The sequence below is a fragment of the Idiotropiscis lumnitzeri genome, chromosome 2, assembly GCF_059441095.1.
Source record: "Idiotropiscis lumnitzeri isolate Australia: NSW breed Sydney's pygmy pipehorse chromosome 2, RoL_Ilum_1.0, whole genome shotgun sequence".
NCBI lineage: Eukaryota > Metazoa > Chordata > Actinopteri > Syngnathiformes > Syngnathidae > Idiotropiscis > Idiotropiscis lumnitzeri.
The window spans coordinates 1,196,363-1,265,777 of NC_142392.1; the positions used below are offsets into that span (position 1 = coordinate 1,196,363).

At 46.7% G+C, this 69,415-nt stretch overlaps 1 protein-coding gene and 1 long non-coding RNA gene across 2 annotated transcripts in view; both read left to right on the forward strand.

Moving 5' to 3' along the window:
• The window catches only part of lrrn3b (leucine rich repeat neuronal 3b), an 11,427-nt gene extending 9,467 nt beyond the window's left edge, over positions 1 to 1,960 (forward strand). The window contains exon 2 of the mRNA XM_088288658.1: positions 1 to 1,960. This exon is cut by the window's left edge and continues 1,727 nt beyond it. Coding sequence (XP_088144784.1) covers positions 1 to 793 — 793 coding nt within the window. The 3' untranslated portion in view covers positions 794 to 1,960.
• A 31,402-nt stretch (positions 1,961 to 33,362) lies between these two features.
• LOC148341116 (uncharacterized) lies at positions 33,363 to 53,939 on the forward strand. The gene is made up of 3 exons (XR_015842089.1): positions 33,363 to 33,544; positions 34,468 to 34,669; positions 53,854 to 53,939. It is a non-coding gene; the product is annotated as an uncharacterized LOC148341116 (long non-coding RNA).
• Positions 53,940 to 69,415: the final 15,476 nt, after the last annotated feature.

The window sequence follows — 69,415 nt, forward strand, 5'->3', positions numbered from 1 at the left end:
CTTTGCCGAACCCGAACCGGAAATCTACTGGATCACTCCATCTGGGAATAAAGTGATGCCCAACACCGTGTCCGATAAGTTCTACATGCACCCGGAGGGAACCTTTGACATCTACGACATCACTGAAAAAGAAGCCGGTCCTTACACTTGCGTCGCCCACAACCTCGTCGGAGCCGATCTCAAATCCGTTTCGGTCGAGGTGAACGGATATTTCCCCCGAGATGCAACCGGTTCTCTCGATGTCAAGGTCAAGGCGGTGGAGACAAACGCCGTCCTGCTTTGGTGGAAGGCGAGCCCGGGCACGCTGGCCCCCGGCATCAAGTGGTACAGCCTGTCCAACGCTCACCATCCCGCCGCTTCGTTTTCCACCCGGGTGCCCTCTGACGTCCAAATCTACAACATTACCCATCTCAGCCCTGCCACTCACTATGTCGTCTGCGTGGACGTCCGCAGCATCCACTACAAGCATGACACCAAATGTGTCAATGTCACCACCAAGGGATTAGCGCCGGCGGCCAAGGACACGGAAAAATGGGACACGGCGCTAATCACATCCTTTGGTGTGCTCCTGGCGGGGATTTCAGTGGGCTGTCTGCTTATTTATGCGTCTCTGAGGATCCACCAACTTAACGGGGATGTACGGAAACGCCACTCCAAAGCTTTGCTGTTACCCGTGGAGGCCGCCGACGGGCGCCCCGCTTTCTTGAGCAGGCTGTGGTTTTTGGGTAGGGCGCCGCCCGGTGGCGTGGAAGTGAAAGCCACGGTCATAAACGTGTGTGACAACGCCTTTTAAGGAGTGACGCCAAATTGGACTCGACAGGCACGGGTGGACAACTATGTCATATTGTTTCAAAGGCAAACCCATTGCTGAGCCACCGGACGGATACTCTGGCAAGACTTGTATCGGACTGGGATGGAACAGCGTCAACTCCAAATAGCTGCTCTCCCAGTTTCAACCTCAGCTGATGGGGCGGCTTTGGAACTGCGACATCAAGCAAAGCGCTCATTGGACGTCGAGCGGGCGAGGGGGGGTGGGGGGTGGGGGGGTGCATCTACTGCTAGAAGACGTACGGTTGGTGCCGAAACGCCGGAAGTGGAGAGGAGGAGGGGTCAGCTCACTTGTAACTGACTGTTCAATTTGTCCCGAGTTGTGGAAATGTCTGTGTGGTCCCAAGCAATACCGTCTGTGCTTTGTCCGACATCCATAGACGAGTTAGCGATCCAGTAATAACAACCTGTCTATACCGGGGATGGAGATTTAGTAGACTAGACAAATAACAGTGAACTATGGTGTAAAGCCTTTTGATGAAACATGCCCCTCCCCTCTTTTCTATTTAAAATGAATTCTTGATTTTTCATGGAGATATTGTTCTATATTCGATTATGTTAACGTCACCACCAATCCTCTGTATCGCAGCAGTTTAAATAATTGGCTTTAAATGAAGGCAGGCGGCTGACTATGTTTGATTACAATGTCACATTAAGCTCAATGGAATTCTGCTACAAAATGAGAAGAAAAGCCGTGTCGTTCTCTTTTCAACTATGACTGGGGCAAAAGACGTTGGACGAACAACAAGTACAAAAGCGGACGTGGCCACTGAGCTATGGCCACAAAAAGTTGTTTGGTGTACCCTGGTAAGTGCCTAAAAAAGAACAAGATGCGGTGGGAAGAAGAAGAAAAATCGAAAGAAATGTGACAGTAGCAGAAAAAAAAAAAGAAACATGACTATGTACTCATTGCAGAATCGCAAGCTATTCTCCAGTATGACGTGAAGAATACCCTGTCCGTATTTTTAGCAAACATATTTTAAAAAAAATATTTCGTTGTTGCTTTGGGTGTAAAGTTAAAAGCCATTTTTATATTCTAACTGTTCTATATGTGATCGACGGGCACAACAGACTTATTACGCAAAGTGCTAAGAAAAATAAAATAAATGTCATTGTTTCTTTTACAAAAAACTGTCAATGTTTGCTCTTCATTTTTGAAATTTGCTGCCAAGAATCGTTTCCTGCTCCAAAACATGACAAAGAGCCCAGTTGTTCACGTCCACGATGCACGGCGCTATCGCTCGCAAATAAATGTCACGGTAGCCACTGAAGGGAAGGTAAACGCACCACATCGCTTTCAAAGACTTGTCACATATCGCATATCGGAATAAGTTTGCTTCCCGTTGCGCTGAGTTGGATCCACCCCCTTTTATATATTTTTTTCATAAAAATGCTGTCAGGCCTTCACGGCCGTATACAACTTTAAGCCGTAGCATTTCCATCCAGGTTCCTTTCGGTTGCGCGCCACCTAATGAAGTGTTCTGCCAATGTCTACATTTTGCCGTGCCAAAGTCAGACAAGTCGAATGGAGTGAGAGAATAGACGAAAGCGGCGTGCTTAGTCATGGACAAAATGTCCCCGAAGTCTGAAAAGCGCAGCAGACGGGAGTTGCGCGGGGGGGGCGACGGGGGCCCTTCAAAAGCTCCAAGACGGGCATTTTATTGGGCCCACTGAATTATCCGGCACGCAGAACATTTGCTACCTGAAAGTCAAGCATGATGAATGGCTGTCAGGCGCCGAGTGACATGGCGGATTTATCAAACGGCGCCCGGTGCTCGTGCGTCAGGCCCCGCCTTCAGCGCCGTGGACGGACGTCGCCTTTTAGAGGCGAGCCATCCGTCAAAGACAAAAGCGAGTTCAAAATGTGACACGGCCCCCTCCGCAGGTAACGGCGGGTCAGGTGCGCTTGCTCTCGCTGCAAATATGGAGTCGGGACGAACAAAGTCAGCGTGCGGTGCGGTGCAACAAAACAACCCACCAAAGACCTTGAATGATCTCGTCTGCTTTTACGTGAGCCAATCTCGTTTCTCCTCCTGTCGCTCGCCATCTCGCAAACATCCTCTCACTCGGGCATTCCTCGACGCTCACATTGGCAGCCCAGCACTCGTGGCGGTTGCTTTCGTCTTTCCCTTTTTACAGTCAGAGCAGCCTATATTTGGGATTTTTTTTTGGAAACTCTCTGGATTTAATTTAAATCCAACATGAAAAGAACCAGAGCGCAGTCAACATTTAATCTGCTGCCAGGATGGGAAAATGCTGCTTCCCGCTGCATTTTCAGTTCTTTGAAACACCCAAATCACTTTGTTCTTTTAAAAGACAAATCTGCACCGAGGCTAATATTAAAGTGAGAGGTGAGGGATGCGCCGGAGCCGATTCGTTTGAAATTTGTTGCCATCATGACATGAAATTATTCATTCATATAATTCAGTTTGGGGTGTTTTCTGAAATATTTCAAAGTGTTCTCGTAATCGTGTCTATCGCCACATCAAATAAGCGACGCAGTACTCCAAATAGCTTGTCTATGAAATTGTTTTATTCAAATGGCCCAATTTCTAAGATAAATCTCTTTTCAGGCGCCGCTAACTTGAAATCCGCTCGCACGGCGAGAGCTGCAAAAACGCAAACAGCGCTGCGGGCCCTTTTATCCGTTTGAATTATGCGCTTATTAAAGTTACAAACTTCCTCGTAGGTCAGCTGGTGTAGCTACAGGCGCCCGCGTTCAAATGTCAACATGCATTTACAGTCCTGCTGCTCACACCGTGGCCGCCTTGTAAGAGTCCTTTATGGGCGCAGGAACAAGCGGATGACCTATGAATGGCAACAACAAAGCCACGATTGCTTTTAATGGCACGGTAAAAATGGATTGGCCTCACCGACACGTCCACTTTTAAACGTCGACAAAAACACAATCTGATATTGATTGAAGGAAGCAAACAAACGCCTGATAAACTAAGTCTGGATTTTGGCCTGTTTTAATGCCGCTTCTCCTCCATTTTTGTCTGCATGTGACTACTGAGCGGCGTCTCTGTTCGCCAGCTCCTCATAAGTGGCTACCTTTGCAGAAATATGACTCGCAAAATGGTGGTAGGTGGGGGGTGGGGGGGGGTGGTTGAAATCAACAAGATTGAATGTGGCAATAATATTACTCCACGGAGGGTTTTTCCCCTAATTGGAAGCGCCGTTCTCAAACGCGCAATGGCTGTTCCCGGCTGCCTTTGTTTCACGTCTTCCTCCGTAACGTGGGCGCGGCGTGCCCGACTTTGGGTCAGATCAATGCGGCGACTAATGAGCGGTGCACATGCGTGTGCTCAAATCATGATTAATGAGGATCAGGACGAGAGATGAGGAGCGGAGGAAATTGTTGCTCCTAACTTGCCGTCAAATATATGGGATGCGCTCCTCGCTGTGGGTTGCACCGGAGCGCTCCCCATCAGGCTCATTAGTGCTGCGGAGGCTGATATTCATCATCAGTGCACATTAAAGTCTTGTTGTGAATCAGCGGTGGAGTCGGTGACAGCGACTCCCTCTCACTACTTTCTGAAAATGGATTCAGATGCATAAGCAGATTTGAGGCCTAGATTATATTTAGACTATATAAAAACAACAATTAATGGGGAAAAATGATGTCATTTAAAGTAACCATATATGGTTTGATGAATCGTATCGGGCTATGAAAAGAAAAATCGATACAAATCGAATCCATTTTTTTTAAACCCACACGATATAAAAACTAACACTAAAACTAATTAAATCAAGACCAAAATGAAGCATTTAAGCACAAAAGTAACAAACGCACTCTGAAAAATAAGTTAAACTGGCCAACTAGTAAAAAAACAAAAGACAGAAATCAGCCTCATGAAAATATCCAAAACGAAAGAAATGCAAAGGCTACTGCAGCTCATTTGCAGTCATTCAGCAACTCTCTAATAGGATGCTCACACAGGCAGCAAGCAAACATAAAAAAAGTCATTATCAAGCGCCTGAATATGTGATAACGTTTTCATTTGGAAACCTCATTGATTTTTGGAAGCAGCAGATCAGAAAGTCCACGTTGCATTTTAGCACGCCGCTAATCAACGGGGAAAGCGGCGCCCGAACAGTTGCTTCAAGTTTTTTTTTTTATTCCCTTGTACGCAATCAAGGCGGCTTTGCCTTGTTGAAGTTGGAACGCATGAAATTTGAGGAGGACGTTCAGACTCGCAGCACAGCAGCCAGTCCAAATTGTACGTCCCGATGCATGATAAGCGTGACAATGGTCGCTCGGTCTCAGCGCCGTAAGCCATTTTGTGACATTCACAGTCATCATCTTTGTCTCCTCCGGGGAACAAAGATTCCAGTTTCGGCAACAACGGAACACATCGATCACCAAAAGTGTCGCTAAAGCAACGGACACGTTGCGAGAGAAACAAATCTTTTTTGATGTTTCGTACAAAGAAACGATGAAGCGATTGATTTCAAGAAAGCGGCGAGGACGAGGCTGTACAAAGCGAGCGGCTGTTTGCTGTCGACTCGCCACGCGGCAATCAGGAAGAAACATAAACGCACGCTTTGTGTCACCATTGTTTACCGCCATATTTTAAACTTAGCGGAACACCGCAAATGAACACAAATGGCGGTGCGGCGCCATCCATCATCCTGCCGGCCCACCGGTGGCTTTGAAAGGTAAAGCGCGTGAGTTTGCAGCGTGCGCGGCTGGCGGGAGGCAGTGACTAAACAAGCCTTCACTTCATTACACGCTTCCCTGCAAACTCCAAGCCGCGCCCTGCCTTTGATCTTCATTAGACTTTGGAGACATTCCTTCTGTTTGCTTGCCTTTCTCTCCACGGCCGATGCGTTTCCCCGCCCCCAAGCCCGTCCTCGGGTGTTTCTTCTCATGTGGCGAAACGGGATGGCCATTCGTGAGTGATGAGAATTCAATTGAGCATAAATCATGACGCGAGCGCGTTTGTCGGGCAAAGGAAGGCGGCAGGCGGCGATTCTCCCGAACGGGAGCATCCGCGATGATGTTTCTGGATTACGACTGCTCAAGCGAACAAAACGAAATAAATTGCAATCGCTTGAATACCGCCGTATTCGTGACTGTCCTGGGAACAAACGATTCCCTCGTGTATGACCATGCCAAGATGAGAGAGACAAAGATGTGTACGGGGGGGGGGGGGATGGCTGAAAATAACTTACAAGCTGTTCATCGTTACGACCACAAGCCTTTTATTTATGTATTCTATCTGTGAGTCGCACCAAATGAGACATCCGTTGGGAAGAAATGTTTTCCATGTCAAGGACTGCGGGTCATTCGGGGAACTTGATTGTAGGGGGAAAAAATAAAATAAAAATTTCTGTCGATGGGCATTTGCATCAGATGCGTGAAACGCAGAGATGGCTCGGCCGCCTTCAAAGATGGAGAAAGAGCCACATGGTGGGTTTAACAAGGCGAGGCGACGGGAGATGTTTGGTATCAAAGGGTCTCCGAGGTGATGAGGGGGGGGGGTCAACGGAAGAAACGGGCCGCCCGAGTCAAGAGTGAACGTCTCAACTCAACTTTGTTCGCGTCACATTCCGGTAACATCTTTCGGAAACTTTTTTTTTTTTCCCATCCCGTCTGTCAACGCCATCACCCGGCTCAATTGTTGTGTTTTTCCTCATCACTACAACAGCTTTTATTTATTTATTTTTTTATTTTGTGGCTGATGTTCACGCCGCGTGATATTGAAGGCGCACAGACTCCGGCGGGACCTGCGACGGATTCCGTGAGTGACTGAACAAGCGAAGGGATGCGAGTGATTTTTTTTTTTTTTTGCTGATCTGCGATACGTTGCTCCCCAAGCACAACAAAAGCGACATGCGTTCTAAATTTACGCTGCCCCGGAAGTGTCCGAAATATTGATCACGAGTGGAACGGTTCCTTCGACATGGAAAAGTGTCAGCATCCGCGTGATGGTAATTGCTCTAAATTTAAATTTAACTCCCTAAAAATGCTTCAAGGTTGTGGAAGTTACTTTACTAAATTGAGGTGCAACAGCTTTTTTGGGCCATTAGGGAATTGGAGCATCAAGCGTCAGTGCGCGTCCGATGCTAAATGGAAAAGTGGAAACAAGCCAGACTTTTCCGTGGGAATGGCAGCCAAAAGGAAACGATTGAAATGTGCCCCCCCCCACCCCCCTCCATTTTGTTTTGATTTACCGCCCTAACCGAGCCTAATTTGAAAATCGCTCTTTTGGGCCAAAGCGTATAAGGAAAGGATGAAAATCATCGATTGCTGTTGTCAATCGATTCCGTTCGGACGTGATTCAAAGTTCCGGCGGCAAACTCGCAAAGAGCCGCGGCGGCGGAGGAGAAAACAATCGGAAAAATAACAAGAAAGCAGCGGCGGGAGAAGACAATGGCAATTGATCAGGCATTGGACGAGAGAGGTGGCATCGCTGCGATCGCATTCATTAGTTTTGCAGCCACTCTGACATTTCCATTTGCAACACTTCAATTGGCAAAATAAAATAGCCGCTTGGCTCTCATCCCTCAGCGCCGTGCGGTGTAATCACTTCTACGCGGCGTCATATATTCTCCGCCTCGCTTGCGCCGTCAGCTTCACGACGCATGCAATGTTTACGCCACCGTCGCTACCATTTAAGTCTTCAATTTTTGAACGTCAAGTGCACCAAAATTAACCAAACCGAACCACTTTTTGCCATCCGGATCGCGCTTTACGAACCACAGTGGTAGAAAACCCAAGAAGCGGAAGTTCAGGTTGAAGGCTGCTTTCTCCACATGGCATATTTCAGCTGCGGCCGCAGATAATCAAGAAGAAGCCTCAAAGAATCCACTTCACAATTGTCCTTTGTTCTCTCGAAAATACTGGGATCGATTTTATTGAATGCTGCAAATGTGAGATGTCGCAAAACAGAGCATCCTCCGTGTTGCAAACGAGTGTTCTTTCTTTTGCATTTGACAACATGTAGCTGAGGTGCCCTCTCAATTTTGTCTCACGTGTCAACAGGACATTCCGACAGAAGCTTCGGAAAACGTGTTCATGTTTTCTTCCCTTTGGTCCAATCTTTTCTCATTTAGTCCAGGTCAGTTTGATGAGCTTATCCAAAGTGATTCCGGAGATTTTAGTGGGTTCATTTTCATTATTACGACTATTTTGCTTTCCTGCCAACGATCGCGCAGACGTGTGTCGCTATTCCCCTCATCCCGCCTACGCCGCCCGCCTCGGAAACGGAAACAAGTAAAACGTGCGCCACGCCGCATCCCTCCCTTCAGGCTGCGGTCACTCATTGACGTCCCCCGAGGGAGGGGCTCCTTTTTCAATTTTTCATTTCCTTGCCGCCACATCCTCTCTCCTCTCTCGCAGTCTTGCTCTGCCCGCATACCTAAACGTGCTTTCAAGTGGCGGCCATCTCTCAGCATCATCATCAGCGCCGCCTCACCGGCCTATCGACTGGCCACGCGTTTGCCAGCCGTCTCTCAGCCGTCCGTTCCATTTAGACGGAACTTTTTGACTCCTCCGCGTCGCGGGGGTCAAGCGAACAGCCCCCCCCCTCCCGCAAATGGAGTAAATTAAACAAATTGAGTGGCAGGAGGGATGGGATGCGAGCGGAACCGAGCCTGCGTGGCTCTGTGAACCCAGAAGACCTCGGGCCTCCTTAATGATGTCTTTGCCGAGGCCGACAGAGACGCATTGGCTGATTATGCGGCAGTCCTGAGCAGATCTCTCTCGCTTTTTCCTTCCTCTACCCGCCATCGCCCCCACAGTCCTTCCCACTATCTATCACCCAGCTTCCCTTCAGTTCCCCTCCAGTTCCGCTCTCTCTCCATCTCGCTACACATTAATACACCTTCAGCCCCCCCCCTCCACCGTCTCCATGCATCTGTCTAGCGTCTCGCAGACTTAGGACTCCACCCATCCATAGGAGGCAACACGTGGGTCAAACTCGATGATGTTCCCTTGCAACTGTGCCATTTAATCAATCCAAATCTTATTTCCAGGAAGAGCGGAAGCAAAGTCGTTTTTTTTTTTGTTTCATGAGCTTCGCCGTAATGGAATAAAAGAGCCAGAAGGCCAAATCGCTCATCATCGGAGACACGATAGATTGAGGTGATGGAGTTGTTGCCGCATCGCTTTTGAATGTTGCTGACCTTGCTTCCCTCTTGATAACCGCAATAGATTTTTAAATAAAGACCCAATTAAAAATCTGGCTTACTCAAATCGTCAATCATTAAAAGTTCCACATTGCTTTTCATTTCAGGTTGGTTAGAAGCCAATAAGGACACGAATTTCAAGTCCATGCGACGCTTCTTACAATTCCACTTTTGACCAATGCTCTTCTGGTCATCCTGGAAGCCAAAACGGAACCAACAGGTGATGCCATTAGAAATTCCGTCCCTTACCTTTGTATTTAATAGCACGTCTGATATTTGAAGGGGCCTCAACTTGAGCTTAGATAAGAGAAAATTCTGGAGCCGAATGCGAGCGCATCAGATGCGTCAGATCTGCCATCTGACGGAGGATGCAGCCAGAGCCTGTCGGAGCCTCCGCAGCAGATGGACGTGCTTCATCGGACGCAGACGCACCGCCAGGCGAAAAAAGCTACTCACAGACGCTCTCAAGAAAGGAATGCACAGATTTGTGCATGATTGCGTCATTACCAAAGAATGAAAGATGACAGAAATGAAAGGACTCAAGGGGCATAAAATCTGGTTGTTGTTCCCAAGCACAGACGGATGGAGACGGATGCGGATGATGATGATGATGATGACGGCGAAGCATTTGGCCGGGTCACGCACACAGATGGCGGACACCTAGCGAGTTCATTGGTGTGATGCGGCGTGTCAGATTTGCAGTATTCTTGCTGCGCCCTCACAAAATAAATAAATAAATTAAAAATGGCAAGTTCAGTGGGGGGAGGCGGTTGGATCTGGCAACTCGGATTAACAGAGCAGATGTCGAGCAAAAATATGTTTTAAGTTGACCTTGGAGAGTGCTAGAACTTTGGAAATTAGCAGACGGATTAGGAGGCGCAATCTCAACAAACGGGTCTATTTTAAGCACCAAACTATTGCACCGCGTTTACATTCCATCCATCCTAAATAAGACGCAGCTTGGTAAAACATCTGTCCGAAAAGAGCCGTGGCCTGGATTTATTGACGTAACACAACCGAGGGACGCGTTTCTCACCTTGTTCTCCCCCGACACGGCGCATACGGCGAAGAGAGAATTTGGCCGCGCTCCGTTCACAGTAGCGATGACCTTTGTTGTATCGATTCTGGCTGGGCTTGCACGCGCACATGCTTGCTGAGGTACCGGCCCATTGTGCGCCTCGCGAGCCCCGTGTGCAGCCGGCACAGAGATGCAGCTTGGCCTTTTCGACAACATTTCAACAGGGAGAAAAAAAGAAAAAAAAAAAAGGCCATAATGTCCAAATTAGGCAGATAATAATAGACGAATGTCACATAAGCGCTCCCCAGAAGGCTTTTTGTTATTTGAATCTCCATCCATCTTAAAGACGGTGACAATCGAGCGCGAGGTGTAATGACAATTAAGGTAAAATAGGCCAAAGAGCCCGAAGGGACGACTCGGAAAGATTCCAGCGGAAATGAAGAGTCAATAAAGGCCATTACAAAGACGATGCTCTGTGCTGTGATTATGTCGCTGCTTAACACCGCAACCGATGGCGCTCAACAAGACGTGATGTATTTCCTGCATGATTCAAAGATAGAGGAGGCATTTTGGAAAAGAATTCCATTCTGAACAAAGAAACAAAAAAAAGAGAGATAACTAAAGCAAATGTCTGACGTCGTATCCAAGGCTTGGTAGACGTTTTTATGGCTGGAATAATAAATAAACCAGAAGTATTGCATGTTTTTTCCTATCTTTGCGGGCCGCTCCAAATTTGACTGGTACCAGGCCGGGAGCCCATGATTGGAGACCACTGTTCAAAACGACAGCCTTTGCGTTTTTCCCCAACGACGCGAGGCCGACTTGAATTCAATCCCGAACGGAAAGTGGGCCAAATTTGAGCAGATTGCCCTTAAAAACAATCCTCAGTAGTTGGGGAGTCTTCAATGAGCTTGTCAGATGTGTAACTAAACAACCCCGGCGCTGAGCTACTAATTAGTTTGATTCACCAGCCACGCTTAAAGCGCCGCAGTTTTGTTGTTTTGCGATTATCACTTGTGGTCCGCTCTTGCTGAAATTCGCACCCTCAAGTCACAACAAAACACTACTTTGCTCCCGTTTAAAGCGCTCTCCTGGTGGAGAAAGATAGCGGGAGGCACACTGGCTTGAAATTAAACTTTTCCATCAAACAAAGGCACAAAGTTAGGCCAGATAAAAAAAAAAAAAAAACACCAAGGCGGGAGCAGGAAGCTGCCACGCCGTCGCACTTTCCTGAAAGGTGGTCACAACACATTATTGTGAGGAAATGGAAAGAAAAGAAAGGAGAGAGCCGCGCCAGTGAATGGAAATTAATGGAATGGAATTAATCTGCTTTGTGTTGAAGCCGCCTGGAAAAAAAAAAAAAAAAAAAAAAATCAATGCAGTTTTGGCTGTAAGAGATTGTTCATAGTTCAATACTCTGCCGATCAATAATGTAATAACCAACTGGAGCGTGTATATTTGTTTTGCAAGTTGGCTTTTGGACAGCGTCCCAAAGATTAAAGATGCTTTGTGTCTCTCTCTTTTTTTTTTCCCACAAGAGAAAAAAGTCGTACTAAATTGTCAACAGTGGACAGAATGCATATCAAGCGCTTTACTTCCAAGTATGATGAACTTCTACAAAGTTAGACGAAAAAAAAGCTGTCGCCTTTCCGCCCAAGTGGAAGGCGACAGAAATCGAAATGGAAACACCACCTGACTGGGAAAAGGGAATTTGCCATCCTAGAGCGAGTTTGTGGCGCGCGCGCGAGAATTTTAGCCGAGAATGAAAAGGCGAAGAATTCAAAGGCCACACTCTCCGCCGAGATGTTTGCATTAATAATATGCACAACTTGAAATGAAAGATCGCTGCTGCTTTTCATTCGCCCCCTCCTTTCTCTGTTCTAGGAAAGACCCAGAATCATACTTGATGAGGAAATGCGTGGATGATGCCATGTTCAGTTTGCTCCTCCGCGGAGGTGAATCAGCAAGGAGATCGCGTCGAGTCCGACAGCGCGAGGTTTCAAAACAAGGAGGTGGACGTCACGTCACGTCACGTCACGTACTTTGACCGTCAATGGAAAGGGAACGGCAATAAACGCGTCTTTTTTTGAAGAATATATACGGGCTGTACAGCGACAGCTCATATTTTGAAAAACTCGTCCGTCAGGCCACTCGTGCCTCAAAACACCGGCGTGTATATTTCTTTGTAACAATAATAGATAAATACACAAGGCATGACTCTCCGCCGGCATCTATTTATCAGCAATAAGCTAACAAATGAGCCGTTACGATTATGGATGTCTTCCTTCTCTCCGCCTTACTTATCCTTGCTCCCACGGCGGCCATTTAATGATTTGTATTTCACTGCCATCCTCTTTCTCTCCTCGCTCCGCCTTTTTAACCCCGCCCCCTCAAGACCCCCAACTCATCAATTCTCCTCGTCAGAGATGGGGGGGGAGGGGGTGGTAGCTCGCGGCTCCCCGGCTTATCTCCCCGCACCGCTCTGCCGTCATATCGCCCCGACCTGATCGTCCATCTCCTCCATCGTCTGTTTGCGGACCTTGAGATGTGTGACAGGCGCCGGCCGGCGTGTGTATTGCGTCCCGGAAACGCCTCCGCTCGTCGGGAGGTCGAAAAGCTCAAGTTGGCAGCGGCCGCTTGTTGTGGAGAACCCGACGAGACGAGAGCATCAAGAGGTCGCCCGCGCCGGCGGCTTATTGAGGGCGACGTCGCCGGAGTGCGAGTCTTTGAACGGCACATCAAACGACGCCGAAAAGCACTTCAATTTGGACCGGTCGACATTTTGCGCTAAACCTGCTTGCCTATTTCATTATTCATTATTTCCGTCGTCTGGATTTAAAGTGTCCTCATTGACATCAACGGCTCCACAATCGATTGAAATCGAAATCGTCGGAATCGGACAGAAAACTCGCATTTAGAACTGAAAAGTCACATTCTCTTGTTTGTTAGTTTTCCAATCAACTTCAACGGAGCGACAATTTCAAAATTTCAAACGAGGTCATTTTGCCTCTACTTTGGACCGTGCGCGCGTCTTCTTTTCGATCTCCCAAGGGGATGTGATATGATCGGGTCGAGTTTCTGGACAGTCAAAAAGTGTTCACGGGAATACTTTCTAAAATGCATCATGGCGTCCAAAAAAATGCAATCCGAGCCCAAAGATCACAGAACCTCTCTTGTCCGGTCAGCGCAAAGGCTCATCTCAGCTCTCTATAATTGTTTCACTGCTGATTGCTTTTGTCTTCTCATCTGTGAACTACGTTCCATTAATTGCATACATAACGGCCGAGACGCTGTCTTGAGATTAAATGAATGCAAATTGGAATGCGAAATTCCGCACCGCGCCGAGTCTGCCGAGCATGCGGGCACACTTAAGCGCCGGCACGCCGCACCATACATCATTTCCTTGAAGATGATTGGGAGGAAAAAGAAAGCGCCGGCGGTCGGATGCTCGGCCAACTCAACAAAAGGTGCTTTGGCGCCGTCCGGATGACGCAACACAAGAGGAGTCAATTAAGAAGACGCTCGCGTGCGCATCGGCCCCGGGGAACATCCCGACCATTTTTCTTTCGGGTAATTACGGCTAATGTCAGTTGACAGACAGGCGCGGCCATTTAGGCAGCAACAAAATACACCAGACAAAGACGTGCAAATATCATCCTGATTATTCGCCACACACACACACACACACACACACACACGTGCTGAAGTCACTCAGAGTTCACACAAATGCAAATACTTTGTTGATCACAGCGGCACACACAAACTGCTAGAGCAAGAAAAAATATGTGTACAATTTGTAAAAAAACGAAAGTCTGAACAATCATCATCTTCCGGAAAAATAAGAACAGCAACCATGAAAATGTGCTCTTTATGGCAAAATACATTGACATTACAATTTTATATTTGCAAGCCATGTCGTCGTAGTAATATTTAGGAGTGTGTGTGCAGTGCATCGTGCCACACATTTTTGACTGTTTGAAAATTGCGTGACACATAGAAGCTTTATCCGTCTCTCAATGACACCCACGGTGGAAGAAAAATGTTGGAAATCGCACGTCAGGCAGAACGAGGCTTTAGCGTTATATAGTCTACCCAAGTTGTCATTTTTAATGCAACATAAAAGCAGCAGCAGCAGCGGCAGAAGCTCCGCCTCCCGCAAAAGGGCTTCAATTGCAGCCTCGCCGTCTAATTACTGACAAAGTGCTTCCAGGTCTTATTGCAGTGCACACGTTCCCTTGGAGAGCAATAGGCACTCTTCCTGTTTGCCTGCTGCATTAGCACCAGGAATAAGCACATTAGGCAATTTTGTGCTCTATAATAAGTGACTGCCGCACCTGAGGGGTGGTTCGGAATAAAAAACAAAGACAGAAAGGGAGAGCGAGAGAAAACAGCTTTCTAGCACGCACAGATGTCCACCGTCCTCGTTTTGCGGCCGCTCATCACCGAGCACCCGAGAGAGATGAGTTTCATGATAGAAAGTCCTTGTTTTGCTGGCCGATGCCCACTCGCCTGCTGATTGCACGGCCATTTTACAATTATTGGGAAAGATAGGACAGCTCATCCCTTCAGGAAATCATTTCTGGGAGCTTCTCAGTGTCACCAATAAAACGCCATTTAAGGGGGACATTTGAGGGACTCAAGACATTTTCTGCTCAAGACTGCAGCACGTGAAGCAAGGCCTTATTCAAATTTGGGATTTTATTTTGGTACACTCCGCAGCACCAGCTGTTCACCCACATTAAAGTCGTTGAAGTAGAACAAATGCACTCTTCCGTACAGACTATTAGAGCAACGTCTCTGATCCGACCGTGGCAAAAAGTCCAACTGTCAAACATTTTGAAGCGCATGCATTTCAGGCGCCTCATGCTACGTTTCCCAAAGGGGGAATTGTGCATCTGAATTGGGACCGGGAACGTTTTGGCCATCGGCAATTGGCCGATCCGGACCATCATGGCCGCCGGCTGCCCCCCCCCCCCCACCTTGTGGACGATTACATTTCGGCACATGACGACGCGAGGACGTCAAAAACACCAAATTGGCTACCACCAAACCTGTCGAAGTCTGCAACGACTTACAAATGCAGCGAGGGACGCCGGCAAAGTCTTGTCGGCAATTTCAAAAGCCTCCGTAAACCTCGTGGCAAGCAATTTCATCAATTTGAACTGAATAAATCTCGGTTAATCCACATCTTGCCATGCCAACGAGATTCATCCGTTTTAGAAGGAATATCACAGCCCGATTGAAATAAATCCTTTGAAAATAGCGCATCATTTAAATCCAAATAAACAGATGCAAATTGTCGGAGGTTAAACGAGGCCACCGTTGCAAAAAATGCAAAATGAAAATGAGTGTCGGACGAAATGTCTTCCTTGTGTGTTGTTGTTGTTAAATTGCCTCGTCATTACGTTGAATGGATTTCCCCCCAAAGCCACACAAAGGCAATAAGTGTGAAATATGACATTGGCACCTTGTAATGACTCAAAGCAAACGACAGCACGTCTCAAAGTGGAGATGCAGCGAATGTGTTCAAGGGCCTTGGCGATGCCGAGGGACGTGCGCTTCATTAACTCCACTAAGGGTCTCTGTTTGGGAGGCTAGGCGCAGAACAAGGTGCCGCGGCTAATGAGGCGCAACGCTTGAGGTAGATGGTGTCTACGTGTGTGTGTGTGCGTTGGCGGCATAATCACCGCTCCCTGGATGATGACAAAAAACAGGAGAGATGTGACGGAGGGGTGGAGGCCATGCCAGGTTGTTTGTGGCTTTCGTTGTGTATAGAAATGCGACCTACTTGACCGTTTTTGGCGCCATATTTCCAGTCCTGTCCATGTGGATGAATATGCCGGAAATAAGACAAAGAAACCTTTGCCACGAAAACGTACATGCCGTTCGGAGGTAGCGGAGTACAAAAATTGCCACCGCCTGAATAAAATATTTCCCAGGAGGCGCTGGGCTCGGTGCATTGCTGGGGGAAAGCCCGGAGCATCTTTTCCATATCGCCCTGAGAGAGAGCGGCGCGCTCATGAAAGCAAACGGATGAATTGTCGTCCCGTTTTGAGCTCACGGGGATTGCCGTGGATGCCAAAACTCACAGGCGCTGCGTTTGAAACGGATGTCTACGTGATGAAAACTCGTCGGGTATTCACTTCCGTTTTAAAACTTCGAAATAGTCCTCATCAAAGAAGCATCAGCCGTCGTCAAATATATGAAAGGGAATGTCAAAAATCAAAAGGGGGGGGGGATGCAACATAACCTCGGGCCATGTTCAAACTTTGAATTCTAACGCATCCTATTTGCGAAAATAACATGAATCGAAAGATGAGCAGAGTTTGGGGAGCGTGGCCTCGCATTCCGCATTCAATCTTTTGTTACCTTGAAAGCTTTCATTCAGCAGCAAGTTAGTCGGAGGAATTACGCCCGATGATACCAAACGACAATATTTGATAAAAAGTTTTCCCAAACAGCTATTCGACCTTTCTTCTTCTATTTATATATTTTTTTTTTGGATTTGCCTGACCAAACCAGACCTTCATTGTTGACGGATTTTAGACGGACTGCTTTCAAATCGTCGTTTTTATGAGTTGAAACACGTAATTACTTCCCGAAATGACGAAGGAACAGATGGTTTTGGCGTCTCACTCCAGGGTGAGCTTGCAAGTCGGGCGCTGCGCCGCTCCCCGTTGCGCGCTTAATTACACCTCCAAACAAAAAGAGCGAGACCCGCTCATGGGAAGGTGGAGGGGAGGGACGGCGTCATGATGGCGACGGCCAAGACACCAAAGCTCCGGCAAACGTTGGCCGAGCGTCCTTGAGTTCAAGGTGCAGGTGGCAACATCCAATCGATGTTTTCCGAGAAGACAAAAACATTCTAAATGTGGACCAAAAGTAGAAAAGACAACGAGGCAAAACAATCCTAATCAGGCAGTCAGCACATGTGCGCATGCAGATAAACCAAACATACGGCAAAAACTTTGCCATCACCTTTTTGCATCTGCCCTTTAGCATCTGGCACGAGCGCCGCCGCCGATAGCGTGCGTGCTCGTGTGTGTGTGTGTGGTGACAGGAGACTGCCGCCGCGTTCATCCCACGATTCCTCGGAGGGCAAACGTGCTAAACATAGATTGCAGTCGCCACGTAATCGAAGACGAAGACGCGCACAAAGACGAGGCGGCCTTCGGCGTCACCTGACAACAACAAATCTCCAGCGCCGACCTCAAAAGTCATTAGGCGCCCGCTACAAGGGTGGCCTTCAGCGCTATCTGATCATTTCATTCAGCCAATCAATGCGCTCCGCCTCGCTCCTCCCGAGTTTATTTAAAGCAAGAACACACGGCCCTGACGGGAAAGCACGCACGCACACACCTCAAAGAAGACGCATAATGAGCGATTTAAATGCAACGTCGTCGCAACGCACAATTGGGCTCAGGCTAATAAAAGAAAACAAAGCATCCTTTCATAGATGTTTTGCTATTATTTATTTATTTTTTTTTCCAGACTTGGACTCTATTTTGTCAGATTGGTTCCCGGCCTCACTTCATTTTCCTGACAGTGAAAGTCTCGTTTGAGCCCGTGTTGCACCCATCCGGACGTTCCGGCCACAAGTTTCAAAGAATTCCCTTCTCAATAACAGAACTTAACGTGCACATAACGCGAGTCAAACACACACACAAGCACACACACGGGGGGGGGGTGGAAGCTCATTAAGGGCATCTCAGACTGGAGGGTCCACGACCGCTGAAAGGACGGATGAGCCCGAGGTTGAAGGAAGTCTCTTTATGTGTCTCTTCATCTTTTTGCCTCCCCTGCGTTGCACGGTGGCAGACATTTTTCTTATTATCTTTAGTCGCTGCAGGCCCCATTCCGCAATGACCCAAACACACACACACACACACACACACACACACACACACACGCTTTAGAAGTAATTAGGCTTAACAGGGATGATACATCTAGCAGGATGATACAAGAAGGCTGGCAAATTGCAGCCAAGAGGATACTTCACGAGGACACAAGTGTTGATGAATGGAAAGATGGAGCGTTCGTTCTACCGGTACCGAATATACCAACTGGGTCACTTGTGTGCAATCTTTGAGTTTCGTTGCGGGAAGTTTGATGCGCCAGCGATGCTGATGCGGCAATCCCAATCCTTTGATGGACAAAAATGCCATTTTTCATTTAACGGGTGAAAAATAAACCAAATTGGGTGAGCGCCGAGTCCAAAAGGGACCGAGTCAATAGTTGGTTATTGATACCCAGCGCATTGGATTGAGGATTTGACGCAGAAAAACCTGCTTGGCCACCACCTGCTCCCTCGCCCAACAGTTACGTCATTATTTAAGTCATATAAAGAGAGGAGCAAGGCGTCAAGGACGACGGGGAGTTCAAGGGCTTGTTCTTGTTCATGCATGTTGCGCAAACTAAACTCAAGTGCATTTGACTTTGTGTGGAAGCTGCGCCAGATGCCCGATTGGAAATACAGGACGAGGGAAAATGAACTCAGCAGCACCTCTACGTGGGAGGTTGCACAAGAGCCTTATCACGCTTGCAATTCTATTATCCTGTGCAGAATGCAAGCCAGCTCCCACTCTTGTTTATTTGCTTTTATAGATCCCACGTTCCTCCACCCCCCCCCCCCCCTCATTCTTTGTGTTTTTTTCCTAATGCAACTCAGCACTAGCACCACCTGCCAAATTGTGGTGGCACCAAGAGAAGAGGAAAATAAACACAGGTTGGGTATGTTTGAGGCAGACTAACAGGGTGTGTGTGTGTGTGTGTGTGCGCTGTTAAAGGAGTTTACTGGCGGAAGGGAGACGGCCATCATGGCATTGGGGGCGACTCCCTAAAGCTGCCTTGTTTGTGCTTGAAATGGGGCGACATGAGCAAACACATTTCATTTTTTTTTTTTTTGTCTTCCATGTTGAATTTAGCCTTTTCAGAAAGCCGCTTCCACCACAGCAAGGCCGGCAAAGAAATGGGCACATGTGCAAATGCCACGCTTGCTAAACAAACCTCGAGTGGGGCCACTCCAACACAGCTCTCTCGTCCCGCCATTACGGTGAGTGCTCCTTCCAAAAGTGACTAATCCCGATCGCCGTCGCACATTCGATTGCTACTCAAATGAAGTGGACCAACCGAGGCCCATTTCGTCTTAAAGAATGCACTCGATTGACGACAGCAATGACCGAATTGCTCTCGTATTGAAGACTGCAGCTCGAGTTACTACCGCGATCTGGGAGATCCATTTTTGATTTAATTTTTTTGTTTTCAGCAAAATAAGGCTTAATGTCTTGACTGTGACCAGGCGGATCCCATTCCTAAGTATAGACTGCATTCCATCACACCGTCCTGACTGAATACATCAAATAAAAGGCCGTACGTGGCGCTCAACTCTTCAAGCAGCCAGACAGATGGCGCCTTCTCGCTTTGAGCCTGCGGGAGCATCCGGTTTGAATGCCATAGGACGGGCGACAAGGCGAGGCAGCGAAGGTCAGGACAATGCGGCAGCAAGGGTAACAACCGCCTGCATGCCGTCGCCGGGAGAAGGTCAAGGTTCAGGGTCAAAGATGAAGCGATTAAGGCAAAAGATAAGGCCATTTATCGTCTGCGCGAAGAGTCGCGGCATCGAGCGCAACCCGAGAACATTTCAGCGAGGGCAATTAGATTACGGAGAGTATTTATGCAGGATTAAGGGTGCTTGCAACGACTCGGGGCGGACGCTTTTAATTGGAGGAGACGTTCCATTTGTCTTCAATTGCCCTTTCATGTAATCTTGATGTCACACTATTCTGCAAGGTCACAGAGGAGCCCAAAGCGCCGCCTTCTGCCAGACCGACGGCGGCAAATCCCTGTCACACTCACCTCGTCAAGTTAGGCAGACGAAAAATAAGCGGCGCTTGGACGGGCTTGATGATGCATTGCAATATTAGCGATTTATAGCCCGTTCCAGACATGAAATCAAAAAAGCCTTTTTCCGGCAATTACGTCTACCTCTTTCACCCGAAAACTAATCCGGTCTCCTCTCGAGCTGTCATCGGCAAAAAAAAATAAAAATCAAATACAAAACTTTGATAATACAAAATCTGACCATTGTCCACTCGTGTACCTTGAGATAAAATAGGTGAACCCGGCCCGTCGCAGTTCAAAATGGCACAGAAGGTGTTTCATTCTGCTTTTGTATTCAGCAAAAGTGTGAAAACGACCGTCATTACCGCCCGCTGACAAACGTGGGCACATATTTGGGTGTTCTTTTTTTGTTCCGAGGTTGCAATAAAAGCTCTGCAATTAAAACACATAATTACTGTTGTGGAAACGTCAGCTGGCCAAAAACAAAGAAAAATAACAGTTGCGGTGGAAAAATATCAAACCACGATTGTCTTTTTCTTGCAATAACCACAAAAATGGAGGATTGTCGATTAAGATGAGAGGCTTTGCGGAAAAATGTGTGATGAGGTATACTCTGACGCACTCCTGCTCATTAGCCGTTGATCGTCTCCCATTTAAGAGCTGAGCCCATTTTGTGACTGCTGGCAAAAGCAGTGAGATCGTCTCAAAGTTCAAATGTGCATCAACGCAGATAGCGCAAAGTTTCTCTTTCAACCTTGATCCAAGCTACTCGCACTCGCCAAACGACGAGTCGAGCCGACTCAGCCGGCTGCCCGAACAACAAGAGTGCCCACAGCGCTTTGTGTCGCGCCTTGGGGGAGGTAGAAGCCAGAGGCTGGAGCGCTGTGGAACAACACGCGTGAGGTGCGCAGGCCAGCCAACGTCCATCGTGTGCCCGGCTGCTGCCTTCAGGCCAAAGAAGGAAACACCTTTATGTGTTTTGCCGCCGAAACGCACGACGAGTGAGTTTCTGCCGCTGTCATGGCGACCGGCGCTTTAACACTTCACACCAATGCAGAGAAGCGTCCTCTTGGTCCCTCACTTCAAGGCTCAGAGGGGAAACCCAGTGGGAGCAAAACTACCCAAAAAATGGCAAGCAGTTTCCTGCTCAGGTCGCCAAATACGTTTCAATTTCACAAGAACCTCAACATGTACGCGAGGCATCATACGTTGGGATAGCAGCTGCGTTGCTATGACAACGATCAAAAAGCAAAGCCCGCCATCTCCTTCCACTTATCTGGACATTTGTCGCAATGGGTGAATTTTGGAAACGATGTCACGTTTCACATCTCCGTAATACGCCGATACGTCTCCTGACCGCTCGCAGCCGGCGCAAACGAGCACGTGGCCGGCAGGGTGGGCCAACCGGGTGGGGGGTGACTGGGTCAAACGCACACATCGGGCTCAGTTGAAGCTCTGGCCACGGATGGAGGTTGTAACCATGGCAACGTGACATAAGTGAGATGAACTCGCCGTTCAAGCTAATCCGCAGTGTTTTCGCGGCCCGGAGGGAAAGTGAAAATGACGAGGCTGCTCGTATGAGACTCAGTATGAAAACGGACATTAGTTACAAACGGATCTTTTTGGGGTTAGTTGAAAAGACTCGATTATTTTATGAACGCATATTCTGATGCGCTGTAAAGGCAACTGTAATCGCATCTTTACGGCGTTCCTGGAGGTGGACGTGTTCCCCTCAAGTTCGGCTCTCGTCTTGCTTCCAAAGTCTTGTGCAGGTTCTCTCGGGTACCACGGCGTCCAGGCACATTTTAAACACGAAGTCTTTAAATTGACAATGGCTCTGAATAAACGCGGAGATTTACTTTGTTTGGTTGTAGTGGAAAATAGGTTGCTGGGCAACAGAAAAAGCTCCCAACTAGCTTTGTGGCATTCTCGAAGAAATATTTGGCAGGAATCTGCCGGCTTAGTTGAGGACAATGGAGCCTTTACAAACATGCGTGAGTACAACAACAACAACAACAACAACAACAACCACTCCCCGATGAATTCCCGTCTGAAAATAGACGGCGGAATTTCCGGGGAAGCGACGAGTTTAGAGGAGACATTTCAAGCTCAATCTCACCACAAGGTCGGCGCCTGCAGGCAGCAAAAGCGTCTCTCCATCTCGCTGCCCCATTTAACTGACTGATGCTTTTTGACATGTCAGAGCGATGGAGCCAGTTCGCCTCCGGCACGCTTCAATTAGAAGCCGGACTTAACTTTGCACGGCACCGATACGACCACGCAAATCAATAAAGGGCCCGGCGCTTTCAGGCGGGGTTACGGAGGCTTTTAGAACAAATGATGCACTCAAACGTCAAGTTTAAACTGGGACGCACGTCTGCTGCTTCTGACGTTCGCACCAGCCCGAGCGAGACGCGTCCTAATGTGAAGATGAAATAAGAGCGGCCGAGGTGTGAGTGACACGGCAGCCGCACTATTTCACAGCCTCTCCGACAGGTCCATTTCCTTGCGGCGGCTCTGCCATTGGGCCGGGGATCCTATAGAACTGCCGCGGGTGCCTTGCATCAGCCCTATGAAGCTGATTTATGGATAAGATGCATGCCGTTACACACGCCCTCGGGGATGGAGCCTATTGGATTTGGTCCGGCGCGATTAAACGGTCACGAAGGGGGCTCGCAAATTGCAATATGATGAACGATGAGGTTCTGCAGCTTGGCGAGGATCGAGAGTCGATACGCAAGGTAACTCAAAACTCCGCTGCGGTCATTTGCATCGGGCAAACGTGGCCCGACTCGACGGAGGAGGAACACGTTTAGGCCCGGCAGATCTCGAGGTTGGCCGGGTATCAATTTCTCCCCACAGAGCGAGCGAATCGTTGTCTGGCCTCTGAAGCGGTCACAAATGACGACAGAGGGTGACGCGGGAAGGTCAGGAAGTGAAGCTGCCTGAAAATATCAACGGGATGCTTCCGACAGACAGGCGGGTGCGTGGTGGGGGGGGGGCCATAAAACATGAACTCCAAAGTGCCGGAGTGCTCAAAGACGAGCAAACGCGCAAAAAGTGTTCCGCTGAACATTTGAATCGGTGAAATTCAATTCAGCTTCCAGAACTCTCGAGATGGCCAAGGAAAGAGATCTGATTTTTATTTATTTTTTTTAGTTTGACACAAACGAATAGCGTGGTCGCGTTATTTTGACCTTCGATTGTTGCTCTCCTTATCGTTGATTAATTGTGCCAATTGCAACATCCACAAAGCTTTGCGAGATTTCCGTGGAACCCTTTTACTTTGTCAACTGGATTGCTAAAAAAGGTTGTCCCAAAACTTTTGCGCAGCGTAATTATCTGGAACATAATGAACGTGGACGCTTTGGGGCGGGTGCAGTCCGACTTAAGCGGTATCTTTCATTTGTTTTATTCACTATCGCATAAAATGAATCATTTGATGCTTTTTTTTCATCCTTGCTCATCACAGTTAGTGGGAACAGGTGGAAGCTGCCAGCCAGGCTTACAAAAAAAAACACCGGCAGCAATTGCAAAAGCGGAGTTATGAAAACAAATTCCTTCCTTGCTAGCTCATTGTTGTGAAAACAAAAAAAAAAACAATTCTGCTTTTATTTGGGCGGTGTGCCAGAACACTTAATGGCTGCATAATATTGCCGGAGTGTCTGCCGGTTGCCTGGCAACTGCTCCCAACCCTCCACTTTAAAAAGGTGGAGCGCTTACCCTTTTACGTGTTAATTGGTGAAGTGTGAGCGGCGCCGGCGAAGGTTGCTAAAGCTCAAGGTCCGACAAGGTTTGGACGCAATGGAAAAACGGGTTTGCCTCGCTGATTATTTTGGCAAACTCAATTAGGATGTTTCGACTTTCCGGGAAGAGTCAATTAGAAAAAGGAAGCGAACTCCGTCTTGCATGCCACCAGGCGTCTCCCCGCAGCTTGACACTCGTCGTGGCCGCGTGAGTAACGCGGCGCTTCCCTCAGGTCAAAAGCAGTGCACCAGCACGCTGGATCCCAACGCGTTAGAATCACCAAGGGAAAAAAAGCCAGCAGCTTTCATGAAATGTGGAAATGCGGAGGGTGTTGGGGTGACGGTGGACGACATGCCAAACAATGACTTCTCAGCCATGTTGATTGCGTGCCAAGGCATGAAAATAAGAAATCTAGAATATTTCTCAAATATTTCATTGTTATGAAAGATTCTCCCCTTTTGCTCCGCTGCTACTCGTACGCTTTCCCGGTATTACAGAGCATTCGTTTTCCGAGAAGAACCGAAGAACATCATTTGTGCCACTTGAGCACAAAATCTGGTTTGGTTTTCTTGGAAACGCGGCAACAACAGTTCTGAGAAAGAAAAAGAATCAAATCATGAAGTACGTGTTGTTGTTTTGCCTCACTAACAATTTTTTATCATTTAACCAATCAATATATTGTTGAATTCCATTTTTAGCTTAGAAAAAAACAAAACAGGAATCCTGGCTCACGTCTCCCATTTGTAATATCCTTCAAGTAAGACGGAGGCTGGCATAAATGTGTTTCGCTCACACACGGATTACACAATCAAACCAAGAAAAAACACAGGTGCACATACGCAGAAGGGCGTTACCGTGGCAACAAGGCGAAGCATGAGTGGCAGATCAAGTTCGAAATCTCTCTCGGGCGAAAAGAAAATGGAATTGAAAGCTTTCCTTCGACAATGGTGAAAGCGACTTCATCCCGTCTTTGAACGGACGGCCGTCGAAAATGATCGGGAGCCATTTTGCAAGTCGACGCGCGACTGACTTTGCAGGTATCCGTCTTCATGAGGACACGTTAAGAAATGACGGATAACGGCTTCTGCCTGGAGGCACCGCCAATCGAAATGAGGCGGTGGAAAGAACAAAAAATAAACTTGCTGCCCCCTGGAAACTCCTTTGACAGTCACCAATTTGTTAGCTGCGAGGCAGAACCGGAGTCAAAGTGTGCGTGGGTGCGCGTGTGTGAGGATGAAAATAAACATCGCCGGGAACTATTGCAGGTTAATTTAAGACTCTTGTCGGCTAATTGGTTTCGAAAAGAAGCCGTCGTTCACGCGGCCATGTCCAATTAGTGGAGTGCAACGCGAGTGTCGTCCTGTCATCGGCGGCCAAACGGCAGCAGCCGCGCGGCCGCGTCACGAGCTGCCAGTTCAATCAGAAACGCTCAAGTCAGCCCGTTCTTCTCTCGCTTTTTGCCAGCGACAAAAGAAAAAAAGGCCTCCCGGGGGGATGTTATACCTTGCAGCGAGATGTGAGAGAGCTCGTCAAGAAAGACGGCCAAGTCGCTATAAGCAGAAGGGAGGTTGACGAAGTTTGCATTGGCAGTCAAAGTCAATGAGGACGACGTTTTAAAAGCTAACATCGCTAAAAATGGGACTTTACCGGCTTTTATTAGCTCTAAAGTCCGGCGGGCATTTTAGTATTCTCTAACTTGAAATACAGCCTTCCCCTCTAAAACAACAAATTGTATTTTAATGAGGAAAAATGGCTCACCATAAAAGTGTACTTCATAAAAAACATAGCTCAATATAATCCGAGTACGGTTATATTGTTGCTTTTTAGCATTTGCATGAAACGAGCAGAATGAAAGTCCGAGCTATGTTTGAGGTCGATGGCTGCTCACACCCACAGCAACGCACACGCCCACACGCAGACCAAGCTCAGCCCAGGTTGTTTTCCTGTCCCTGATTAAATGCGCTGGATAAAAAACACAACTGAATCGAAACAAAAAGTTATTTGGGCAAAGGTTACAGTTTTTCAACAAAAATAATCTCTTCATATACCGTTTTATCTACTGGAGAGAAATATGGCAGGCTCTTATTTTCATAACCCCGGGCTGGTGAGCATTTAAAAAAAAAACCCTCAAAGTGTCCTTATCAGGTCTGTAGACACGAGACCCGCTCTGAGGTTCGACTGATAATGTCGTAAGCATGTTGGAAATAGTCAACTCCTGCTGGAAGTAAAGATTAGCATCCCAAGTTTGGCCTTTTTTTTTTCCATTGAAAAACTGGAAGAAAAGATTTTTTTTGCCGAGATCTGCAATTTTCTAATAAGTCTGCCTCTCCTCGGGACGAGCGTCTTGACGAGTGAAAAGGGAGGAACGGGAGGCTGGCAAAACAGCATGTACAGCTGGCGTAATCAGCCCCGCGCTTTGGCGGAGTGGCAGCGCTTTATTACTTGTCTAAGGAAATGTATAATTGAGTCGCCTCATCTGCCGTGTGCGACAGCGACGCTCGCAAATTCATTTGGATGCAAATGGCAACGACTGCCAAGGAGCTGAGTGGTCGACTGTACCTGCAAATATTTATTAAATTAAATCATATGCTTGACTTTCCCAGGAATGCTGAATTTAAAAAGAACAACTCCCAATACTCTACGATTATTGGTCTCTAATCGACTCAGTGCTCAGTTTTGACGTTTTCCAAGCCTAGTTGTGTACAATATGGCTCATCTTTTGTTGATTAGACCTCCTAAAAAAACAATTCAGAGTTAAAAACCAGCTGCCTCCACATAGTATCTTTGTATGTGACAAAGCAATTGAAAAGTGGGTCAGGGTTAGTTTGGACCGTTCCAAAAAGTGAAAATGTAATTAGAAGTGCAGCTAATTGTTTCATGAAAGGTGGTGTCCTGTTACTTTCGTCCACTTTGGCACCTCAGCGTTTGAGAAAAAAAAAAAGTGGTCCAGATGGCGTTTCATTTCCACCATGCTTCTAGCGTCATTAACGACGCTCTTGATTAATGGCCGCCGTCGACCCCGCGCCCCGCCTGCAACAACCGCAAGAGAAGATGAGCGTCTTCCATCACGCAAAAGGTACAAGAGGACACGGCCGGGGCCAATTTCCACCAGCGCCCAACTTAGAAGCGTCGGTGTAAACATTGTGACTTTTCTAATCAGCAATTTCGGTGCCAGTGCTGAAAGGGGCGCATGTGGGAGGCGTGTTCGGCGGGGGGAAAGAGCCCCGGCATCAATCCTCCTATTTCCTACCGACCCCTTCGCTGTTTGCAATCGGGCTCCCGTGTAATCCATCATGGAGACATTAATTATGCAGCAGACTCTTCCAGGACAAAGACGCTAATGAAGAGCCTGTCAACACAGGCAGAAGATGTGACGCTCACCTGAGCGGCTCGGGTGAGATCTTGAGGAGGGAGTTTAGAGAAGCCATGTTGCCATAATGCAGTGAATACACCGAGGCCAATATATCAGCTGGAATGGAGCCACAAAGCGCCATCATCCCCGGGAAGATATTTCAAAAATAAATTAATTAATTAATAAAAAAAAATTATCAAATTTTTTTATAAAATAATAATAATAATTATATATATATATATATATATATATATATATATATATATAAAAACCGTCAAGGCAGCCGCGGTGGCACCGGTGCACTCTCGCTTTCAGCCGGACACCTCACCGCCGTCGCTGAGCCCTGAAGCCCGGCAGGCACGGGGGGAGACAACCCGAGGTGTGGCGTCATAACCAGGCTGAGCGGGGCCCGTTGTTTCATGGCTAATTAGCGCTGGCTCCTGGCTCTTATCGTCCTGCATTTCATCCCGGCACTCCTCTTCCCTCCATCAGTCCTGCTGCCGCCCGTCTCACTGTTCACCGGTGGAAAAACGTATCATTAATGACAGAAGAAGGTTAGCCAATTTATCTCCGGGCGAAACCTTTCAGAATTTGTTCTCCTTGTGTCCCAGCAGTGAGATCACAGGACACACACACACACACAGAGACGGACGCCAACCCGAAACAAAGGTCATCTCCATCTATCCGGCTCTGATTGCGCTTTTCATTCATTTCGAGTCCATTTACAGTCATACAATAGGCAAATTCCCATGAAAGAAACAAAGAACAAAGTCGCAACGCAATCATTTTCAAAGGGCATGAAGGGGCGAACACAAAAGCTGTCGCCACTTGCAAATTTGCTACCACCGTGAACGCTTTTTCTTTGGCTTATTGTGTTTTGGTGACATGCCGATGAGGAAAAGTGTAAAGCGATAGAGCACAAAAATGAAAGGAAGGTTTTACTACTAATAGTTGTCACTTTTATGACTTTTTTTTATGCTGGAACGGCAATAAATGGCTAAGTGCTACCTTGCTCATGCTTCATTAAACCGAGAAGAATGTTCTCATTTTTGGCGCAGGGGGCGGGCCTCCAACGTGGAGCAGAAACCGACGCAAGCTAACCAAGCATTGCTGCAAGAACCGATGAGAGGCCAAATTATCTTACAGTCCAACTGCCATCGATTGAGTGAAGAACGACCTCATTGAATGAGAATCTCCAAAAGCATCCTTAAAACATTCAGCGGGCGCAAAACATCACAACGCGTGCACCCTTCCGGGCGATTTCATTTCAATGTGAACGTACGAGTTTGCCGCCAAGGCAACGCAAAGCACGACAAGACGGCGCAAAATAGACCAGCATGACGACCATGACCTGTCGTCGCTAAAAACACTTTTTAATCAGCCGAGGCCTGAGGAGCCCACTCAGGATTTAATCTGCTCCTCCTCCTCAAAAAAAAAAAAAAAAGGGTCGACATTTACAAACTGTCCACACAGCGTTCATCGTTTAAGTCTGCAAGTCGACTTCCCTGGGATCAGGTTTTTTATTTTTTTTTTCATATTTGTAATTTCCAACTCACTACTTTTCAGTCCTCTGATAAGTCAGAAATGGTGGCAATTATCTTGGCAGCAGATTGATCGCAATTGGTGTCTGAACATGGCGAGTGACTTAATAGTGTGCAGGATGTGGCGGTGGAAAAAAAAAAAATAAGTGAAATATGGAGATAAACACGCTCAAGTCTGCGTTTTACAACCGCCATGAAATGTGAGTCCGCCAATAAGGTGCTGTCCATAAAAAATATACGCAGTGAAATTAATATATGTAAATGACGGGAGGGTTTAGAGTCACCTTAAGACGAGCGTTTCATGACTTTTTTTTTTTCCACCCCACCCTCGACATAATTGCAAGCTCGTCAATCTGATGATCTTTATGGAGAGAGAGAGAGAAAAAAAAAAGGAGAGTCTCATTTTGACCTCCGCACAACAGCAATCAACGATGAAAAACGACAGACTAATTGCAGGATGAAAGTGACAATTTCATGAGGATTTTTTTTTTTTTTTTTTTTCCCACCGCTGATCCAGCTGGGCAAAGGTGGACGTTTTGCGCTCCAGCTAAGGACGGAGACGCAAGGCCATCCCGTTTGAATGAAGCCGGTGCAAGGAAAGTGTCGTGTTGGAGGAGATTGCGTCTTGGCAGAGCTACTGGAGCAGCTGCAACATCTGCGAGCACGAGCGGCAGCAGCGGGAACATCTGTCTTTGCCGCTTTGTCCTTTGCAAAGTCTCCACCACAAGTGTCCCTCTGACGCGCTGCAATGCGAGCTGCGATGTGGCGGAACGGGATTATTCGGTGCCGCAAAAACGCTTTCAACCCGATTTGGAAGACATCTCCAGAATTGTCTCTTGAACACAAAAGCAACCAAAGCATACGACGTCTGTCCACTGGAAAACTTGTTTGTTTTTGTTGCCACATTTAGCGATGAATATCATTCCTAAACAAGAACACAACCCGATGAGACCTCAGATTTTGAGCTGCATCCAACACATTCTGCATTTTCTACGTAATTTTTTTTATTTATTTGACAGTAGAGACAAACAACATAAACAAATTGGCAAATCTCACATCAGATTGCCGTTACGGCCAATCAAAGCTGCTCTGCCCATTGCCTTTTTTAAATCTAAAGTCAATTTTTTTGGCGACATGAGAGTCCAAAATATCTGCATAATGAAGAGGACGTTCTCCGCAACCATTTCAAACTCGACCAGTCAGTGGGATGAATCCCCCCCAAAAAATACAATGAGTACTATAGCGACGAGTTTTGAAAAAGGTGCAGTCCGTAAGGAGGCGGCGCTGTACGACATCACAGCATGATGGCTGACATATTTTGAAGTCAATCAAATGATCATATCAGGCAAAATAGCTCATTCCACATTTATCGGCGTGAAATCCTCGTGTGAGGGCACATGGGTCTTAGTCGTGGAACTTATTGACTTCTTAATGAATTTATTGAAGCAGTCAGTTCTCGTTAGAGCGCTTCACTTCATTGGAACGCCATCAAGCCCAATGGCGCATTACCGCCGTAGATTTCTTTTGAAAGTGAACGAGGCGGTCTTGGGCAAAATATGGCTTCCTTCTTTCCGTCTGTGGAAGAAATGGTTCCGCTAAATTGGTAGCAGCGGACGCATGAGAACAGAACAGCAGCTCGTTAAGGGTACGAGCTCTGCCAAGGGGATTTGGGCCTCTCACAGGTTGCCGTCGTGGTCGTCACTCAAACATTTTTGTGGGGGTGACGTCTCGGCGAGAGGCCAACGGAGACGAAACGCAATTCCCTCGTTTGCACTTTCATCAGCCGTTGAGTCGGTCTCGCAACAGGCAAAATGGGAAGGCCACAAAATGACATCGGACACTTTGGTGCTCTGGAAAGGTGCGCGCTGGCACTCCTTGGTCAGTTTTATTGGATTAAGAAAAAAAAACCATAAAAAAGAAGCTTCCAGGCCTGTTGGCACGCTGCAATTACGGTGTCCTGCCAAACGCATCCACTTTGCTCTCCGAGTGTCCCATTACAGAGGCGACGCACCTTTAAAGTGCTTTTTCAGTGTCACGAGCGCCAACTCTAAAAGCCGCCTTGGTGACTCGGTTGGCGCCGCAATAAATGAGCGCGCGGCTTTGGAGCTACAAGTGTGACACCGAAAAAAAGAAATGCAGCCTCGAAACTGCCACAAAAATCTTTCATGTTTCAGGGACTTTGATTGCGAGGATTTGGCTTGGAATTTTGTTTTCACCCTATTCTAGTTGAAGGCTGGAATTCTAAATAAATAAGCTTTGCAGCAATTGAAAATTGAAAGCAGCACCATAACCAGGCAGAATAATTGGAATTATTGACAGAATTGTTGCCGTTTTGGCAACGGTGCTAAAACCTGGAAGTGTATTTTCAAAAGAAAAAAAAAAATCAAAGCTTGTTCTGGAGGTGCTCTCCTTTCCAGGCTATTTCGCACCTGCGCACCACTTTGGGGCATCATCCGCCTCCCCCTGCTGCCGCTCATGTGCAGTCATTCTCTTTGCTTTCCACAAGAACAGATGTTCACGTGAGCATTTGCTCCACTTTGCCTTCTGGATTCATTTTCTGCTCTGACAACTTTCCCATTTACAATTGCAATGATGCCTTTTCTTTTTTTTTTGCGCGTTTCTTTCTTTGTGTGACCTTTGACGAGCGATCCTGGGCATCGTTCCCGGATGCGTGAAGAGGCAAAGCATTTTTGCGAATGAGGAGTAAAAATGCAGGTGGTGCCGGTTAAATACAATGAACAGCGGGCGGTCCTTTAAAAGCCTACAAAGGTCACAATCGGGCTTTATCCGTTATTGATGACAGCATTTCCATCTACTGTACGCAGTGTGAGAAAGATTGAGCCAGCAAGCAGAGCTTTATGGAAGATGAGACACGAGTTTGGATTTTGCCGGAGCGATAACACGATTAAAAATGTCGACTAATGCGAGGAATAAACTTTTTGAGGACGTTCAACTCCAATAAAGCGGCCGCTTGACTTATGACTGAATTCATATTTATACAAATTACGACAGGGATGAGAAAGTGGCGGGTCCCTGTGGCCGCACTTCCAGTGGCTCTTGATTCATTTTTCACGGCGACAAGCAGCGCCAAGAGGAAATTTCATCAACATCATCTGTTGCAAACCGACGTGCCCCGTTCACTTGGTGACGCTCAGCTATGACGGAGCTAACCCAACAATAATCACAAAAGCTGTTCATAGTTTTGCAATGGTGGCGGCTACGGATGCATCTCAACATCACCCCGCTAGCATTCAGGCGAGAGAGTTCGCCATGTAGTCAAAAATAATTGAGTTTTTTTTTTCTTCATGTAAACAACGCACAATCTAAGTTCCTGCACTTAATGTTGTTGTTTTATATATCTAATATAAATCTATATTTTATCCTTGCGTTTGAGCTTTAAAATATATTTCGACACTGTGATGTGCATTTGTTCAATTAAAAAGACAAGTTGCCTGTTCCCGAACTCGCAATATTAATGAATGACTCTGATGGTTAAGTGCGATTGTGTGTTGATGAATCAATCGAGTGTTAATAATGTTAGTGTTAATATGGAGTGCACAACTTCCAAGTAACTGATGCTTCACTTTCACCATCGTCGATCAAGGGCAACCCAGTGCCATCCCTAATTTCTCGACATAATCACACTCTCAACGTAATCGCTCAATTTATGACAAAAGATTCGGTTGCAATTTGAAGAAAAATACGTCAAGACGGTAAATGTGAGTTTCAACAACCCTTTCGAAATGTCACAAATGTGTCGTTGATGAATCAAGAGCATCAAATTCAGCAGGAACTGGAACGACAATGAATTTGGGGACTTGAGAAATTGAGCTTTCCGCTTTATGGATCGTCTGCGTCTCGATGGCGGAACATTTTCGAGCGTGCCGAGTTGCCATTCTTAATTTGTTCTTTTCTCGTCTTGCACCTGCAAGCGCGTGTGCTGTGACCGACAGTCTTCTAAGTATAATTAGAACACAAAATGACCGGCGTGAATCAACACCCCCCCCCCCCCCCTCCCTCCGACCGCATTCATCGCCATTCAAAGCAATTGACGTGTGAGGAAACCAAAGAGTCTGTTCCATGATACAGCCTCGCGAGGTCAGAGGCTGAGCGACATAAAAGATTACAAGTATCAATAATACATTCCGACAGAATGGGGGGGGGCCGTCTAAATGAGGCGTCAGTGCCTTGTCACATTAGGGAACAGGTGTGCCGCCGCAGAAGCTCGTGTCCCGTGGCATAAGGCCCTTATATTTGGCATGTCAAACGAGCAGGTGTTGTGTATAATTCATCTGTGTTCCATTTTTCATGCTCGGGAGCAGGACAGAGGCTCTGGGATTCAAAGTCCGTATTGTGAAAAGACTCAGCGTGGCGCACTGCAGAGACGAGCCGACGAAAAGCTTTGAAAAACAAGACGGCGTTCCGAGAAGATGCTACATGCTAATGCTAACCCGTCGCAGTGCGGCATTTCATTTACGTCGACACTTGTTCGACAAAATGAAGCATTTTCTTTCTTCTAAAGCCAGATGATTGTCCTTGTAATGCAGGAGACTCCGCCCATCTAAGGTCACCCTGTCGAATGATGCCGATCACGACGATGACTACAACATCGACGCTCAATATTCCCGCAATTAACACGGGTTCGTTTTAACGCGAAATAAAATGGCTCATCCTCTGATTAAGCACTCTCCAAATTTACAGAGAGCCGCATTCCAATTCTCTTTGAAATGATTGGCTTTGTGATGCCAAAACACAAATCTCCACTTTGCATTTGGAGTGGCTATATTTTTAAACGTACGCCTTGATGTCGGCGCCGCCATTTCAACGGGATCAGACGTTCGCACAAACAACAATTAAAAGCTTAGTGAAGTTTGTTCTTTCTGATTGCCAGTGAGGTCGTCGCGCTCATACAAAGCGGCGCGCTGCTGGCGTGCATTCGTGATGATCAAGGCTTCGTTGAAAGGACCCGCCCACAACGCAGCTCAGCCCCCCCCCCCTCGCTTCCCATCGCTTCGCACAGACTGATGATAGCTCAGCAAGTCAGGCTCGGCTCAACGCCGTCACACGATGCAGTTAAATGAGGTGAGCCATTTTGATTGGTTGACACCAAAAGGCTGCCAGCCATCAAACACCCTCCACAAAACCAGGCCCCGTTTTGGATACGTGACCTCGTGCAAGTTGTTGGCGGCATCCGGGACGAAACAACCCTTCGACGTGCATTAGCCAACTAACAAAATAGTTGCGCATGCATGCTAAATGTGATTCCATCCCGTCTTGAACGTTAATGTGGGCATGAAAAAAAAAACAGTTCAATCAAAGTGTTGTTATAAGTTCAAAATGCGCAGTTTATGGAAGACAAGCTCGCTTCGGCTCGGGCGCCACTCGCAAAAAAATCTAATATGCGGCGCTATATGTCAATTAATTGACTTTATGATGCTTTTTGACGGTGTATTGTAAAGTGCAAATGGACTTTGTGTCCTGATGCTGTTGCTTGTAAACTGTTAATTAGCCGGCCGCGACCCGCTCGGCCTCGCCGGCCGTGACTCATCTGTCTGCAATCATAAACGCAATTGCAGAGCCGTCGTTCTCTGACACAGCAATGGCTGCGATGTGAAAATAGTGCTGACCTAACACCGCCGGGCCTCGGATACGATATTAAACAAACAATGCGGTCCAATTTCTGGAAACGCCGCACTGATCACTTTGTGCGTGGTCACAATTGAATTTGCGGGGAATGGGATATTTGACGTGACGAGGAGCGTCCATAAATCATTCCTTGACATTGCTGCTTCATTACCCAAAAGCACTTTCTCCCGGCCTCTCTCTGCCGCTCATCAAAAGTCGATCACGGCAGTCAAAACTGTTTGAATTGTCCGCAAACAGGGGGCGAGAGAACGGCGGAGACGGCCGGAGTGAGGGCAATTATTTCTTTTTGCATGAGAGCTCCACACACTTATGATAATTACGTATTGCTATTAAGCAAAGGTTCCGTGTCTCCTTTATAGGTGCTGGAAGCGTGGAAAGGTGCAAATGGAACAAGCTTTTAATTCTAATGAGACCACCAGCAAAGCAGAGCAGATGGATCACTGGATTTTTTTATTTTTTTTTTACCATCATGCTCATCATCTTGATGGATTTGAGTCAAGGTCATGCCTGAAAGCTCAAAATAAAAGCACGGCGGCTTCAACACTGGCAGGGTGAAAAAAGGTAATTTCTTGATTTTTTTTAAGATTGTTCCAACTCGGTTTGCCTGTCAGGAAGGCAGCATATTCGCTACAGAGTGCCGGGAACTGTCCACGGTGCCGAACCTCCCGCGTCTCCCCCAGGCAGACGGTGTGAGCACACATCGCCAACATCACTCGGCGCTGTCAAAGCAAAGATGTCCGCCTGCATCCCATCGCCGCTTTTCACACGGCGGCCAAGTGAAATATAGGCGCTGGCCGTCGATACGTCCTTTTTACTCTTTTAATAAAAGGTACGACGACATCGCCCCGTTCCCGTGCGTGTCGGACCCGTTGGCCCAAACATTGGCTTTTCCTAGCAAAGGCATCTTCCATCTTGGCGGCTCATTCGATTGCGGGTGTCTGTTAAGAGGAAACGGCAGACTGACAGCTCGGCGCCGGGCAATCTGCGAGATATATTGTTTCCATTGGCCTGCTGCAGGCAGCCAGTCAGGGAATGAAGACGGACTTTTTAAATACTGCAAACAGGATCGGGAAGAACAAGCGTTCCCCCTCTGCACGACGAGTACGCAACACAGAATGCTAATAAAGCCGGCGAGAAGCCAGGAGAAGATATTCAAAGAAATCGACCGAGTTCCATCACATTTTCGTTCCGACGCAAGTGAACCGAAACCTCAAGAGATAGCATCTTGCTGTATACCATTTCCTTCCCTTTATTCATGGCTGCACACAGATTATTATTTTTTTTTTCCAAGCCATATTTTTTAAATAATTGAATTTGACTCGGCGCAACTTCACATCCACTACTGTTGATTTTATCCCCGCTGATTCATTAACTCGTCAAGAGCTTTCCTCTTCCTGTCATTGGCTGGGGAGAAAAAAAAAAGAAAAAGAGATGCTTTGTTTTATTTTCTCTTCCACGGGAAAGAGCGCTCTGTATTCATGGCGTGGAGAAACAATCATAACTAATGAAGTATTGCTTCAGCACCGAGAAAAAAGGCGACGGATTTTAATTTGTCGAGCGTCAAGAGTTTTTGAGAAGCACGTCACAATGCGGCATCACGCTCGCCATAAACGAGGAGGCATTTGGTGATTCCACGGCGTGGCTTGGAATATATGCCCCGTTCCTATCAGTAATTCAATTTCCTATTGCTTCACTAAGGACCTTTTATGCCTTTATATAATATTCATTTCACACTTTTAAAAGGAGGCCCACGGCCTTTGACTGTTCTAACAGTGTGTTCCGCACTTTGGAATTCTAATTCTCATCTCCACTGACTTAAATGAATCCTAAAATGTCCCTCTGGTTCACCGGCATCAATTAAAGATGGCTGCAAGTTCACTGCTCGGGCTTTTTAAGCGAGTCACTTTTCAAAGTTGACATGCGGCACAATAACTTGCACTTCTATGTGACCGATGACTTTTTCGGTGGTCAAGGCTTGCATCCCAAAAAGGCAGCAAAGCAACTCTGGATGTCAAAGACGGACCATCGTCGGGACTCACATATTCCTTTTCATCAATTGCCTTTGCTCGCAAAGTCCATTTAGGGGACGAGAAATAAGAAGGAGTGCAAGTCAATTATACTCGGAGATGTCCGGGAAGTTTGAACAAATTGAACATCGCGGGAGTTGATTCGGGTAAATGGAGCGAATCTCACTCGAGTATTTCGGGAGGTAGCCCGAGTGTCCTTGTTAAGAGGGCCGGCGTATAATTGAGCAGTAAATGGCAAGAAAGTCCTCGGCGTCGCTGAAACACGAACTTGTTCCGCTCCTGAGGCGTCAACGTTTCGTTCGCCAAGGGGGACGACAGCTTTGACGTTGAGCTTCGTCTGCCTTCGGTTACGCTTGAATGTAAAACCGGCACTTGGCTCCAAACTTGTGTCTACGTGGACACCGGATGAATTTTCACAGGAAACACAAATGTACCGCGCGTGCACACGCACCGAATTAGTCGGCTGGCTGACACGAGCGCAAAGAGGGGGAAGTCAAAAGGAAGGAAAGGGAGAAGCGATGGGCGGATGATGGGAGCCAAAGGACGAAAGGGTGAAAGATGGCAAATGGGAGATTTGAGGAATTGAAGACCATAAAGAGGCCCGATGTCAGACGGACGGAACGCGGTATGAGCGGCGGGCTGGAAGGGAAGATGGATGGAAAAGTCGACGGAACACAAAAAGAATGGGAGGGAAAGCGAGCGGAATGGGTGGATGGTGGCGTGACAGATGATCGAGGGCAGGAAATAAAGGTGGACGGGATGAAGGATGGCGGTCGCAGAGATGGATGGAAGGACGAACGGAAGGATCCGATGGTTATCGCTTGAAAAGCTTCCCTCTCTCTCTTTGTCGTCAATGAAGACGCTACGTGCTTGAACGGCAGACGCAGCACTCTACATATCGTCACATCCACTTTATTAGCGGTGCCGTGTCGGCGTGGGGAGCAATTTCCTTGTTGTCCTCGGGGGCCTCAGCAGCAGTCGCGATGCTGATACATTCCAGAGGAGGGAGAAGAAAAAAAAAATAAATAAATCACCTCTCATTTCAGCAGTGCCACTCCCAGATCCCTCATCACCCGCGCCGCAACCTCGCAAAGCGCCTGCCGTGCGGCTACTGAGGCTTTAAGCTGGCGGGAGATGGATCCAAAGGATGTGCCCAGCGCCAAAGCCTCCACATATCCCTCGTCTGGATCGCGCAGCGTCAACTGCCTGCCCGGCCTACTCGGCTTTCCGGATGTCTCTCACTCCCTCCGAGGCTTTTTCTTTGTTTTGGCTGCAAAAAGACGGAAATTTCTGCAGGCGTGAGTCGCATCCATGAAAGCCAACTGATGAGCGGGGCTGTGACAGGCCATCACACCGTTTTGAGGAGACATTTATTCGCTCGGTTAAGACTTGAATTGGTCGTGGACTTTGGCGGGGGGGGTGAGGTGTACTCCATCCATACTTTAGCCATTAAAGTGGTGTTATAAAAAAAAAAAAAACGAGAGCATGACCAAGTATTTATAAAATGCCTTCAGAAGATCCGCCAGGATCTTGATGCACATAAAAGGCTGCTAATTGCACAGCGGCAAATAAAAAATTAATTTGCGGTGTTCTTTGCGATGCTAATGAAGCAGGTGGACTCAAACAAACTTCAACTCCTGAGTCTTTCTGTTTCTAAAATCGCTCTCAGAATGAGACGCCAGACAAAAAAACAAAAAAAAAACTCAAAAGAGAAGCTCTTGCTTCCGTTCTTTTGTAATTGTCACAATCCAGAATGTGTTCATCGACGCCAAAGAACTTTGATTGCCTTTGATTGTGAGCGGTCAAATACGATCCTCGTAATACGCTGAGCCGCATAAGCTAACAGTTCATCCATGATGGCAACGATAGCGTCCGTCTCAAGTCGGCGGAATTAAGCAAATCAGCAAACGACTCGCACAATTATCCGCTTCAGAATATAATCATCCTCACCAACGGCATCAGAAAGTTACCAGCGGCAAAGATGTGGCCGCTGTGCCATGTTTGGCACCTTGCAGTGAACCAACTTGTGACTGGAGAAGCGCAACGCTACAAAAAAAAAACTAAAAACCCTAATAAAGGAAAATGTAAGCACCGGACCACTAATTGACCCGACACACACCTCCGGAGTGACTCGCCGCAGACAACTGGTGGCTTCTCTTCTCTCCGATCACCGTTTTTTATTTCCCCGAAACATTTTAACCATTTTTTTTTCACCCCCACTGGATCCATTCTCGTCATTTAGCCCCAAATAGGATTTTTTTTTTCTTCACTTAGAATTCTGACCCGTCCCCTGGAGCGCTTTCCCCGATAAGCCTCCTCCGCCTCTCCGCGTCTAAGTGCCGGAGTGATGTCTGAGTGAGTCGCTTGACCCTCGGAATCAACAAGAAAATAAAAAGGCAAAAACAACACCGAGCTATTCGCCAGCAAGCAAATGAAAAAAAACAAAAAAAAAACGATAAGCAACGTGTTTGCGACAACATAAATGACTTTGATCGATGTTGAAGGTTGCACTCGGCTCGTGCTTGATTGCGAGATCTCGTTTCCTTACCCTCCAGATTTCGCACGATATTGAGAACATTTATCAGAAAAGCGACCATTTTTTTTCCCCTCAATATTTGCATTTTGTGAGCTCAGCGTCCTTTTCACTCTCAGGGCATAAGAGCAAAACGATGGCAGTAATTGGCTTTAATTGAATGCAGTAATGCATCCAACACGGCTGCTGCGCTCAGCAAGCGTGCGCAACAGCGCCGCCCTACCTTGGGCGTCAACGGGGGGGGGGGAATCTTATATGTTTGTGACACAGATTCTACAATCTGATTGGATGACAGAAAGTAACATTACCGGGGGCACTCCAAAATGAAGACGGGCTGTTGGAAATCATTTGATGCAATTGCAAGGAAGGTGTAAGCGGACATCGAGTCCGTCTGGTTGTGTTGAGAAAACCTTGACGGTGCAGCGGGCGGGAAAGTGGCGTGCGAAAGCGCAGAAAAGTCATGTTTTATTTACATTGGCTTCTCAGTCGCATCTGTTTCGTTGCGAGCATTTCTCGTGTTCTACATATCGGCCACTCAGAAATCCATTGTTAAAATAATCATGTCGAAAAGAAAAAGCACGCTGCGGGAATGAAGCTTGTCAGCTGCAATTACATCACCCTCGGCCCATCCGGAGCCGCGAAGAAGTCACGAGCCATCCGGCCTCGACCCGCTGAGACGTCACGTTCAAGAATACATCGCGTCGTGTCACGCAGCGGCGATAACGGACCTCTCCGGCGGAAGCACGAAAAGTGTCCAGAAGCAAGTTTCGATATTTCGTCGCTCGGGTGCCTCTCGAGCGGTTCACATGAAATTCGAAGAGCTTCAGAAATGACGCCGGCGTTGACCTTTCGCCATTTCGCTTGACTCATTTGTACGTAGCCGACCGTAGCGCCTACGCGGGCCTTTTAATCATCTTTAGAATTACTACGGGGAAAGCGTGTAAATGTCCACAAGAAATTGGTTTTACCTTTCCCCCGCACGGAAACAAAAAACATGCGACAATCATTGATAGCAGTTTGGCAAAAAAAATAAATGCTCGCCTCTCAAACGGACTGAATTTGGGCCCGCTTGGATTTTTTCGTAAAATGAGCGCAGTCGTTGGCTGCGACATAATTAAAAGTGAATTGGATGTGGTCATTTATTAAAACGGGCCATGTCTTGACATTTAACAGCACTCATTATGGGAGCTCTTCATTAAAGGCGTGCACAAATCACGACTTTGAGACAGTGCGGCTGCAATCAGCGCCGGAGCAAAACGCTTTGCTCGCTGACGACCCCACGCCGCAAATAGCGGCGGCTCCCCTGCTGATTATGGAAATAGCGCCAGATCCTAATCTACAAACACCATTAATCATGTCCATGTGGTGTAACCCAGCAGCTTTTTTTTCTCCTCACGTTCCTTGTGAGGAACTTAATTGAGGAGTGAAGCTTGTTGATTGCGCAACATTATCACCGTGACAATTTCGACCCAACGACATAGATTTCCCTGGAAGATATTCGACACTTCCTGATTATTAATCGACGCAACCGGCGTTCTAATTTACTTTCATTATTTTGCTTTCTAAAATCACTTTGTTTCAATTTGTTTTCACAGGAGGTTTGTTGCCGTTTATTTTTCAGAAAATGTTGAATTTTTTTGGTTTTGTGTTAGTTTTAGTTTTTTTTTTTAATATAATGAAGGACATATTTGCTAGGTTTATAGTTTCAGTTTGTTTGATAAAATATAACCTGTTATTTGAGTTTTCTCTTTTTTCTTTGTTTCATCTATTTCTTTATTTCGGTAATGTTTTTGTCCATTTTTAGTTGTTTTTTTTAGTTGTAGTCAGAGCTTAGACTGCACTCAGTCAAAACATAATTTACATATTTGGTTGTAGTGGAGCTAAATTTAAGACAAATGACTAAGTTTCCGTCTAATATTAATATTAAACCATAAATCTAATCAGGTTTTCATGAACATTGAACTTTGTTTCGTGCATTAATCAACACATGCATGGCTAATCACTGTTTAAATTAGCCCAGGAAATAATGTTTTTTTTTTTAATTAGAAACGGTTGTGCAGCATGCTTTTAATGGCTGTTTTAATAGAAAGGCAAATTAATTGTGTACACGCTGCCGCCATGCCACATTGGAATGATCCCGGGAATTGGAATAATGAAGAATCAATGGAGCAACATATTGGATGTAGATGTTCATCAATATGGACACAAGCAAGGAGCAAGCGAGCTGCCGCTTGCGAATTCACGTCACAGCAACACGAGTTGCTGTTTTTCATTAAGCCGCCATTTTCCATAATAAATACGATTTCCAAGGAAGCGAGTGGGCCCACAACATATACAATATACGCGTGCTTTGCGAGGAGCTACTTTGCATACATATTATGATTGGAACGCATCCTTTGGCGCTAAAGTCAAGACGACTGCAACGTCTAGACGCCGGTGGAAAATTATTCCCGTTTCTTATAAGACGGCTCCAGGAGGAGAACATTTGGCCGCTTAGCGTCCAGACGTGTCTACCCTTTTCCGGGCCCGCCAATTGCTTGTCTCTTGACGGACAGCACGCGACCAACGTGCGAATTTACATTGAATCCGTCGCCTCGCAGACGGGCTAATTTAAAAAGAGACGGAACGAGCACGACACGTCGTCTTGGAGTAGGCGCCGTCGAAAAGCGGAACATTCCTTTGAAAAACTGACGGCGGGGTGGGAGAAGACGTAGCTTTGGAGTTTGCATCCATTTTTAAATTGTGCACATCTTGGAAAAGGAGTGGCATGGCGTGCTCCATTTTCCCGCTTGGGCAGATGGTGATGGGTCATATCTTTTGATTTCACACATTTGGTGCCAATTAAAGACAGGAAGTGCTCACGTTGACGTAGTCGCGAGCCAGCCAGGAGACTTGGCACCGTTTAGGTATGAAATGTGACAAGTGCAAAGGGGTGCATGTGTTCCATTACTCGCATGGGGCGGATTACGGTGCCACGGGCGGTGACGGGGCGCGGGTTGCCCACATCTGCACGGGCATGTGCCACCGCGCGTGCCGCCTGCCAAGTTTGGGGAAAAAAAAAAAAAAAAAAAAAAACTCATCAAGAATTAAAGTGAGTGCAGCAGTTTGTCATTTCGGCGCAATGGCGCAAGCCAAGGCCGACTGAAGGCAGAGGACGTTTGCGTCTCTCGCCAAAAGTCAAAAGTGCCGTCGCACTGCCAGATGATTTACGCGCCGATATTTCCCGATGATTTATGTGACGTGATCATGATGAAACTGGCATGCATGCGAGAGGTGAAATCACGGTATTTTAGATTATCTTCAAGTACAAAAGGCCTGTAAAAAGATAATCGATTTTGAAATTTGTAATTGAATGGTTGGGAAGACTTGTAGTCAAATTTTATTGGAGCAAAATAAAAAATGAAAAACAGTACTTCTGGATTCCTCGTTTAGATGGGCCTATTATGCCAATCAATATCACGTTCATGATTAGTCACGAGAAGCGGTGACCCATTTTCTTTTGTTTTTTTAAGTATTTATACCTCATTATATTTTATTTGCATTTCCATTTCACACATCATCCCGACTTCATCTGCATCGGAATGGTGACCGGAGATGATAAAGTCGGCGCTCAATCCTCGTAAAACGGGCCAAAAATGGGAATTTTCACCTCATCCATTTCACCTACTTGTGGTGTTCTGACATCCGCTGCTGTGGCAGTGGAGATAAAGTTCACGGCAAAAACAAACCAGCCAGTCGTCAGTCGTCCCCAAATAAAGCTTGGTGGTTTTCATGCTCGCTGATGTGCCGGTAATCCTGTTTCATGCTCTCCTGGAGAGGAGTCGCACCATCATCCCGAGGCATGACAATCCCACCTACCAGAGTGCGCCAGCAACCTCCGCAACAGCGCTATGACTGATGTGTTTACGCCTTTTCTTATCACATTTAGCCGTACTCAGTACTCACGGGACTGACTCCTCAACATATGCTGCCGATGAGTCACGGCGCGGCAACAACAGCCTTGCATTATTTGAAAATGTCAAGCGGCGCAGTTTTCTGCAGACGCCATCGCACCGGCGAGCCAGAAAGAGAAAGCAATCATCTTGATGTGGATTTGCTTTCTAAATAGTGGGCCTAAATACTCACAAGTGCGGGGGAGGTGGGGGGTGAAGTCAATCACACCCACACACTTGGCCATTTGGTGAAATGAGAGAAAGAAACGACAGGCCGCTCGTCATCGCTCACCTCGTGACAAGTGTGACTTTCAGTGCCACTTGAGAGCCTAAAAATAAAATTTAAATCTCTCTCTCTCTCGACTCTAAAAGAAAGGCAGAAAGATGGAGAGACGAGATGGAGATGAAGAAGTGGCGAGGGAGAGGAGGCAGCGAGGAGCTGTCTATTGACGCTGCTGCAAATGTTCCCCTGGCCGCCTCTGACAAAAATGGATGATTTTTATTAAGAGCCTTGGCTTTGTATCTTCCATCTCATATATCTCCTCGAACAGAGGAAGGCCATCTCGGAACCCGACATGGAAGACAAGTGGTGCAGGGCTTTTATTTGGAGGGCTGCGCGCGTGTGCGTTTAAAAGCATTTCGCTTCCATTTAAAAGGAAAAAAAAAAGAGAGAGAGAGAGAGAGGGGCGAGTCGTTTTGGACAGTTTCCACGGGATTGGAACAAGAGTTGATAGGCGTGCAATCAAAAGGAGTGAAAAGAAAGGCTTTTCTTGACGTGAAAAAGAAAAAGAAATGTTGGAGAACACGCAAACCAGCCTCAAATTAGGTCGCCTAAATTGGCAAATATGGGAAGGAAAAAAAGAAATTCGGCATTGCTGTGAATTTATTTTTTATCAACTGGTCACGATAGCAAGAGCGCCTCCCGTGTGCCCCGTTACAACAACAACAACAGCAACAACAACAACAACAGAGTATCCGGCAGCTTCCATCCAAAGTGGGAAGCTAATTAGCCGAGTATTACATTTGGTCGCAAATCATCCGTGCTCCCGTGCGTTGGTCCGACCAAGGAGCCGCCAACGAGGGGGCGTCGTGAGCCCGAGACATGAAGTCACGTACGGATTGCGCAAATCACTCACGCAGCCTCTAACAATGTCGGCCCACGGCGGCTTAACGGCCCGCGTGGCTCCGAGCATTTGTCAGCTTAACGCAAATTGATGCAACCGAAGGCACGATCTGGGAAGGTAAACCCTCGGCCTGCCACCAAGGTGTGTAGGCGGCCTGGAGATATCGGCGCACTGCAGTGCTGTGCGTCATACGGCGATCAAAATAGGATGTTGCCTCCTTCAAAGCAAGCCTTGTTTTTGCATGAAAGTCATCACTTTGTTTCAAACAAAGAATGGATTGAAGCATGTTTAGCAAATATGAAACAATTCTTTGAAAAGGGGGGCCTCAAGCTGATCATTTCCACTCTCATCTGGCGGAATAATACAAACACATTTTAACAATTGACAAAAAGCAGGAGCAATTGATCACAAAGGAATACTTTATGGACTGATCGCTCGAGGAACAAATGGCGATTTTTCTCAACGAGCAGACGCATCATCTTCCAATGTGCATAAATAATCATTTGAAAATTAACCTTTCTGTCGGCGTAAAAAGCAGGATCGAAGGAAGTTGACATCCCAAAAAAATGAGGGTGATAAAAATACTGGCCTTGCTGTTTTCATTGTTCATCTTTAGTCAAAATCTGTCAAAGTGTGTCGCCATCTAGCGGTCAACGGTGAAATGACACCCAAAACAAAAAGGGTCCGGAATGAGCGTTACTTTATTTGGTTTAAGCACGATTTATTTTTTTATCTTTTGCCTTTGCAGTTTTATTGAATAGTGATTAGCAGTCGTGCGATGGTGTTTTCAATTCCTGGACGAAAAGCACCAACACAGTGAAGATGTTTCTTACGGGCTTCATCCCGACAACAACAACAAGAACAACATGACTTGCACAAACTCCCCCAATCCTTTTGGATTCTCATCCCTTCCTGAAATTCTCTGCCAATTGCTCAACACCCAGCCGGCAACCTTTGACTCCCACCTGAGCAACTCATCCTTCCCGGGGGGACTCTTTGGGCTCGGCTTCTTGTTGTGGTACGCGCTCCTCCGCATACCAATGACAGGTGCCATAAAGCACGAACGAGAAAGCAGCAGAACGACACACACACACACACTTGGAGGGCGTGTGCAACTGCCACCGGAGAACAAACACGGGACAAATCGGGTCTTGTGCTGATCAATAAAGTACTCTGTGCGCCATCACTCTGTCACCTCCATTTCTATAAAAAAACAAGAGCATGAATAGCCGAGACTAGATTTGTTGCATCCAGTGAAGGATAATAGGTGATAACGTCGCCTTGGCAACGGTTCCGCAGCGTACACACGCTTGCCATAAGGAGCTCCGGCACTTGCTATTCACACCTGAATGTTTATTCTCATATTGGCCGACTGTCGGGGTAAACATCCCCTATGGATGACAATAGATATGTTCAATACTTTATTTTGACACAAAAGCACACACACACTCATGGGAAAAAAATGCTGTCAACATTATTTGATTATACTGCAGGCTAAATATAATATTGATGCTGCTCTCATTTGGATGAGTCAGCCCGCATGTCAAGAAGACTCCTGGAATGCAAGAATTTCATCGGCCTTGAATCTTGAATCTATCCTTCAATCCATCTATCTATGTATTAGAGACAAACATACGTGTAAACATTGATCAGTTCCAAAATACATCACAGAGTCAGACGAGCTGCTTTGCCAGGATGGCCGAGTGGCTGCCAGGATGGCCGAGTTGGCTGCCAGGATGGCCGAGTGGCTGCCAGGATGGCCGAGTTGGCTGCCAGGATGGCCGAGTGGTCTAAGGCGCCGCGTTCCGGACCCAGTCTCCCCAGGAGGCCTGGGTTCGAATCTCGTGGCTGCCAGGATGGCCGAGTGGTCTAAGGCGCCGCGTTCAGGACCCAGTCTCCCCAGGAGGCCTGGGTTTGAATCTCGAATTTCCCCATTGTGGGACTAATAAAGGCATTATTAAACCTCGCTGTCGCTCTATTAGGACGCCAATTTGCTCCCTGGGGACGTCGCGTTGTCACAACCACAGCAGCGCCCCTCGTCGTGCTACATTGACGTGTTATTTTCTTGCCAATTGCCATTTCTATACGGGGACACCGCCAAAAAAAAACAACAAAGAAGAAAAAGAGAAGCAGTAATATGTGCTCTTTGTGGATGGAGACAAAATGTCAAGCAGCGTTCCACTGAAAGCAAATCAAAGAGAAACGTGCATTTAGCTTCCCGCGGTGCTGCCATGCCCGGGAGAAATCAGTCACGGACGGCTCTTGTGGAACGCTTCGGGGATTGCCTGCTGTCAGCCCGAGACGAGCACTCACAGAGACGCTTCCTACAGCTTCCATGTGACTTGCTGTAGCTAAAGTGAGCGTTTAGCCGTCTGCCGGTTGGACAGGAAAGGGCAAACTGGAACAACACACACAAATGGGCGGTGGCGTTGCCGTGGAACTTGCAAGAGATTTTTCTTTTTGCCTCTACTGATTGAATCAAGTTCAAGCTGTGCTTCAACTTTGTTCAAACTTTTATATCGGGATCTTCTGCACCAGGTCATCAAGCAACAAACAAACCGACAGTTTCTGGTGCGCTCGATGCAATTCTTTTTTTAAAGGGGAAAACTTGTCATTTGGATTGGAAATATGTTTTTTTTTTGTCACTCACATTCACAGTTATTTAATGATGATGTCCTTCTTTGTCTCATCAGACCGCAGTACCTCGCCTGTCCTCAGGGTTTCCTGTTTGCAATCCTGTTCCCATAAGATTGTAAATTTCATGAGGATGATCAGATTTGCGTCTTCAGACGTCTGGTCTCAGAGTTTTCTGCAAACCTGAATCCTGAATGGAAAACTAACATCCCTAAATTCTCCCTCTCTGTCTTCGGATGAATTTATTCAATGTTTGGAAATGGAAATGTCAACCGTTCTTGTTCTGGCCTGTCAGTGTGAGTCTCCATCGAACGACTCCTGAAAACAACAACCTATGGAAGTCCACTTTTCATTTATCAGTAGACTGAAAACAAACAAACAAAAACTGCGCATGAAGAAAAGAGCTCATAAACAATTAGGCAATAACGTTTGAAGCCAAGACAAGGAAAAAAAGTGTTTGTTGTGAGTGAACATGCAATTTTGCGATGGGAAAACAGCTTGAAAGCAGTTCTCCTGCTGTGCAAAACGTCACCGCCTCTTGATTTGCGATGAACGGGAGTTGTGTCGATAGCTCCAAAAATGAAAGCGAGCCCTCCAAACCCAACTTTTCCAAAGCGATTTTCCGCAAACCTTTTAAAAAAGATCATCCATATGCTTTGAATGGGAGATATCCCCTGAGTGACTCATAAAAGCGCTTAATTATTGAACAGCGCTGGAGTACGCCGTTCAAACACGAGCGCTGGATTCACATAAAACTTCACAGACAATTATTTTGCCAAGGAACTCTTCAAATTAATTACTGAAGATTAAAAACAATGAATCGAGGAAAAGGAGCTGCTGTTTTTTTTTAACAAAAGCCAACTTATGTGGAATTCATTAATATTCTCTGTTCTCTCTGTGCCTGAAAGTCGTTGCAAACGTTCGACTAACTAAGCCCGGCGTGGAATCGGATGAAAAAGTAAAAAGTTCTCCGCATTTTCTTGACAGTTAAATGACTTTCTAAAATAATGAGATCTAAACGGGCGACTCGACTCAAAGAGAAGTAGTCACTTGACTCGGCGGGTCGATGTTGGCAGGTAAAAGCCTCAAGGACCAATTACTGAGCTGCAAGACCTCACAACAAGACCACCCGGCCGTTGCTTTGCATTGTCGGGGTGCACACTTCCTCCTGGCTAATAATATGTCAAAGCCAAAATCCAGTGGCGAGCCAAACAAATTGATGGGGAAAAGGTACGCGCTGCATAAAGAACATCCACGCGCTCTCTTCGGATGGTTCACGGAAGTTTACACTTTAACTGCCACTTCTTTTGGGCTCAAGGACAGCGCAGAATAAGATCAAGTGGCCCCCCCCGCCACCATCCCCATCTCCACAAAAAAAAAAAAAAGACAGAAACAAAGATGGCAAGAGGACCAAAGGGTAGCGGGGGGCTCCGAGAAAGAAATGAAAAATGTAGAGAGTTAATGGAGGTTGAGACGAGGGATCAGGACAGAAGAGGGGAGAACAAATGGATTCCACGCCATCCGTTACAGCGGCCGTCGCATGCTGGAGTGCCATAAGCCAAATGCCCGATTTATTTGATTCCTGGCATAATTACGCGCCAATGAGGCCCTGCTAAGACCCGAAGTGAGGTGAGGTCGAGAGGTGACCCACATTTAAAGCAGCCGTGTCCCGAAATGGCACGTTTGCAAGAAAGCATCTCATCTATCATCATAAAAATTTTGCGTGCAATTTGGGCGGCCCCCCTCGGGCCCCACTTCTGCATATTATGTGCACACACACACACACACACACAAAGGCATATTCTTAGCATTTGCGGGGACATTCCTTTGACCGACGACTTAATATTTTGACCTACCGCAGCCTTCACCTTGAAATGTGATTATTTACATAACTCCAATTGCTTTCCACCCCCAAAGGAAGGCGGCCCCTCCTCCCAATGTTGAACAGATTTACATCCACGCATGTCATATGACTTTATGTCATTGGGCTCCTATCGATTGCAGAACTGGACCCAGCAATTTAATTAGCCGTGCCGCATAAAAAAACGGGCCGCCAACCAATCATGAAGCTGAGCCAAGTGAGCTTGAGGTATCTTTGCGAACAATCCTGTTAAAGCTTAAAGCTTTTAGTGCTTTGGATGACACTCCGTAATGGCACAATCCTTGACCCACCGGTTTGTCTTTTCTCCATCGCTGCCCAATTTTCCATTTCCATCCATTACTTCCCAACCGCAAGTATACGTCATTACGGGCCGACCGATCATTGTTTAAATGCGCGTCCATGAAAAGTGACATTCGGACTGGTCATTTAAGTAATAGCTTTTCATTTTTGATAAAACGTTACAGAATGCAAGGATGGCTTTTTGGAGGGCCAAATAAGCATCGGGAGATGCCGGCGAACACAATTTGTGTTTTCAAAGCAACTGTAAACTGGCTCGTTTTGACTGGACTCGACACTATTTACCGTCCGCTGAATCCGGCGTTGCTTGGTTCTGAGGTCTGTACATGCGTTGCAATTAAATATGGTTTGTTTTGTTTTCAAATCTAATTGTATTCATTCTGAGGCAAATTAGACCGTATACTGAATCAAATCAGATTGATGGCTTTAAAAGTGTAAGCTTGCTGATTTAGGAGCGCTCTAATTGTTTGCGCCCATTGTACTTTGGCGAACACCTAACTACCTTGTTAATCTCCGTCATCAAGTGCAAAGTCATCACGGCCTAATGGCGCACGCACAGTAAATGGTGGGAAGGCCCATTAGAAGCCATTCAACAAATGGGGCCATGAGTCTTGGCGGAATTTGCTTTGCCATGCCACGCTTGCAATTCAGCACACGCAACCATCGCTCCTAAAACGCTTTGGAACCAAAAGGTTTAATACGACCATTTCTACGTGAAATTGGAATATATATATATATAAAATAAAATAAAGGTGCCCATTGGATCAGACTCCTGATTGGATCAGCCGAAAGAACCTTCATTGATTGAAAAATAATTATGTGCTCGATCCGCCGAAATCAAGGCGCATTTGCTTCATGAATATTTACGAGGCAAACGTCTTAAAATGGCTTTTTCAGACTTGGTTCATAAGCAGTCCATTTTAAACTTTAACACGATTGATTTTTGGACAATTTGTGCTTGTCTCGTATTTTGTTTGTTTCGGCGCGGCCCGTAGATCCGACTCATCCTTCTTTGCCTTTTAAAGTACGGTAAGGAGGGGGGGGATGACCATAAATCAAATCCACCCGGTTACTGCTTTGGAACGCCACAGGTCCGCGAGTAGAGCGGCCTCTTCCTTGCATTAATCTTTTAATGGACTCTCCTCCCTTCTCGCTGGCAGATGCACTTCCCCCGACAGGTCAGCAACCATTGCTGGGGTCATTAGCCCTGTGATAGGCTGAACGATAAGATCAGCAACAATGGGGACAAGGTGTGGGAGAGACAGCGCTGAGCAAGCGACACAACTGCGGGTTATCGAGGGGGGGGGGGGTGAGAGTCTTTGCAAGGTCGTTGCCAAAGCTCGCGACGCTCCATTTAGTACCCAATGTTTGGGCTTGTGATGCAGTGCTCATATTTCTCTTCTGGAATGCGTTCTTAAAATAGCAAGAGCACCACTTGCACAATTGCTTTTTTTTTTTTCTTTTTTTTTTTAAAGGTAAAAAAGTTGGGTAAACCCCACACGTGAGCGCAAAACTTATATTGCAGTATTGACTTTGAGAATGGCGCCGATATCCAATTCAGATCTTTTATAAGGCCTTCACATCAAGGCTCGACTTTCTCACCTTCCACTTCATCTCATTTTGACAATCTCACAGCGACGTATTTCATAAAACAAAGGGCACACGCTTGGACAGGCGGCATTCATTCAACTGAATTAAAAAAAAAAAAAGCTTTGGTCCGTCCTCTGAGGCGGTTCTCGCTCGCAAAATTAAGAGCAGACAAAAGCCGTCGACTGGCGTGGAGTTGATGGTTTGATAGCGGCGAGATGTATTTCTTAATCAACGGCGGGGTGGAAGGCTAACACAGTAAACGTGGCCCACTACTCACAACAAGTCCCCGGAGAGATTAGACCAATTGCCTTTTCAGAAATGAATTCAGTGACCTACTGTAATATGAAATTCATTTGCACACAGCCAGCCTGCTGCCAGACAACCGCGTGTGTGAGACTGCATCGAATTCTTTGCAACCACCACCATGCCTATCCAAACAACAATAAAAACACGAGTCAAGCTGATTATTCATCAATAACTTTTGATAAGTATGATGAAGCACATTGACAATTGATGTTTTTGCTTCAACAGTCCAGAACATGTTTTTTTTTGTTTTAATCTCGTATTGCAATTTAAATGTGATTTTTTTTCCATTTGTTTTTGTAGGAATGTCTCATCACTTTCAGGAAAACGAAGATAATTTTTTTTTTTTTTTGGGTAGCGTTTGAATCCCATTTCCAATTCCAGGCAGATGAAAACAAAGCAGGCACGTCAAACTAAATGAGCGTGAGCAAGCCTTGTTGAACTCTCACTTGAGCTTTCCTCGCATTGCCGTTATTGTTTTAGATTAGACGATACAAAACATTTGGACTCATTAGTCCGGGGCGTGAATAATCGCTAATTACAATAAGTGCTTCAGAGGGAATATTTTAGAAGATGAGAAGGCCCCAAAAGGATGCAAAGCGGCGAGAGAGAGAGAGAGATAAAAAAAAAAAAAATCCACTGATTGGTGCGTTGAGATGAAGAAAGATTGGTGCAACGTGATTTACGCTTACTCATGATGACACGATTTCAATGTCAAAAATGTTTGCAGTTGAGGGGACACGCCCTCTTCCAAAAAACAAAATGGCCGCAGCTTTCGCCCGACGTCTGCCGGTTTTAGCTCGAAAACCTTTTCCGAGTGGCTTCAGAGGAGAGAAAAAATGTTCGACTCAGCCGGCAGAGCCGCTGCCTGTTGGTCCTCTTTTATACATCAAGGCAAGCAAGGATGCTTTATTTATCTTGTAAACACACACACACACACACACACACACACACACGTTACTAATTACGCCACATATCACGCTAAAAGAATTCCACCTCCGTCAAAGTCACGCCGGCTCGATAGAGAAGGATTTTTTCATTTTTTTTTCTTTTTCTCCCCGTCTTTTCTTTTGCCAGGACAGGATTAAAAGCTGGTTATCGTTCAATCCCTTTAATGTCGCCTCTCTCTCCGCTGTCGTTTCAAGTTAATTAAATTTCTTCCCGGGCAATGGCGTATTGGCTGCCTGACAGGTAACATTATAAAGCGTGACCTTCCCGGAGTTGTTATCCTTCTGACAGCGCAGATACTCTGCGGTTGGGAATAGCGGCAAGATGCAAGCCGGGATGGTCTGATACGATCTGGGCATCCTGTGCTGTCCTGTCCTGTCCGGGGAGACGTCTCTTTGCTGTAAATGCCACTTTCAAACCGGAGATTATATCACAGCGATGACGATTTCCACAATCCATCGAATAGAATCGATTATATTCTCATATTTTTTGGACTACAATCCTTTCATTTGCTCAAAATTCAACAGCGTGCTTTATAATCTGGCGCGCCTTATGCTTGTCAAATTGCAATTGAATAAAGTGTGACTCATTTGCTGTCCTGGTTTGTTTCCCTTAATGAGCAGTCATGCGCTTTCGATATTGAAAGTTCCAAACCTAAATCTGCTCATTCGCACTTTCATTTATTTATTTATTGATGGATTTTCAACATGCACTTCCAAACGGTCGTCTGTCGGCATTCAAAAATGCTCTTTTGCCCTTTGCCTTTTATCGCAGACTTCACTTTGCCCCCCCCCACCCGCCTCGCCATCTCAGTTGCCTCGTGCGTGTTTGAGCGCGATGTGTGAGGACAAGCGAGCACCATGTTCAATTGTCCATTCACTGAGCTCAGCAGGGTGTGAAGACCCTGTGGCCCGAGCGCCGTGTCAAGCATCTCTTCACATGGACGCCGCTCGCAATGAACATTTGGCTCACAAAACAAAATTTCAAATCACCCGTCGGGAATAATTCTTTTTTTCTCCGGGGGGGTCACTGTGGTTAAAGCAAATCAAGAGCAATAGATTTTCTGCTTCTGACACATTTTGATGGATATGCAGCTTGTGGCCAAAACGGTTCCCAAGTAAGCAAACAGCCTTGCCGGAACGCCGCGTGAAGAGGTTTTCGGGGCAAAGATGTTCAAGAAGTGGAACGACGAGCCAAGAGGAAGCGGGCGTCTGAATTTGCTGCCCCAAATAAGGAGCCGGAGCCGTGAATTTTGAACTCAGACAAGCCCCAGAAGGCTCCACGGAAGCGTTGACGTCATTTTGAAGGCACTTGAGAACGCTGCGACTGCACGAATGGGGAATGGCGAGAAGCAACACTTGCGTTGGATGCAAGATGCGAAAAAAAAAAAAAATAAGTCTGACAATCAATGCGACGGACAACTTGGCCCTGACAATTTGTGCCTGTGAACACGTGACAAGACAGAATGCGACGCTTTCAGCAACGCCACCGCAGGCGGCTGGCTCCAAAATGGAAGCCAAAGTATGAAATTGTCTTCATGCTAAATTGCACATTTCACAAACCTCACAAGCCACACTGGCTCAGAGAGGGACTGACTTTCTCGCAGCTTAGCCAGACACACTTTCTAATCCTCGCGCAGTTCTTTTACAACTTCACTTAAGGCAAATCAAAATATTCCAAAAGACGTTTTTTTTTTCCCCCCTCCATACATTCACCTTAAAATTTGTTTCATGCAATTTGTACAGCTCAGACGTTTCGTTCCAAAACGAGCCAATAAACCATTCAAGGAGTTCATCGTTCCGTATGAACGCCAGGAACACAAAAAACAAAACTTGACCTTGACCTTCTTCAGGTACTGGTTTTAAAACAAACTATTGCGGCCAATGGCAAGCGTCTTGGTAGGAGAACAACGGAAACAATTCAAACAAAAAAAATATATATATTGCCGCTCGCTGGTGAGTAATGTGCAAGTCAGAGCGTTTAATAGATTCTTTTATGAAAAGCTGGTGGCATCCGTAACTAATGCTTGAGAGATATTCAAGTCGCCTCGGTCAGGAAGCCACCAACATGTTATGAATTGATTTCAATTCAGCACTTATCTGATAAACGCGCTCACGATAAATAAAGCAAAAAACTAACAAAGCGGAAATTGTCTTTACGAGACCTGAGACCTTCTTAGATGAGGCGACATCCAAAATAAATCAATACGACGATTCCGCAACGCACTAACAAGTTTCTGTCAATTTTGAACCACGTAGCGCTTCGAGTACGACTGATTCCCGTTGCAGCGGCGGCGCGGCCACCTTGCTTCAACGCCAATCAATCTTATCCGTCAGTCCGGAAGGCCTCGTATGCCAAAATCTGTCCGCACAGCGGCACGGGCGGAGAAGCGGCACGCTGGCACATTTAAAAAGGAGGTCAAGGCCGCCTATTTGTTGTGGCGTCTGATCTTGCTGCGCTTGCAACTCCCCACAGACTGGCGTTTGAGTCGCCGGGAAACTTCGGAAACGTGGACGTGAGGCTTGCTAATTAAGCACGTGAGGAAGAACATCTTGGAAAACACGCGACGGTGAACTTCACACCACCTTGTCGCCGAGAAAGCAAGAAGCATGCCAAGAATGAAATTCTGAACGGTCACTTTACTATTTCTATTTCCTTCTCAGTGCCTTGGCAGCAAGACGGCGATTTTGGTCCCCACGCTTTCAGAAAGACAATTCTTCCCCTGTGGAAATGCCGTCGCCCGCTTCCCTCCCTGTCTTGCCTCTTTCCAAGCCTCGCGCACCCCCTGCGGTCCCTCCAAGCGACCGTCCTCCTGGCCGACTCATCTGTGGCCAAGACTATAGATTCCGCCTCTCCCTTTGACGCCAGCAAGCAAGCACGGCTTCGCCATTATCCAAAGCCTCCCTCCGGTGCGTATTCATTGTGGGCAATTTGCCTCTTGACTGGCATTTGCTTTCGCTTTCCCTTCGCGGCATCGCCGTGTGCCTCCTTTGCTTTCGCCGTTGCCAGACCAAAGACGCCTCGAGATCTCACGCACTTTGAACATCTCGAGCAGCACCGCACAAGCGACAGACGGGCAACAATGGCCAATAATCACCTGTACTAATCCCTTTAGCGTCATTGTGGAGAGCGAAGGATCGAGTGGGATCACTCTGGCGGCGCCACAATGCGACCAATTGTGAACGGGAGCTGGCAAGATGCGTCAAAGTCGGCCTCCAAAACCTTGTTAAACAAAGCTAATCTCCGGCCGCCGATTGATCAGAATGGAGGCGACGCGCAGCAGAAGTAAACACACGCCGCACAACATTAGCGTGGCGTGACCTTCCGCCGCCAAACTGCGGGATGTCATGTCTGACCTTCAAGACTGGCAAATTAGCAAATGTTGGAGGAAGAGCAAATAACGCTTTGGAAGGCCGTGCAGCTACTAACTAGCACGGAATGAGGAATTATTTCTGCGGTCTGCTCTTTTTGGCCACACTGCCTGGAAGATACATCAAATATTCATGATATTGTGGACATGACCATTATCTGAAATCACCAACAACACACACTTGTCATTTCAGTAGAGAGGCGCTCCTACGGGAAAAAAAAAAAAGTGCTGCATGCTTTGAATGTTGCAAATGCATCCCCATGTGGTGGAGAAACAAAAATAAAAAATAAATGAGTGTCATAGCCGACCTGCATTATTTCACATTCTGGTAAATACCTAAAAGCAGACAAATCACGCTTGGCTTCCAATACCGTCCTATTGATTTGGATTATTTCCAACGGCAACATTAATCACGCGCACTTTCCACGGGCCAGTTTGTTCTCAAGGCTGCTTCGGCAAGCGTGATCAATACAATGCCACCGGCTTTGTATCCATCAACAAATAACAATGCAAATAAAAATCAATGGCCCAGCAACAGCAAAGTACTGGCTCGCCAATTAAAGCCGGCCCAAGCCTGCGGGCTCCGTTAAAGAGGGATCACAAAAAGATTGACACGACAACGCGACAATTTGAAGGATCATAACGCATCGATACATATTTCCATATGAGGCGAACCTGCGTGCTGCTTTTAGGAAGCCGTTATCTATCAGCGTGATCCTCATCCTCCTAATCCTGCCACTCGTCTTATGTTGGCCTTTTCAAGAGGTTTGCGCGCCATTAGGAGACCTTCTCATATTCGCACGGCGACTGTTGACAAGCAGCAAACTCTCTCACACGTGCAGCGATCGGCGCGTTTGATTGAACCCGTTGCCATGGCAACCACATGAAAAATGGTCTCCGAGGTCCGTCATTGACAAAGCCCTCCGGAAGGTATTACGACTTAAAGACTCTCTGCAGAATCTTTTCGACGGAAGATTAACATAATGGAAGCATATTGTAAAAAAAAAAAATCTTTCCCCGAGCAACGTTTAAAAGGTATCGGCTATAAAAATGACAAATGGAAACAAAGACACTGGGAGGAAAATTAGGCAAAGTGAGGAAAGAGTTTGTCACGCCGCTTTCATCACCAAAGAGGCGAGGCGTTTGCCATATTTCACCGCAGCCAAAGCGTGGCGACGGCCGCTCGACGGAAGATTTACGGCGGCGCACATACATAAACAGCAATAAAAACGGGGGATGAAAATAGCGACGGCTCTCCCATCAGACCTCAGCCCCCAACGGGGCGGGAGATTTGCGACGGGGCTCCGGAACGCAGGGTCTCTCTCTCCCATTAATCATCGCAAAGATCAACCTTGGATTGGAGACGCGGGTCGCGGGCCGAAGGTGAGGGCTTCGCGGCTGAGATGATGGAAGTCCAAGAGGTTACACTCGCAGGATGGAGAGCCGAGGGCCCGCCTTGAAGCACCGACGAGGAGGGATGGGATGAGGATTGGCCCACGTGCCGTTTAAAGGTTGCCGCTTTAAGCCATTTATTTTATTTTTTTTAATAAAGAGCCAGCCCGGGGAGTGGAGACAAGAAGTGAGCAGTAAAGTCTCCATTTGCACTTCATCTATTTCTTGTCAAATGAACAACTTATTTCATTGGCCGTGCAGACAAATGAAAGCATACTTCACTGAGAACAAAAGCGCCCTGAACGGACGTGACGTAAGCAAGTTTGTTGTCTGCCACTCCAAAAGATTTTTCAGATCTCACCATTCTTCTTGTCATGTAAATTCATGCATGGGTGAGGTCAAAAGGAAATTCGGTGAAGAAGACCCGTAGATGGACAGATGAAGAAATCTATTTAGAAATAAATTCCGAAAAGCATTTGACTTCATTTTAAAAGATGCACAGACTGGCTCATATGGACGTTTAAATAGTTACTCCATGTTCTTGCACCGATACAGTCAGCATATTCCCAAAGACGGTCCAGGTCGTATTTCATCGCTTTCATGAATTTGTGCGACTTCTCACCGGGGAGAAGAAGAAGCTGTTGATAATAAGTGGCCCTCATCAGCGCAACGTGTGGAGCACGAGCACACACACACTCCCGCTTCTTTTCTTCTCCGTGCTTTCGGCAAAGTGGGAGGTGGTCTGGTGGGGGGTTGACTAAAGCGGAGCGAGGCGACCGTCGGCGTTCCCACGGGAAGCGGCGACGCCACCGAGCCATTATGGGGAAATGGGCCGCTGCTTTTTAAGGGCCAAAGAGGGCCACGCTTCAGCAAAGATTATTCACAATGCACTTCCGTGCTGCGCCGTGCAGACACGTCGTCACATCGCCGCCGTTCCACTTTTATCAAGACGTCAAAGTCTTTTGCAAACACGAGTTACCGTTCTTGGCCGGCAAATTCTAAATCAGCATCAGGTACGTATTCTATTTCTTCTGCACGTTGTTTGGCTGTTTCAGGACTTGAATGGATCTGTTGAGTGAAGCCATTTTCATTATTCAGAGCTATTGCGCCTCCAGAAAATTGCCCAGCGAGTACATTACGCCGGGCCATTCTTGCTTTCAAGCGGCATCGCTCTCAACACCTGTCGCCAAATGGAAGGTTTGTTGTGCTTCAAGAAATAAAGAAAGAAAGAAATGAGAAGGCACTATTAAAATGGAATCATTTATCCATGCACCTCAGCATCTCTTTTTACAAGCGGGCCGTCGAGCCACGCGCAGCTCATTTCAACAGCCGCCCTCGCCGCCCTCTCGCTCTCCGGGCGCCTTTCACCGACGCTTATATTGGACACAAAATGGAGCAAATTAATGCTGCTTTACGGTTCACTATTTTAGAGTCATGTATCATACTTTCAGCGTGACATGATGGCCCATAATAAAGTTGAGATCTACTGGGAGTAATGAGGCACTCCAAGGCCGGGCCACACTTGAGCGAGTTCATTACCAAATAACCCGATGATATGCAGGCCACACTCCAGTGGAGACTGGCCGGCTGATTTACGTTCACTGGAAACCAAACTGGTTCGGGCGCTTATTTATGGCCAAAAGTATTGGGACGGCTTGCCGTAACGCAGACACATAGAAAATTCAAATGTGCTGACCAACCACTCATTACTTGACGCACACAAAAAAAAAACAAATTGTTGAAATTTGCTGCTTGTGGGCGGAACTAAATATTGTGGAAAACCTTGAGAACCGTTGCTAAGAAAAATACCTGTCAAAGATGACTCTGTTTTGATCGTTCGATATATATATATATATATATATATAAACGTGTGTGTGCGCATCTAAGACAGGGTGAGCGCTGTAAATGCCAAATGACCATGACGAATGTGCGCATACGATATACGAAGAGCTTATCTCGAGGCTCTGTCGCCACTGGTTGGTTTGAAGCGGGGACATTTTTCCTCGTCAGAAGTACGACGACCTATTTTTATCTTTGCTTCTTGTTTGATGAAGCCAGGGGGAGCCGAGCACTTCATCCTGGATCCTGGCAGCTCGGCAAGTTTTAAAGGCCTTCCTCTCCTTTGCCATGCCTAATGGCATATTTCAAGGTGACCTTGACCAACGCGTCCAAGTTCCAACCAGATTCCCGGTTCTGTCCATAATATCTTTCAAGGCGTACTGCTGGCTGCCAGAATGAGAATACTTGAGCGCTGAACTGAATTCGGTAGCTCACAGGACCTTAGATGGGCTGAAAAGAAAGTAGCACATGTGCAAAAAGCATGCAATGAAGTTCTCCCAACACAAAATTGTGTCCTCACAACGACATCATCTGGCTTTCTCCACAGCCCCGAGTGGTTCGGCATCTCGGGTTCTCCCCAAGCTCCGGGGTGCTTTGGTCTTGGATTGGAGAGATTTAAAAGTTGGCGGATTAAAGCAGACAAGACAGTCCCTGGTGGCGAGCGCCTTTTGTGGACTCGTGCCAAAAATAAAGGTCCAAAGCCACTTGAGGAGAACGGAACCGAGCAATTCATCATGAAGCGGTCAGTTCAATTTCTGCCGGAATCCTCTCCGACGCGAGATGGACACATTAGGCTGAAACTGGCCACATAGAAAGCCTTTTTTTTTTTTCTCTCCACTAAAATGTCAAGGTGACATCATCACCTTGGAATTGATTGCAGCTTGCATAATCACCGAGCTCGAAATGTTGTGCTGCATGACAAATGGCGGCCGCCATGACATTTATGACCCGTTTTGATGTAGCATGTGCTTGATGCAAACAAGGCAAACAGGTGGTGAGTCTTAAAAAAAAAATTTAAAAAATAAAAACAAAGACCGTCACACTCCTCCATAACAGAATCCCACCTGATGACGCCGCCTCAAGTTGTGAGAGCGTGAAAAAAAAAAAGAAAAAATGGCGGCGGCCCCAAACACTGTTTGTTTCTTTGTTAAAACACAGATGGTGATTTTTATCAACATTTGTGATCACACAATTATTTATGTCTTCACAAAATAGATGTGCAATTTACAAAAAAAAAGGCGTTACTCTGCATCGTGACCGAAGCAACACCATCGACATCATCACTTTGGACGTTGGGAATATTTTGTCATTTCTTTGGGATTTTGCAACAAACAAATGCTGGTCGCTCAGCAAACAAACGCAAAGTACGCGACACTCAGCAGTTGAACAGCACAACGCGTGTGAATGCTCATCTCAATCAAAGCGTCTCAGCGTTTCGACAAGGGAAGGCTTCAACACTCACTCCATGTTGACGTCCTAAAACATATTTTCATGATCTTCAGTCAACATCATAAAATGAAAAGAACAAAATAGTTTTCCTCATTTTTCACATTGAGCATCTCCGCATTTGAGACGTTCCACCGAAAGAGCGCTTGGAGTCACCTGTCATCTCTTGTATCCAGCACCTAAGCCGCTTTCCTCCAAGAGTCAGGGATTAAGAATTTTTGCTTGAGGCCCCTTCAACACATTACTTTGCTTAAGGTTATTACTTTGGAGACGGGGAACATGACTCATTTACTTTGCCGCCCGTTTCCAGTATTTTTCAAGGCTGCTGCTGCTGTATTAAAAAAAAAAAAAAGATTTCTGGACGCGAGTATTTTTAGACTGCCACGGTATCTATTTTTCAAGTTGTTTTCCCTCTCCATCACAGTAAATTCAACGTCTTTCAAGCGTTTTTTGTGTGTGTGTGTGTGTACTAAAGCAAACAGGAAGCGGGTGCTTTCAGGTGGCACGCCGCACGCAGAGAGGCGCATGCAAATACGCAAACAAACACGAGGCCAAAGCAAGTTGAGGTGGCAGACAGCGCACCACAGGAAACGTAAACTCGATTCACAGGAGACGCCGTCATTCAAAGTGGCGTGAGGCGAAAGAGAAGAACAGCCATGCTTTGAAAATGCATCCAACGCACGGCAAACGCAACACAGCACTCGCTGTTGATGCTCACCCGCAGACTGGGGGGGGGGGGATTTTGAAATGGGACGGCTGCTGAAAATGTAGTTTGAGGCAGCACGGGGATGACTAATGCATACGGAAGGCTGTCTTTGCTACAAAGGACGCGCGGCAGTTTGGAGCTCAGTGATCTGTCTTGCACTGTCGAGGTTTGTAAATACCTGACGTGGGACTGCAGGACAGCACCAGGACGGAAACCGGGTCGGACATGCACAACGGAACTCGCTGAAAGTTGCACTAAAATACATACAAAACTGCTGCTCGCAAGATGTCATTTATTTGCTGACTACATTTTGTTCGGCCGCCGGTTTGTGTTTTGACTGTAATTCCACCGTCGTCCACTAGATGGATGATTTTTGATGGGGACTGTGTGAAGGGGATCTTTATATATGTTTTATGATTGCAAAGGAATATCTAAACATAAAAAAAAGCATGCACTACAGCACTTTTATGGCAGTCAGTGGAATTTGTCCAGGCGCAAAGAAGAAGGGATAATTAGCCTCATTTTTGCTCTCAACGTGTCAATGCAATTACGTGTCATGTAATTGTCTCATGGTGTCATGACAGACGTCGGTGTGATGAGGCCATTGGGCATTGGTGGAAGATATTTCAACTGGTGTGCGAAAAAAAAAAAATGAATATCCATCCTTCCATTATCTTAAGCGCTTCTCCACACTAGGGTGGCGGGTAAATCAATAAATTAATTAATAAATAAAAATATGGCATGCGATGCTTGCAGTTTGTATTTTTTGTTTTTCACACCGGCCTCTCGCACCAAACACCACTATGCCGAAAATAAACACTAAGCTAAGCTTCTTAAGGGAAATGTGAAGTTGAAACAAAGGCTGTGGCTAAATGAAGTGTTAAAGATAGCAAGAATGCTTTGCGTGAACACATCGCTCCGCTTGCACCATCTGGAGCTGTGAGCACGCGTTAGCGACGTGTTACTTTGATTTGGTGGCTAATTAAATCACTTTAAAGGATATACTGAAGATTTTGGAGCGTCCATCCAAGCCTCATCAAGCATATAAATATTTAACAAAGCACTCAGAATAAATCTCTTCCATGATGATAACGCGACAATCCAATTTCGGGAGGAATTTCAGTACATGTGAAAGCTGGAATGCTGAAAATCTGCAATTATTTTGAATCCCCGCATTCACAGAATTAAGGTGAAAATCGCGCTCGGTGAACGCAAGACGTGCACGAATCCGTCATCTCTTGTTCGGGGATGTGTTGAAACGTGCACGCAGGCCTTCAGCTACTAAATATTTCATTGGCGATAAACATTGCAGCGAAAGACGTCAAGCCGAGTCAGACGAGAGCTAATGACAAACCGGGAGGGGAAGACAAAAACAACCACGTCAACGCAAAGGAGTGTTGCTACAATCGTGGCGGATTCGAGGTCAACGCGCGCTTGAAGTGCAAACACTCCAACGGAACACTTTGGGGAGCGCTTTTATTCTTAATGAGGCACTTTGACTCGTAACGCCGACCACGCTAAAGAGAGGGCGGACGTTATGGCGCCGCCACGCTCACTCCTCCATCGGGCCGTTTAATCACAGCAATCAACAAAAGCAGCCTGGCTTCATGTTTCCTCCTTGCATTCGTGTGCGGCCGTTGTCATCGCCTTCTCAAGCCTCCTCAACGGGCGAAGCTTTTGTTCAATCGTGCAGACTTGAGAATAAAGAACAACGCCAACAGGCTCGCTTTTGAGGAATGTTTGCTTTCCAACGCGAGTGGCTGTTCACAATTAAAAAATGGAATATTTCATGAAGATAAGCACCGCTGTACGAGTCTGATAAGAAATTTTAAAAAAAGAAGTGAGGGATTATGGTTTGACACAAACGCACATGACATGAAATAAAACCATGTGACTTTTTTTTTTTTTTTTAAATAAACAAATCAGAATTAAATGGTATGCACAGAACTATTCCAAAGACCAACTTGAACATCGGCGCCATTTCTGGTGCTGCATTCAAACACTTGATAGTCGACAATTAAAAGTGAAAAGGATACAAGAAAGTGGCGCGTTTTGGCATCAAACGAGACAAAATATGAAACGTTCTTTTGAGCTGGTGGACTAATCAGGAATTAGCTTAGCTAATTAGCTTAATGACAATCAGATTTTAAAAAATGACACAAAGCAGACCATCAATTGTAAAGAGAATCAACCCAAAAGTAAAAAAAAAAAAATCAAATCACAAAAATGTCATTTATTTCAAAATAATCCGCCATCAACAAAGTGACACGTTAGCATGTCCGATAGATCCGGGATGGTTTCTCAAACATTTTGGTCACAGTTACGCAACTGGAAAAACGGCACTCTATGGACAGACTGTTATCTCATTTTTTCCGATACGAAAAAGAGCATTTGTTCTTTTTATGGAGCGCAAATGAAAGGTAGCGCTTCGTACTCGGACTCTTCCTCATAAGCACATCCTCCGGCGTATCCGCGCAAGTCGATCGATCCCTTCAACGTTTTACGACGCCAGGATGCGCGAGGCTCAACGACGACAAACTTTAGTGCATCGTCGATTTCGCCCTCAGCCGATCGATCGTTGGTTCGCGTGCGGAGCGCCTCCACTCTTGAACGAGATGAAGCCGGCTTAACGCCGTGGCTACATTTGATTTGTGGCGTCGTTAATATTTGATTCTCGGCTCGGGCACAGATAAATAAATAAATAAATAAAATGCAAAGAGAGAGAGACAGAGTATTATTTATTCATCAAGTCATTATGCCCTGTCAAATCACAAACTCTTTATGAAATATAAATGGTCGCCCCCTTTTTGGGTCGGGCGGCACGACATTCATCATTGGCCCTTAAATACACGATTTGAAGCGCAATAAGAAGTGCGGGAGTTAAGAAGCAAGATATAGTGGACCTCCGATTTAAGCAACAGATGATGAAATTGTGTCTCCCCGTTCTTGGCGCTGGAGCCCCATCAGTAGAAAAAAATGTCAATTGTGTCAATGTGGGCGCCATGTTGGCAGGCGTCAACTTCCCATCTAACAACGACATGTACGCACATGGCGGCCTTATCCTTGTTTTTTTCCATTTCTATTGGAGCAGTTGAAAAACACTTTGCGCAGCGAGGCAAACGGCAGAGTCTGTGTTGGAAGAAGTTGAAATCAAGTCCATTCGGCTCGGTGGCCCGTCTTCATGTGGTCAGGGCTGAAATTAAACTTTTTCATGGATTTTAATCACTTCCTGTCAAATTGCACATGGTTCCCCACCCTCCGTGTGTGTGTGTGTGTGTGTGTGTGTGTGTGTGTGGCCAGTCCACCTGACAGATGAGAAGGAGAAGGCCTACCAGGGACCAATTTCCCCCCAGCCTGTTCATTACCACGAGCCGCGGAGAACAATACAACTTCATTTACGGCCATTTTCTCTCATTTTCCGCGGCAAAGCACAACAGAGTGCCGCCGTGGCGCCCCGCAGTGCGCCAGTGCACGCCTGCGAAGGCGAGATTGGTTGCGGCGAATTCGCACGCTGTTTCAAAGCTAAAACTGCCTGCAATTCGCTCCCCTCGGCCTCCATTTTTCATCTGTCATGTTTCTTAAGAGGGAGAAAATGAGCCAGATGACTTGCGGTTTCTTTTGTTTTTTTTCGTCTTGTTACTGAAAAAGTGGAGCTATATTGAAGATAATCACGCTTCGTTTTGAACGCCACTTGTAAATACGGAGCTGTTTAATAAACAGCAGAAACTTGCGCGAATGGACGCAGAACAAACGGACTGAAAAGATGGCGCTCAAAACGTACAAAGTTGTTACTTTCAGAATTGTCCCGCAAAAAGGGAACCCGATTTGGTGCCAGCTGCACGATAACGACACTGCGCTGTTGCCTCGCATGCATGACGGATGCCTCGCCACGGCTCATCTCGCATGTCATGCATTTATTGTGCGACGACATTCCGGCGAGTCCGAGTAACGGAGGCTTGCGATAGCAACAGAGGTGACGTGGCACAATTTGGTGTTCCTTCATTTTATTTGCGCATGTTTTGAGGTCTCGGCTTGCACTCAGCTCTCCAGCAGCCGACCGCGGCCGTGCTGAATGGCACATTTCCGAGGCTAATACACATCAGGAGCATTAGTATGCCTCGGAGGAGCCGCGTGCACTTTGTCAGGAGGAGAGGTGGTGATGTGGGGGGGGGGGGGGGTGAATGTTTGCAGTTTGCTCACTGACCTGGAGCGCCCCCCCCCACCCCACACACACACACACAGTGACACAGTGCCCCCTCCGGGATGGAATTGAAAGCAGATACACTCCACAATATACAATACAGCACCAAGTGCATACTGGAAGGAAACATAACGAGGACTCGTGTCACACGTCCCTTCAATTATCTATCCGACATAAAAGACTATTTTGCATTCATCTGAATATAAAATCAGAAACATTTGTGTTTGAGCGCTGTCCAAATTGTTCAATGCGCGCTATGACCACGCAAGCAGAAGCTCAAAATCGCGAGGTGGCAATTGCAATACGTAGCTCGCCTGCTTGAATAAATTTACAACAAACAAAAAATGTCCCCTCAAAGCCAATCATGACAAAACCACAAGCAGCAAAAGTGACCACACCCCGAAGTGAAACAACACAAAATTGAGTCTTTGGGCTCATTGCTGGAAGCGCCTTCGGTTTTTGTTTCAAACGGTGACCAAAATAATCAAATTACTTGACGATATATTTGAAGAGCTGCATAGAATAATCCTCAAAAATGACTTGCAAGCTGAAGAACATCTGGACTTGTTTGCGTGCCGGTAAGTTGACAAGTTGTGATTTGTCCTCAGTTCAACTCTTCCGCAAATGTGAGTGCATTAGATTTTGATTTTTTTTTTTTGGAACGGAAAAAAGGAAAAAAAACACGTCTCTGTTACGTTATAAGTAGTCCTTGGAACGTATCAAGCTCCTTGGAAAAGATTTGAACGGAGAAGAAAGGAAAACAACTGACGCAATCTTGTTTGGATGAGACAAATAGTTATCCAACGGCTTTGCTCCAATATTTAAATGAGTCCGCTTTTTCACGTCTCGCCTTGGGGGGGGGGGGGGGGGGGGGGGAGACTCGTAATATTCCAAAACTTTGGGAACGGCATCGAACATATTGACTGCATGTAAACATACCGTCCTCGAGCTTCTTTCGGGTTGAATACTTAATGTGTCCTACCTGGCTGAGTGCCTGTGACCCCGAGAGACCCTCGTGTGTGTGTACATATATAAGTTCTCGCGTATGTTTGCACCACTCCAGCTGTCTCTTCACATCCATCCACCCTCTGCCGACTCAACTTCACAACACATTTCTGCCGCCAGCGCAAACCTTCCGGGCTCCACCAAAACAGACATTTCAAACAATGCTTCCTGGCAGCGGACCCACGCATGCACACAGCGTACACACACACGCGCACCCCCACCCCCACGCACGCACGCACACACACACACACATTTTTCTATTGAAACAAAAAGAACAATCTATGAGATGCAACCATGGACCTGGTCAACCCATCCCGGACAACGGGAACTCACAACCTTCTCTACGACAAATAGAATTATACTAGTAGCGGCTGGTCATTCGAGGGTGCTTAGGCACCACGCGACCTTGAAAATGAGAAAAATGAAGTCATGAAAATGAAAAGACAAACAAATAAATGTAGACATATTTTGAGATGAGAAGGATAAATAGTATACAGTTAAAGACAAATTTGTCACCCCACCCTAAGTGGCGGACCGTTCCGCCCCCGGGACAGACTGCGCAGTTCTGGCCACCACCACCATGTTCTCAAGCCGCGATGCTGAGGAAGGTTCCACAAGCTAGAAAAATACATTTATTCTTTTTTTTTTTTTTTTTTTTTACAATCTACTCTTGCTTACTCTGAGATAATGAACTACACTGAAAAAAATAAAATACATACAATTTCCAGGTAAGATTTCCACCAAACAAGTAGATTTAGCATATTTGGCGCCAATGGTCTCACATGATCTTTCTCTCTGCGCGCGACGGTTGCAAGTACACAGCATGTCGCCAAGTGTAAACCTGCGACTTCCCAGACCTTTTAGAGTATTCTCGTAAAGGAAGTGTTGACAACGTGCAAGCTCACGCTCACGCGGGGATCGGCAGCAGGTTCATTAACAGCTGCCTCCCGCCCACCCTTCGCAGCTCCCCCGAGGCGCCTCGACGGGTAGCGGGAGGGTGTTTGCTTGCGATGTCGCGCTTGCGCAACCCGATGCGTCGTAGCGCGACGAGAGCTTCAAGACGTCTTTGTGGGAAAAATGAATCACAAATTTCTATGAAGGGCCTTTAAATGGATTCAAAAGTTTGGACGTCATTGATTTTTGCCGCGGGTCTTGCTTAATTTTTTTGCTGTATGAACAACATTGTTGGCAAAATTTAAATTAATTTACAAGAAGTCACCCAATTGGCGCGTTGCCTAATTAGAGCTGCGGAACAAAGTGCGGCATCGACAGCAAGTCGGCGCCGCCGCCGAAACATTAATTGGACCCCCGTCAGGAGAACACACAAACGAGTGATCTTTGCACCCGCAGATCTCCGCGTTTTTCCATCCTGAACACAAATGAAAGTTTCCACTTTGGTAGGCGTCTCTAATTGGGACTCGCGTGAGGTCAGTCGACGTGTTGCCGCTCCGCTTGATCCGCAAAACAACATCGGCAGCCAGACGCGCACGTCGTTAATGAAAAAGAACCGATTCCGTTTAATTAGGCGGCACCTCGGGGGCATCGCAACGTGAAGAGTGAAAGTGAGCCAACATTTGCATTACCTGCGCTTGTTTACAACCACAAGGACTTTCTTGACTTTTGAAATTAAAATATAGCCCGCCATGTCAGCTCAGAAACTTTTTGGGTTTTTTAACTGGTCCATTTCAGTTGCTTGGTCAAGCAGAATTGTGGGTCTGTCTGCTTTTTTTTTTTCCCCTGCACAAAAAGGGGAGTTTGAAATAGTTTGCAAGAGAGTTAATCAATCTTTAACCAGGCTGCGATTTAAGACTGGCAAATGTTCTCTCGCAGCCACATGCGGTGCAGCATGATGGCTCTTTCACTTCTCGCCAGCAATCAAGATTCAAGAGAGGAAAAGGCAACAAGCAACAAGAGAGGCCCGCTGCGAGCAGCGTGAGACCAAGCGACCGCCAAAATCATCTCATGGCAAACATCAAACGACTACAAAATACACACGCCTCAGTCGCATCTTCTCGTCACTTTCGTTTCGTTCGACACTTTTTGGGCCAAACGCGAGCTTCGCGTTCCGGGACCTTCTCTTGGTGAAGGAGGTGAAAAAAAAAAAAAAAAAGAAGAATATAAGAAAATGATGAAAAAGCTTGTAAGAGAAAGGAAAGCCGTGTTTCATCAACATTTCAACACACAGCAGGTAGAGCGCCAAAGAAGTTAAAACGCGCGTTGGGCTGGAGTCAAAGCAAAAGAAAATCGCTGGAGCCGACAATCATCTCTTCGAATTCCATTGAAAGGAGGACGTGCGCACGAATCACGTCGGGATTTAGAACGCGTCCAAAACTCCAGCCCAGCTACTCTGTGTGTGTATTCGCATCACGATAATGCAACAACGCAAACGTGAGCCGTTGAGGTCGGCCACTAATATGAAGCATTAGTGAGATGGCGAGCCACAGTTGCCATGGCGACGACGCTGATGCCATTTTCCACATTACAAAGCGAGCAAAAATGAAACCGCTGTCATACTTTGGCCTAATTAGCATTTGAAGCTTTTATCCTCTTCACATGACACATACTGGCAGCGACTTCACACACACGACCGAGTGTGTGTGTGACATGACACCGCACACACACACACACAAACACAAACACCTGCGTCCCTTCATCACCGCCACCCGTGGCTTCACGTCTCCTTACGTCGGGCCAAGATGGCCAACAGGACATTTTTTCCTCTTTTGGCCTGCCAGCTAACGTCACGGCGCCATCGGCAACATCTCTCTCTTCATACACACACACACACACACACACACGCACTGCACATTGGCCGAGCGAGCGGCTCATCCACAAGCCGTTGAAAGCATCAAGACGAGAGCGGGCCGACGTTTCATTATTTCCTACAAGGAAAGAGATGATGGTCTTTGTCAGCTACGTGATGGCGGCTTCGGTCATGGACGGAAGCGGATGTCGCAGCAAGTCGTGCGTGCGGTACATGAACACGCTTTCTATATAAAGCACCATTATTTAACGTCTAACTTTTTTTTTTAAGACTCCACCAATTGAGCTTTCCATGCACTGTTGCTGCAAAAAAAACTATGTTGAGAAAAAAAAAAAAAAAGAAGAAGCCATTCCCAGAAGGTTCCACAGAACAAATAAGAAGCTTGTAGGTGGCAAGCGCAGTTAGTGAGCATAATGGCATTGCCATTTCGACGCTAATTGATTTCAACGGCAAGGACACTCGGCTTCGGGGGTCTCCACCGGGCTGCCATTCTCATTTGGAGCTCGTGGTCTTATTCGATACAACGCCACCGTTTAGAGGAGGGCAATTAGCGTCGGGCCATGCTAACGATCAGCTAGTCGTCGGATCAATGCCGACGCCGAAACACGTGTGAAGAGATGCGTCCGTTCGATAAGCCATAAACGTCGCAGGCACATGTGGATTTCGCCTCAAATCGGGACTTCACTGATGCCACCTTGAGAAGATATCAACTCACACTTTTGCTACTTTGGGGTTTTTTTTCCCAGTATGAACTGGAACGGAGCGACCCTCCAGTTCGGTTTTACAGTAAATATGTCCCACTCTGTGGGAATCAGCGTGAAAGGCAGCTAGCAGCTGGTGCTTAGCGGGCTCCTGCGGGCCGCAGCCAAAACACACCCCCGGCTCACTGATGAAGACAGATGGATCGGGCCGCAGTCCTGACGCGCTATGTAACACGGACACCCTCCCCAACTGGTTCCCTCCGTCCCCCCCCCCCCTCGCACCGAGATTAGAGCCAAGCTCGCCACCAAGCCTGATAGGCTGAAGAGAAAGCGCCGCTGGGAACTGATATGAAACGAGATTTCAACTTTTGAACCGATCCTCGCTTGAAAATGACATTTTATCATTCAGCACGCCGACGTTGCATCACGGTTTTGGGTCGATCGTGTTTTAGACTTTTTCACAATATACAAAAGAAATCCACGTACTTGCTCATGAGAAGAAGGCAAATGTTCTCCTGGTAGCGTCGATGAGCAGCAGCAGAAATGGCCGGCACGTCGTCTTGACCTCATCCCTCTCGGCGATGAAGAAACAGCACGTTCGGTGTTGGTGACA